The sequence below is a fragment of the Pseudonaja textilis genome, chromosome 3, assembly GCF_049901715.1.
Source record: "Pseudonaja textilis isolate UNSWEBS1 chromosome 3, rPseTex1.2, whole genome shotgun sequence".
Classification (NCBI taxonomy): domain Eukaryota; kingdom Metazoa; phylum Chordata; class Lepidosauria; order Squamata; family Elapidae; genus Pseudonaja; species Pseudonaja textilis.
Window position 1 is genome coordinate 168,276,280 of NC_141992.1, and position 72,089 is coordinate 168,348,368.

Genomic DNA, 72,089 nt, shown 5'->3' on the forward strand with positions numbered 1-72,089 from the left:
GTCTGAGAATGGGGTCCCAGCACGAGTCTGAAAGTTTGGAAGACTAAACCTCTGGTCCCAACCTAGATTGGATCCTGCACATTATCCTGGGACATTGCCTCCATTCATTGGAAGAACACATAATTCTTGGATCCCAATAGGTAGCACTATGTGATTAAGGGGACCAAAACCACACTGATTCTGCCTGATATTATTAAGAAAGGCAGAAATCATGGAAGATATAGCCACTTCTTCTAATTAACTTGGTTGTATGTCATGAAGGCTTTATAAGTAATAAACAATATCTTGAATTACATCCAGAAGCTCATTGGCAACTTAGTGCAGTTCATGGAACAGATATGTGACATATTTAAGTCTGGATTCTGGACCAACTGCTGTTTGGTTTTCAAAGGCATTCACAAGCGATGCCGATGATAATAGTCCAACTTGAGTAATAGGACATAGGTGACCATATAAAGGACTTCTCAACTAGGACCAGAGACATTTGATGCGATTAGATATAATTGGGCAGGGGACCTCTTGGCACACATCTGGGCAGATTCTGGAAGTCCAACATGTCCATCAAATTACACACCAGTCTTGAGTAGGAAAGTGTGACCCCTCTGAATCTGAAAATGGAAATCTCTTCAAATTTGGCCAGCCAAAAATTCATAACTACTTGTTTTGGGAAGCATTAAGCTGATTCTCCCCATCTAGACCTGTACAGATTCCAAACATGGGACAGGACATTGATATCCAAGCTTGAGGTAGCATGATTGAATATCTGCATATTAGTGGTACCGGACCGTGACTGACAGTTACCAGTATTCCCAAAGTGCCATACAGTAAATGTAAAATAGGGAGTAGATGAAAATGCCAAGCCTTCAGCCCTTCAGCTCTCCTTTGTCAACAATCACTGGAATTGGCCACTATAGGATAATCATGATAACATGGTTACCCCAACTCCCCATGTAAGCCCTGCAGCCAGTCCAGATAAACCATACCATGATTGATGAGGTAAAAACTACTTGAAAAATCAAGGATGAACACTTTACCCATATCCTGAGGTCATCAGCCTAAGATCACCACCATGCATGTCTAATGTCATCTCTGTACAATACCAGACTGAAATTTGACTAAAATGCCTCCAGGTAATTAGCATCCTTCAGGATTTCTGAAACTGCTGTCCAAACACTTTATAAAAGGGCAGATTGGAGACAGCTCAATAATAGACATGTTTTTTTTTAACATGCATGTATAATTTATGACTAGGGTAATCTCTTCGTGATATCTGGTACTGATTTAGTACTTTGTGTGGTTTTTCATTAAGTGGTCATGACCATTCATAACAATAAGCTGTGAATTCAGGCTAAATTAAACTACACTGTAAAATAACAACACACTGCTGTATATAGCTCATTCATATTAGAGAATAAACAAATTAAGCTAAGCATAATATTGAATTCTAAATGGGAGATCATATTAAATACATGTTTTCTTAACAGTAATCTAAAATACCTTTTAAATATAATATTTTATTAGTGTATTAACCTTAGTTTATTAGAGAAATCTGAGCCCTCATGAGAAACAAGGAACAATTAAAACCCTTTGTATGATAACACACTAAGGCCACCATATTTGGGCTGCATAAATCTAGATAATCCAACAAAGACACAGAGAAATCTGTATCCAGAATGCTATCAAGAATGCTGCTGGATTTTTCAGCCCAGACTAGATCTGGTAACTTTAAATAATCCACCACTATGAATATATTATTACATAAAAATCAAGTCAACATGATTTGGAGAAAAACCTTTATTTTAATAAAATATAAAATTGTTGCTTTATTGTAAATGAGGTTATTCTGACCAGGTATGCCTTCAAAATTCTGCACTATTTCTAAGGCAACCCATAGGTATATCTGCTCAGAAAGAAATCTCACTGAATTCAGAGAGAGTTATTCCAAAATATACTAAGTGAGCATAAGAGTGCAGCCTTACCATTAAATTTTCCTGCACCTTAGCATATCATATGAAATTACTGATATCCCATACTTTCTGGGAAAAGCTTATCCTCCCCTACTTCTGACTTTACTGATATTCTTTGGACAATGAAGATTGAATGATTTTAAAAAAGTGGCACAGATGGCTGTTCACACAGATTACTGGTTTATATTCTTGACCTTGTTTAGAAAATATGCACAAGGAGTTTCAAGGAGATCTGAGTGAAAGTGGTAAGGATCTTTTTTATTCCTCCACCTCTAATATAAATGAAAGGGAAGAACATGATCCAACTCTCCCTTGCACACACATGCACATGCAGACATACCCAAGCTATTTCAACCATATGTTTCTAAATGGTTTTGTGGTTATCAGAGCTCATTATTATATTTGGCGACTCATAAATCTGACTTTCCTTCCTCATGGTAGCACACATGCATTATAGTTAGAAGGTAGAATATGCATTAAAATTGTGATTGTTGGCTGACCTCTCTTTAAAATACATGGAATAGAAGAATGCTCATCTTTTAGTTAAAATGTACTCCAAGTTACGTGTGTTCTGCATTCTTCCTATCATTTAAATAATTTTTTATTATATTAAGGTCAATTACATGGACAGGCAGCTTATAAAAAAATTTTTTAAAGGTGAAAGAAGGGAAAGAGGGTTAAGCTAAACCTGATGTTTTATATTATGGCTGAAAACACCTTTATAATCCATGTATCATACAAGTAAAATGGCATGCTGACATCAAACATGTAGCCCTTGGCAACATTTACTTATTTAGGAGAACTACAGCACAGATGAGTATAGCTCATGCTGACCTAGATAAGGTAATCTTGAAACTCAAAACCAGGCTTGAATTAACACAGACATTATGGTTTCTAAAATTAAACAGTTTTTACAATTTACAAATGTTTATGAGCTGTTTATGGCAAGGGAAAAATCTAGCAAAGTACGTTCTAACTACTAACCTTAAACTAGAAAAATGGGAATTTTTGATTGAGGGAACAAGAAGCATAGTAAAATGTAATAATTCACATATATTAGTGAATTATATATATTCACATATATATTAGACATGAAGACATCCCATGGATCATAACATCATTATGCTGACAATACAAATTATATAATTTTGCACCATTTCCGTGATGACATTTACAGGACTTTACTAGTCCCATTTTGCATCAAGCACATATTTATGAGATTTGTCTGACAGATATTTGTGAGATTGCAGATTTCACTTACTTCATTTTCTAAATGCAGACTTTTTGACTATAATATCTTTTCCAACACTCTAGTCTAGTTATCTTAGGGAGCGCTGATAAACCCTCTAGCAGCATGTTGAGATGAGACAGCCGTATAGTGACATATTATTATTATTATTATTATTATTATTATTATTATTATTATTATTATTATTATTATTATTATAACATGCCACTTGTCAATCGTAGTTCCTCCACCTAGAAACTTCCAAGCTTTATCATATGTTGCCTACAAAAATTTGGATGACCACTGATGATAGTTAAAAATATACAGTAAACCATGGTTCTTTCTAATGATCTCTGAATTTTTTGCAGATATGTTAGTCCTAACACCCCCCCCACACAAAAAAATCCATCTGCAAATGAAATAGTGATGTTAAAGGGTCATTTTGTAATTCCCATAGGCTTATGCACTAATTCATTGGTATTAAAACTATAGGAACAAAGCTGGTAATGAGGCTTTTGCATCTGGCCGACTGTCTGCAATAAATCTCTCATAATGAAGGTCATCAACCAATACCTTAAAAACATGTTTATTTATTGCATATCAACATTAATAGCATCCGTGTGTGTGTGTGTGTGTGTGTGTGTATAGTCTCTCATATTAATTTTAATCCATTCAGGTTGCACTATTTTATATCTATTTGGCTCCACCACATCTGACTTTGCTTCAATTTTACTTATTTCACTGTGTATATCCTAGGAAGCAATCAGACCTGTACAATACATCAAAGGTCTGAGCTACATCCATGTCATTGATTCTCAATTTATTTTATACGTGTGTAGGTGTGCGTGTGTGCATTTGTATATGTATATGTACGTATATTTCTTGCATCTACCCCAAATAATCCCCATTATTATAATTTATCTCCCTGTCCAGCCTACTCATGGTATGCAAATCAATTTATGCTGTCTAGTGGAGATTATTACATTGATTGTGCAAATAACTATTATGTCCAGACTGATCAAAATTAAAGGATTTTGAATTCTCCATCAGAGAAATGGAAGCTCCCTGCATAAGGGATAATCTCTATTGTTGTTGAAATCTAAGAGAGTTTCCATTAACACTTGATATGCAATAGGAACCTATTTCTTTGTGGCTGTTCTACTCACTGTTGATTAAATGTCTGGAAAGCCAAGACCTATGGAGTTAAAAGGCTAATCTTCCTAAGTATTTTTAAAAGGAGTTTGTAGCTTTTATTTATTTTTTTATTTTAATGGTTTGGAAACCAAGGATTTCAAAGCCATTTGCAGATTTAGGACAATTTTCAATTACAGTTAAATATAATTTATTGTCAATTTGTCATATACCTTTCAAGCTGCACCTTAGTGTTTGTACAGATAAGTTTTCAAAGTGAGCAAAAGCATGACTATTACTGTAGCTCCAGTTAAATGGAAATGTTTCAGCAGAGGACTTTTTTCATGGATTTTTTATTGTTGTTCTGTATGGCTATTTGTGGTATTCTTTCAACTTTTGTACTGAAAAAGAAACAAACATAACCACAACTGTGAACCTTCAAACCTGGATTATCAGGTTTATTTCAAAATAAAAATTGATTGCAAAACTCTTTAAAGAGTGTGCTAAGAATGATGAAAAACAAATGTTATATTATTAGTATTCTACTGCATATTTGCTTATGACATCACAATTTACTTACTTATTTTATACAAGATATAGTTTGGGACACTTTTTATCAGTTTGAGCTGATTGAATATATGCCATCAAGTCTGTCCCTAATCTGGTCCTTCAGATCTTCCAATGGTCTTCCCATTTTGGGGTGAGATCTCTGAACTGATTTGTTTGATGTTTCACTTATTTGATTTCTAGCTGTCCATGTTATTTTCAGGAGTTTACTCCATTACCATTTTTTTAAAAAAACAACAACATTGGTATCCTTCTATCCTAGTTCTTCAAACCCATAAAATGTCGTAGAGAGTATCACTGATGTATAGACACATCACAGCATCTGAATATCTTTTTCAAATCCTTTATAGCTGCTTTACTAAATGCTTGTTTGTAGCAAATTTCTTCACTTTACTGTTCCTTGACTGTTGATAATTGAACATTCTAGAATATATGTGATTGCTGTCTCAGTTTAGTATATTATTTATCTACACAATAATCATATATATTTCCCTAAGACATATATTCCTTCCAGAGACAGAGAGAGGGAAACAGTGATTTCCCTCAGTTTGATTCCTTTTCCTTCCTTTCCCTCAGTTTGATTACATTTTATAACATATGTGATGTGGTCATTACTGTATAGTCATGGAACCACTTCAGTGACTCAGAAGCAGCAGTGAAGACCTTGCACTCTTCTATCTGACCAGTCTTTTAATTCATAAAAATAAGGATGGAAGAGCACTTGCTTATATCGTCTAATGAATAAATAAATCCAATCCTATTTCCTAAATGCTTTTTTCCAGTTAATTTTAAACAAATATTTTCATTTTATACACACACACACACACACACACACACATCCGTGTGTATATTATAAAAGATAAAAAATAGACAGGGATTCTACCACAAATAAAGTTAGGTGAAAATTATCAAAATTAATTAAATTACATCTGTGTAGTGCAAATATACAATTTCTTAAAACAAAAGAAAAAAACAAATTTCATGGTAATGCTATCTCTCACATTCTGATACTATACTAAACAGATTAAAAATAAATCATAGTCTGATCATGACCTTATAATAGATTCTTACATTTTTTCCATTACTAGTTCAGACAATAATATGCAAACTTACCTTCAATATAGACACAATCATGTAGACCTGGAACATTTCATTTGTATAAGATAAGGATATCTATTGTTTAGAATTCTACAAACCAACAAATTATAGATCATAGTTGTATTAAGGGGCTGTAATTCAAGGCAGAGCATAGAGTTTGCAATCACATAGCCCCTTTTCCATTCAAATATAACTAAAATAATCTCACTTGAAACCTAGAAGTAGTGCAAGTGTGAAAGCTGTATTGATAACTTTAGGTTGAGTAACAATATGCTTCAGCAAAAGAAGGATTCTTAGGTTTCTATGTTTGATCCATTTAGGCAAAGAAATATAAAGTGTGAATTGGGGAAAATTTTATACATCACCTGTTTCAACTGGTTCTGTTATCTTCAAAAATCCACCAAATCATCCTTGATAGGTAGGTGGCCCTGAATGCCTCATTTGGAAGCCTCCAAAGAGAAGTAGGCCCAGCATGCTTTTTAGATAATTGCTTTCTAATATTCAGAGAATTTATTTTCTTTTAATTTTTTAAAATTTTGATCTGCTGATCATTATCCTTTCAATGGAGAACGTCTGTCCTATCTTGCACATGATAGTTTTTAGATATTTATAGACTTCTATTATGTCCTTTGTTAAGCTTTCTTGTGTAATATTACTACGTTCTTATGGTTGGTTGCATAGCCAGTCAGAAGCTTAAACTAGATTTGGCATTTTTATATATCTATGGGTCTTTTCAAAACACCTAGCAGGTGTTTTTTATGGTGTGAAATTTATCATTGCAGGATCTAAGTATCTGTATCCAAGTACAGCTGCCTTTTGCAATTGAGTGGTGTTCAAGTGGTGCTCGAGATGTTTAGGAATTTCATCCAGAGTACCTATTACTATTGACATTATTATTACTCTATACTGTAATGTTTAATATTATCTTATAGTTATAACTGTTCATCACAGTGCTTTGTTTGCACATCTTCTTAGCATTCTAGTAACTTTCTTATGAACCTGCCACATTTGCCTTATTTCACGTTGATACCAGAATGTTGATACCAGAATGTTGAGTGCAAATCAAGATTGAAATTGCCTTCTTTGCTGATTTATCATAGTGCTTGTTTGGGTATTGCTTGTGGCTCACTAGCAATATTTTTCACACATTTTTTCTACCCAAATGCAAACTTTTCCATTTGTCACAATTGAATATCATCCCATTTTGGGGGGGATCTAGTGTTCACATTTGTTCATTTGGAACTGTGATTTTTGTCCTTTAAGATATTAGCCAAACACCAAAGCTGATGTATTCTGAAAATTTGATAAACACCTCTTTCATTCTTTCCTCTAGTTGTTTATAAAATTGTTGAATGGCATGGACTAAAGACGGATCTCCAGGGGAACCCCACTCCATATTTTCTTCCAGGATAATGCTGAACCATTTATCAGTGCCCTCTACGTGAAGTTGTTCTACCTATTGCAAATTTATCAGAGTGCAGTACTATCTATCCTGTACTTCTACATGTTGACTATAAGGATATCATGAGAGACTTTGTTTTATTAATATCAATATATGTTACTCTTTGTTGTAACAAACTACTTTGTATGAAAAGATTAGGTTGACAAGGCTTGTCTCTAACACACCTTTAATGTGGAAAAATATACAGATTTTTACATTATATATACATCTGTATCTATGGATCTTTGGTTGTTCGGGTTTTCTCCCACGTAAGATTCGAAGTATCTAGGCAACATTTCAATGAAGTCTCATTCATCATCTTCAGGCTTCTGTTCTTCAGCTCTGTGCTTCTCAGAGTGATGTGAGATTGCAGCTGCTTCTTCCTTTTAACTGCTAGTGGGGGTGTGACTTGATTGGGTGGGGGTGTGTTCTCATTGGTAGGGGGTTTGGCTGTGTTCTGATTGGTTGGGGGGTTGGTTGTGTTCTGATTGGCTGGAGGCGTGTTCTGTTCAGGTGCGGGCTTGGTTGTGCTCAGGTTAGTCTTAGTTGCTGGGGGATTTGAGTTGGTGAGCTGTGATCTTGCTGTTTGGCTTCGAGTTCGTGGTCATGCTGCATCTTCATAGTGGGTGTCGGTTTGCTTCATGTATGGCTTGGAGGGGTTTGAAGTGGGTAGTGATGCAGCTGCAGTGCGGCTTCTGGTCCGTGGTCGTGTCTCATCTTCTGAGTGGGTGTGAGTCTGTTTTCTACATGGAAGTGTGGTGGTGGCATCTTGTGTGGCTCTCATGGGTGTGGGTCTGGTGTCATTCTTCATGTTCGGTACTCGTCTGTTCATGAGGGCAGGTTTCCAAATAGCTGGAAGGCGGGAGGTGTCATCTCGTTTGTTCATGCTGTGTGGGCGTTTTTCTATCTCTATGGCTTCTCTGATTATTCTGCTGTTGAAGTGTTCAGTTTTGGCGATGGTTCTGGTATTTTTAAAGTCAATCTCATGTTCTGTGGTTTTGAGGTGTTGGACCAGGGAAGAGGTCGTTTCTTCTTTTTTGATTGAGTTCTTATGTTCTTCAATGTGTGCACTTATTCTTCTGTTAGTTTGTCCAATGTATGTGGTGGGGCAGGCAGTGCAGGGGATTTCGTATACTCCTTGGTTTTCTAATTCGATTTTGTCTTTGGGGTTTCTTAGGATGGTGGATATTTTTCTGTTTGTGCAGAATGCTGTTTTAATGTTGTGTTTTTGGAGGATCTTGCTGATTTTGTCTGTAGTGCCTTTTATATATGGGAGGAGGGCTTTGCCGTTTTCTTGTTCTCTGTCTTGGATTTTGGTTGGGGTTTCTTTTTGGATTAGGTGGGTAATCTTCTTTCTTTGGAATCCATTGGCTGTTAGTACATTGGTGAGAGTGTGTAGTTCAGTTTTTTGGTGTTGTTCATCGGCTAAGCATTTTGTTCTGGAGATGAGTGTCTCGGCTACGGAATTGATGTGTGCTGGGTGGGGGGTTGGCTGTGTTCTGATTGGCTGGGGGCGTGCTCTCATTGGTTGGGGGTTTGGCTGTGTTCTGATTGGTTGGGGGGTTGGCTGTGTTCTGATTGGCTGGGGGTATGTTCTGTTCAGGTGGGGGCTTGGTTGTGCTCAGGTTAGTCTTAGCTGCTGGGGGATTTGAGCTGGTGAGCTGTGATCCTGCTGTTTGGCTTCGCATTCGTAGTCATGCCACATCTTCATGGTGGGCATCAGTTCATACATATCCATACATGAAGCGAACTGACGCCCACCATGAAGATGTGGCATGACCACGAACATGAAGCCAAACAGCAGGATCACAACTCACCAGCTCAAATCCCCCAGCAACTAAGACTAACCTGCCATGTTCAGGTCTTTTCCTGTGTAAGATTGAGAGTATCTTGGTGATGTTTCGACGAGGTCTCACTCACCATCTTCAGGCTGGTGCTTGTGAGTGCAAAGAGTGATTGGAGCTGCCATCTCTCTATAAATACTGGTGGGGTAGTTGGCTGTGTTGTCATTTCTTGTTTGGTTGATGGAGTTGACGATTGCAGATTGGCTGGCTTTTTCGTAAGAACATGTGTGCTGAGGTATTGGCTGTGTGTTTATCAGCCTTCTGTGTTGAAACAACTTGGGTAATGGGCTGTGTGATGACCTTCTGAGTTCTATTTTTTTGACATCCTGGGTGTTGTGCTATAATCTCCTGGGTTGTAATGACCTGGGTCATGGGCTGTGTGATGACCTGAATTCTATTGTTGTGACATCCTGGGTCTTGTGCTGTAATCTCCTGGGTCATTGGCTGTGTTGTAACATCCTGAGGTTTTGTAGTGTAACCTCCTGAGTTCTGTGATGTGATATCCTAAGCAGGTGGCTGTGATGTGACGTTCCAGGTTTTGGTTTGGCTCTGAGTTTGAGACCTGGCTATGTATTCATGGAGTGTGTCAGTTTGCTTGGTTTGGGCGTCAGGGTGTGTGGCAGCTAGTGATGTAGCCATGGTCTGGTTTCTGGATGGTGGTTGCCTTTTGTCTATGGGGTGGGTTTGGGTTTGAGTCTGGTGAGGGAAATTGGTGGTGGCGTCATATGTTGTTTTGGGTCCAGTGTTGGTTTTCGTGGCTGGGACTCATTTGTTGATAAGGGCTAGTTTCCAGATGTCTGGTAGGTGGGAGGTATCATCCCGTTTATTCATGTTATGGGAATGTTTCTCTATTTCGATGGCACAAGCACAAAGCCAAAAGCACCAGTCTGAAGATGGCGAGTGAGACCTCATCGAAACGTCACCAAGATACTCTCACTCTTACATGGGAAAAGACCTGAACATGCCAAGACCTGCACACCTGTACCTGTGAAAATCTACAAAAACAATATATATGTATGGTATTAGGTTTCTTCGGGTATTTTCCCACGTCTTAATATTTGTGCTTTTATTATAGCGATGTTTTGGCAGAATCTCATCTGGCATCATGGGTGGGATCCGACAGGGCTAACTACCAGTTCGGTCATTTACAAGTTTCGGTGATTTATGATGTGCTCCCTTCACGCTGCTGCTGTAAATCGTCATCAGCATGCTGCGTCAGAGAAGCAGCCTTTCAAAAAGCCCCTTTTTCCTGCTTTTTTAACTGCAGCTGTGCCTTGCACGGCAGCTGGAGTTGAAAAAATCAGGAAATAAAGGTCAGGTAAGAGCCCGGGTGGGCAGGTGGGCAAAAACATCAGCAGACATAGAACCGGTTCTATGTCTGCTGCTCTTCAGAGCTACTGGGTCTACAGAGGTGGACAGAACCAGTAGAAACCCACCCCTACCTGCCATCCTCAGGCAAGAACTCCGGTTTTTCAACTGGCTTCTTTCTGATATGAGAGGGGCCATTACCTTGCAGCCTTACTCCCGAGTCGCCCATGCTGCTGCAGCTGTCCTTTCCTTCGAGCAGCCCTGCGCACATGCGCACTGGGCACAGGCTCCTCTGAGACCTCTTCATCACTGCTGCCAGCCTCCACAACAACTGAAGGCAGCATTCCACTCCCTGATGGTCCTGGCCCCATCCCTTCATCACACAGAGGCCCCTCATCCGAGTCCTCGCTCTCTGAGACCTCAGCCATCTGCACCTGCTGCTGGCGAACCACAAGTATTTATATTGTTCAATTAGGAGTATATCAGTATATTAGAAAAAATATTTACATTGTCTAGCTTTCATCATGTAGTATTAGCTGATGAATTTATAATGTCTATGACTTGTGACTTAGAGTTATTATGGGAATTTATTTAAATGCTTCCTTCCCATGCAAACTATATGCATATAGTATTTTATTGTCAAAATAAATGTTTCAAGTAGTAAAATGACAAGGGAATACTTACTAAGTTATTAATAAAGCTCACCAGCTTTTAGCTGGCAAACCTACCTTCTTTCCATCAAATATGTCTCAGCCTTTAATAAAGAAACTCAAGTGTTGTAGGTGAAAAATTACTTTTCTCACCCGGTCATCTGTCTGTCATGTATTATTCAGGTCACCAATGTTTGTCCTGAACTGTATCATTCTGTAGTTGTGTCAGGTATGAAATATGTTCGGTGTAATTCCATCAGACTTCATGAAGTTGATTAGAACAGATCACCTTTCGGCATGGGCACAAGTTATCTCAGCAGATTGAGTGAAAAAGACTTATTTATCTTTGTCTTATAATAAAGAAAGAGATGAACGAATTTATCCATTAACTTGGAAAGAATCACACATTGGTGTGAAAATAAATTGCAGGGAGAAAAACAAAGAAAAACTATGATTATTTCTTTAGGGGTATCACAATTTGAAAATGCTAATCTGTAAATCAAAGTATTTGAAAATCAATATTAACACTTTTAGTAAACAAATATTGAGAATTATTGGAATTCTTTCACATATGGCATACAGAGTGAATATCACACTAAATTTTTTCCCAAAGAAAAGATACAGTAGGGATTGGGGAAAAAGTGAAAGATAATAGCAAAATAGTAATTAGTTTAATAAAATTATATTGTCAGAAATGGAGAACTGCATCAGAAAATGAACTTTAAGAGAGAAAAAGTTCTGTAATTAGGGAAACAAAATTATGTACAAGAATGCATTATGGTTTATATATGGCCTGCCAACAATATACACGAAATAGATCCAGAAGTCTTTTTATAAGCGTTAAAACTAGCTAAATACAAGTGAATAACATGATGTAGTAATTAACAAGTTTCAAGTCATTCTAGACTACACCAGCAGAAGTATGAAAAACAATGGTATCACTCTATTTCTTAATGATTAGAAAAAACTTGGAGCATTATGTTCAGAGTTCACACTACATAGTAAAAAGCTTATAGACAAACTAGAACATATCAATAGTGCACGAAGAGCTTTAAAGATGAAGCTCTAAAAAAAGAGTTGACCACATTTTGCTTGAGATAATAAGAGGAAGAAGGCAAACTTCTGAATCGAAAGAACTGTCACTACATAAGGAAATAACATTGAAGATGTTAACAGAAGATTTAACTGAAGTGGTGGGAGAAAATGTATGCTTCATGTAAGTCAGCAATATTACAGTTAAATCAGTTTTTTTAAAAAAACAAACAAACATATATTAGAAACATACTTGAGATAATCCTAGCTTTGTGCTTTAAAATAATTGGTGGGACTACTAAAAATACACCTGAAATCCCATTTGCTATTACATAAACCTTCTCTATTGAAAAAAGGGACATTTGTGTTAAATTCAAGTTTCATAGGCTCAAAGTTCATCTTTTGTTTAGTTTAACCTTAGAAACTTAGATTAAACTAGACTGCAATTGTAGTGCTTGAAGCAAACTGTGATGACACCAAAATGACAGCATGCACGTGATGATGTCAACATGTATTACAAAAATCCAGATTCTTATGGAATCTGCCCAAATTATAGTCAGACACACTTAACTTGTTGCCCTGTAGAAAAATTAATGCTGTGGCCTCTCCCTTATTCTTGCTTTCCATTTTCAAGAGGGTCACTGGATTTCTCCCAGCAATTGATCTGGGTATGGGTAGAAAGGAAAGACAGCATATATACCAGACAGAAAGAAAGAGTGAGTTGTAAGCGAAAACATGTATTTAGACTGATAATGGGGGAAGAGATCCTGAAAAATAGTGTAAATTTTTTCTAAATAAAGAGATGTAGTACCTGAATGGACAATAAATCTTTATTGATTTTCCGAGCAAAGCTAGCTTTACATACCATTCATATACTTATCTTCATCTGGACAACAATCAATTAGATTTAGCCAAGTTATTGGCTAAGAATGATGGAAGAAATTTGTCCAAATGGGAAAAAAATTGTCTGAGTGACTCAACTCATTTCTTGCATCATTTAAATTTTAATACTGAACATCTCAAGGTCTTTCATTTCTTCTCTGCTGCCAAGTGAGTTTAAGTACTGAAGAAATTGGTCATTTCCTCTTCCCTCTGCTGCTGTTATTAGAATGTTTCAATATATATTGGTGCCTAAAGTTTGTGAAATCTTTTCAATGTTTAATATTTCTGAAATAAATATGACCTGAAACATGATATATTTGTCACACATGTTCTAAGAGTAGATAAAGAGAATCCAATCAAACAAATCAAAAATATTATGGTCCTTCATTTATTTCTTAGGGGGAAAAACCCTAAAGTTCTATATAATACCTTGATTTCCTGTCCTCCTGGTTTCTCGTTCTCTGATTTCATATTCGGCTTATAGCTGCTAATTCATAAAGATGGTTTTGGCTAAGCTGAAAAAATTGCTTTTCTTTTAAAATGGTGTATAATATGCACAAATAAATTAAGTATTTGAATCCTTATACCTTACATAACTATTGGAACTGCTGCATTTGTTTGATGGATCTCTTGATCCCTCAGATGCCTATGAATACAATAAGCAACTTCAAGAATATATGTAGCTCGCTAAGATCCCTTTTATGGTCTCTGGAATCCAAAAAATGTAGGGCCAAATGCTAAATAACACGCTTTACCTGCTGATCTACTTCTGTGTTTTCTTCTGTTTCTCCTCCTCCTCTTCCTCCTCCCCTGCTCCCACTCCCTCTCCCTGTGATGTTCAAAGTTTGAAGGAGTTTAAAAATAAGTCTGATTTCTTAAACTTTTATGCACTAAACTTTGCCCATCCACTTTTGGAGTCCTGTACATTTTGTACAAAGCCTTGTTGAATTTCTAGCCAACATATTTGCCTATTTGTGGATTAAACAAACAAACTAAATTAAGATATTTAGACTTGAAGGAATAATATATTTAAACCTGGGGTTTTGATTTTAACTAGCCAACACTTATTCTGAGACTGAAACACAAGATGGAATTTAACTTTATCTCCCTCTATCTTACAATTTAATTTGATTGTGGAAATTCTATGGATGAAAGTTTACTTGCATCAGCTTCAGCCCAAACACTGATGAGTGATGACAATTATATCCATAAATTCTATATTGCAACAGTGGTACTTATTTTCTATGAAGTAATGCTATTCAGTGAATATTATCAGATAGCTTAACTATTTACTCAGAAGTTAAAATCATATTTGAATGTAAATATTAATTTTTCAATAGTCAGGAGCTAAAAATAATAAATATTTTGTATAAATGAAATCCTGATTTATATATATATATATATATATATATATATATATATATATATATATATATATATATATATATATATATATATATATATTTATGTATGCATCATGTTTCTTCAAATATATTAAATTTCCAAATCTGTCCACATTTTCTTTTTTTTCAAATATTAGTCATTATAATGTGTAAATGTGTATATAAAAATATTCCTCAACAAACTATTTCATACTGTTTTCCTAACCACTATATTTTCAAAATAAATTAATAGTGATCCTACACACAATGAGATCACTTTGGATGTAAGAAATCTATGGATTCTATAGTTGTTATTCTCTGCATAATGCTTCAGATTCTGTTGTGTAGTGTTGTGATTCTGCTCATATAAATTCCTATGGGCAAACAATTTTTTTCTCTATTCATTTATCTATGTCTCTCATTTTTTTACTAACTTGATAAAGAGCCACAGAAATAGGCCCAGTTAATGGACCCAGAATGGACCCATATAGATAAGGTTGGGACTTAGTTCTCCTTGAATTGTTAATGGAAGTTATTCTAGTGTATGTGCAAATGGAATTTATTTTAGTATGTTTTAAGAGAGATCATCTAATTAGTTATTGTTGGTGGAGTTTTTTGCCTTGGAAAATAATTGAAAGGCTTTCTACCGATACTCAGAAGAATGTGTTTGAAAATGCCATTCTAGATGATGCAGAAAGAAAAACAGAACACACTAATAATTTGGTTTAAAGACCAAGGTTGCCACTTTTATTGAAATACAATAACTTAAACTGAAGTGTTACTCAACAAGCCAATAGTCCTTAGAGTAGTAAGTAATCATATAGCCTGGGGGCAGCACTAATGTATCCTGCATCTTGAAAAGATGTGATCTCCAATGATGCAGCTTCCAAATTGGTTCAGATTTAAGCAAGGATGTAGTTTTTCCCATAGGGCTTTGATTTAGACAACAAATAGAATAGGCAGGGTCTTTCTACAACAGTCTAGAGGGCAAGGAAGAATATTGTATTGAAAAAAAGTATAGTACTATACAATACAGTACAGATTTTGCAAAGAACTTTATTCTACAGAGGACTATTCCTTCAACAAATACATCATAATTACTAAATCTGTTTAATGCTTTAAGATCACATCATAGACTAATTATAGCAAGATCTCTCTCTAGCTCAGGGGTCCCCAAACTTGGCAACTTCTCCAGCTGGCTGGAGAATTCTGGGAGTTGAAGTCCATAAGTCTTAAAGTTGCCAAGTTTGGAGACCTCTGCTCTAGCTTTTTCTCTCATTCTCTCCACACATATTCTCAAAATCTTTCTGCATTACTTATACTTTTACTTTACCCATTAGGAAACTGGAGTGTGTCTCTCATAGCAAGGTAAATGTAGCTATATACCAAACCACTCTCAGCCATAAGACAAATATTTATATCTCTTGGTTCCACAAATAAAATGTCCTATTGGGTGGTGAATCCATTTTCACTAAAATGCAAGTTTATAATATCATGCAGCATTATGATTTTGTGCACTCATTCCTTCCTTCACCAATAGTCATCATTCATCAATCATAACAACAAGATTTGGAAGGTGAATAATTAAGGTATATTGTTAAAACTTTTGACTGTTATTCTACATATATAATATCATTTTTTCTGAATCCCCCACTGACATACGTATATGCACACACATGTACACATTATTCTTCTTACTTTTTAAAATGTCTTTTCTTTAATACTTTTGAAAATTAAATGCAAGAATCTTTACTCAAGTTTAACAGTATTTATGGCCCAACTATATGCCACATCTCTTAACTCTATTGAATGTAATTATCAGTTAATTATTTCATTGATTTTAGTAAGGGAACACCTCTCATAAAGTTTTATTGAGCTGCTTTAAGCAGAAATCTTATGTACATTCCATTATTGCTGGTCCCATCAGTAGCCCATTATGCTTTTTCTTTACCATAGACTTTCTACTGGTGGACAGAGTTCTTTAATGTTAATAATATTCCAATTTTATAGATCACTTTAATGGTCAAAGTTGTTAAGGGGGGAAAAGCTATCTTTTTCTTAGTTCTGCCCAGGAAAATGAAGAGGCTTGAATTTCTGCTTTGTACTTCAGCATTCAGATACTTTTTAGGTTAACAGGGTTACCGTTCCCAGGAACTGTCAATCTTGGACCCTTGGAAGAAGGAAAAAAAACAGTTTTTACAAATCAGGCCTACAGCTTGTTAGGCTGTTTCAACATTTCAGAAGTAGGATATGTTTAGTTAAAATCTTTAGGATTTTTACAGTATAGACCATTCTATTTCTTATGTTTCTCTGCTTTCCTTCTTAATATAATTGCCCTCTAACAGGATACATTTCTGTAACCCTGATTAGAAATGTCCTTTACCTCTTCCAACTGCAACCAATTGACCTCCAAACAGCAACAAGAGAGGTCTGGATTATAACCCCTCTCAAATTCAAACTTTCATTGTCACTCTGAGTTCTTTCTGGAGCTGAAAGTCAGTCAAGGTCAATGCATTAATACAGGGTATATTAGTGAACTGTACCTCATGATAGCTCCATAGCTGAAATAGTTTGAGGTAGAAAGGCTGATAGAAACATCTTTAAAACTTTCCCATTAGTATATTCGTTATGTGGGAAAGGTATTTTTGTGATGATAGAGAAAATCAAAGCGGTTATTCATGTGTTCATTTTTGGTCTAGAAATCAATTAATGACCCCTGGGTCATGGAACTCTATTTTTAAATACCTCCTTATCTTAGAGTAGCTTAGAGGAGTGATATCCTTTTGGTCCTGGAAAATACTCTTGAAACACAGATGTTAACTATGAAGAAAATTTATATTCTGAAGCTAGAAAAGCTATACATTTTCCTAATATCATGACCATTATTCCTAATAGAGATTCTGTTCAAAAAAGCCCTGTGACTCATTGATTAACTACAAGTATATTGTTTGGATTTTAAAAAAATTCTTTCTATGTACCATCATGTTTGTTGCAGGTGCAACAATGTAGAGCCTTTATGATATTCCAGAAAGTTTACTCCATGAACACAGCTAAACTTAAGCAGCTACATCGTTCCAAAGAGGAAAAGGTGACAGAATGCTATACAACCAGGCCAGAAACATATTAACAAGAGAGAACAGAGCAGCAAAAGGAAAATACTCTGAAAAGTTAAGGAATCAGTTCTCAACAAATGAACCAGCAAACATGTGGAAAACTCTTAAAAACATCACTGGCTTCAGCAAACCTCCTTCCCAGGCAGAAGGAAATCAACAACTAGCAGATGACCTGAATGTGTTTTACTGCAGGTTTGAAAGGAAACTACAGCCATCTATCTCCACAACCCACATCTCAAACACACCAACAACAGCCAAACCTCCTACAACTGGCCCCAATCCATTGGGTTCACAACCTCTGATGATCACAGAAAAAGAAGTGCAAGATCTATTACACAGACAAAAGCCAGGAAAAGCACCAGGGCCAGACAAGATAACTCCTTGCTTAAAAGTCTGTGCTGACCAATTGGCCCCCATCTTCACCCAAATCTTCAATAGATCACTAGAGAAGTGCTATGTTCCTTCCTGCTTCAAACGCTCTACTATCATTCCAGTGCCAAAGAAGCCCTCCATCAAGGAACTGAATGACTACCGACCAGTTGCTCTAACATCTGTAGTTATGAAAATATTTGAAAGGCTTGTGCTGTCCCATCTGAAAACCATCACAGATCCATTGTTGGATTCCATGCAGTATGCATACCAAGCAAATAGATCAACAGATGATGCTGTTAACATGGCTCTGCATTATATCCTACAACACCTTGAACCTCCAAATACCTACACAAGGGTCCTCTTTGTAGACTTCAGTTCAGCATTCAATACCATCATTCCAGACACTCTTTTAAGTAAATTAAACCAACTAGTGGTACCTGAACACACTTGTAAGTGGATCATAAGCTTCCTAACAGACAGGAAGCAGCAGGTAAAGGTAGGCAGAATCACATCCGATACCTGTACAATCAGAACAGCCCCTCCCCAAGGCTGTGTGCTTTCTCCACTTCTCTTCTTCCTATATACCATTGACTGCATCTCAAATGATCCATCTATTAAAATACTGAAGTTTGCTGACACAACAGTAATTGGTCTCATTTGAGACAATGACGAATCTGCATAGAGACAGGAGTTATACAACTTGCCTCGTGGTGTAACCGGAACAATCTGGAACTGAACACACTCAAAACCGTAGAAATGGTAGACTTTAGAAGAAACCCTCCCATACTATCACCTCTTACAATACTAGACAACACCGTATCAACAGTAGAAACTTTCAAATTTCTAGGTTCTACTATATCACGTGACCTAAAATGGACACCTAACATTAAAAACGTCATCAAAAAAGCATAACAAAGAATGTTTTTCTGCTCCAACTCAGGAAGCTCAAACTGCCCAAGGAGCTGCTGATCCAGTTCTACAGAGGAATGATTGAGTCTGTCATCTGCACTTCTATAACTGTCTGGTTTGGTTCTGCAACCTAACAGGACAGATACAGACTTCAGAGAGTAATTAGGACTGCAGAAAAAACAATTACTACCAACCTGCCTTCAATCAAGGACCTGTATACTGCACACATCAAAAAGAGGGCTGTGAAAATATTTATAGACCCCTCACATCCCAGACATAAACTGTTTCAACTCCTTCCCTCAAAACGATGCTATAGAGCATTGCACACCAGAACAACTAGACTCAAGAACAGTTTTTTTCCTGAAAGCCATCACTCTGCTAACAAATAATTCCCTTAACCCTGTTCAACTATTACAAAGTCTGCACTGCTATTACTGTTAATCTTGTCATCACTCCTTATCACCCATCCCCTCCTACTTGTGACTGTATGACTGTAACTTTGTTGCTTGTTTACTTACGATTTATATTGACTGTTTTCTAGTATGATTGATTGCTATTGTACCCTATGTCTATCATTAAGTGTCATACCTTATGATTCTCGACTCCTGATGAATGTATCTTTTTTTTAATGTATTCTGAGAGTATTTACACCAAGACAAATTCCTTGTGTGTCCAATCACACGCCAATAAAGAATTCTATTCTGTTCTGCTCTGTTCTGCTCTGCTCTGCTCTGCTCTACTCTACTCTGTTCTATTCTATTCTGAACTGCATTAAAAATGACACTGAGAATATTGCTTTGCATCTGTGTCTTTGTGTATAGGTTGTTTACATATATGGGTATATGACAGCTTTCTTCAAACAACTGTAATTCTGCTTAAAGAAGATGAGTTAAACTAACCTAAATTTGAAGAGTGTAGTGGTAGCAAGAGAGGTTGGTGGATTTTTCTATGTTCTAAGTATGGAACAGGAAGAATTCTGGTTAGGAAAGTTAAAAAAGCACCATTAGGGAAGATTATATAGTTTGTAGATAGAAATGTGTAGAGGTATTTCAAATATTGAAGTTTTTGTTCCTAGGCAGGAGATTCTGTATATTTCTATAGTAACTAAATTAGCCCTGGCATTCTAGTTTACTTGGCTGCTTCAAAAAAAAAAAATACCCTATATTCTTTAGTATAGATTTTTTAAAATAGTTTTCAGTTCACTCTTCTGCTATACATATATCTAAACAATTTCATAAAAGCAATTAGCTCATCAAGAAGTTATAGAAACTTTATTATAGGAAACTGTATATGTGTATTTTGTTTCTATGTGCATTGTTTTAATAAATATAATTAAAGACTGGGGAGAGCAATAGCATTGTATTAATTAAAAAAAATAAAGGCTGTGATGGTTGGGAAAAGTATAATACATAATTTTTTTTAAAAAAATTAAAAACAGCATTTATCTTACAAAGAAGGAGTCTTTGTGTGTATATGTATGTGTGTATTCATTCTTATTCATTCTTACCATTTTGAATGTGATTCTAAATCTCCACATTATTTTAGGGGTAAATATTCCATAAATATTGAGAAGCCATATATTACTGTAATTTTAAATTAGCCTTTTGTTAATGTTCTTTTGTTTTTAGTCCATTGGGTTCTGCCTGTTCACTCCACAGTCTAGTGGGCTTCTACTTTTTAAGGCTCATGTCACAGGGATGAACATGAATCTTTTAGAAGTTAAATGATGGGTTGTGTTCTTTCCAGTGTATCTCTCCCAGAAAGTAAATTACGTTGTGAATAATAAAATGTCATAATGTCAATCTCCCTCCCTCCCTGACTTTCAGAGTTCAGGGAATAATAATGACAAAAATATAATGACAAGCACATGATTATGACAGGGGCATAATGATTTTTAGGACAACCTTGATATGAGCTCATTGAGATATATTCAAGGACTCTTTGTCTCTCTCTCTCTCTCTCTCTCTCTCACACACACACACACATACACACACGCATCACATGCACAAATGTATTCAGTACTTTATTTATTGCTAGTATGCCAGATATGAAACAGCTTGCTTAATTTTTTAAGTCTAAAATAAAATGCAGGATATGGAGGAGAAAAGGTGGCCTGTTCGAAGTTATAAATCACATTGCCACTAAAATTCTGCCTCACCATCACTGTCCTCCATTCCAAAATTTTAACGTTTTCAGAAATGAAGAAGGTGAGTTACTGAGGGCTCTCTTCTCCTTCAGAGATAATATAAATATGAGATCAAGGGATTAAATTTCATTTCTTTGGAAATTATGGCATCAGTATGGCAAGTTCCTTTTAAACAATCAAAAATAGAGGGATCTAAAAATGATTGATAAATTAACAGAACAAGATATATTTATAGACTGGTTGTCATACTTACAAATTCAGATAAAAATTTAGGAAAGACTTAGAAGAACAAGGGATAGAAAAGGACTTACAACAACCAGACCAAATTTTGACAGGCAAGGAAATAAAATTTATAACAAGAATGTATAACTATTTGTTGGAAGTGGAATTAGAAGAGGAAATAGTAAAGGGATTAATGATTGCCTGGGCAAAAAATGTAGGGAATAATATAAATTTAAAGGACTGGAAAATGTGTATGGATAACTGTAAATTGACATTGTCAACAACATTTAAAGAAAATCAATATAAAATGTTTTGTAGATGGCACCTAGCCCCAGCAAGACTGGCCAAAATGTATCCAAACACCAAAGCAGAATGTTGGAAATGTAAATATAAAGAAGGAATGTTCTTCCATATATGGTGGCAGTGTCCAGTGGTTTAAAAATATTGGATGAGGGTACAAAGATGGTTATTAGAAATTACAGAACACAAATTAGAACTCGAACTGGAAATATTCTTATCATGAATAATTAAGGAAAAAATGAGCAAGGTCATCCGATACATCATTCGATACATCATGATACATACATATCATAACAGCGGCAAGAATTAGCCTTCACACAGGAATGGAAGAAGGAAAAGATACCATCTGAAGAAGACACAAAAAATAATGGATTGTGCGGAAATGGATAAATTCACAATGAGGCAAAGATGATTTGGACTATTACAGGGTTTGGGATAGTTGGTACAAATGGGTGGAGGATAGAAATAAGATTTGATGTTTATGTACAAAAGGAGATGCACGTATCAATAATGACATGAACACTGTTCATGTGAATAGAGATTTGTATTTTTGTTTTTAAAAAATAAAATATTAAAAAAATAGAGGGATCCAGTCACACTTTGGGTTAGCCAGAAATAAAAATAATAAATACCAGAACACAACAAAATTTGTACTTTTAGCCTAGCTCTTACTTGGAAAATCAGAAAGAAAAAACAGAATTCTCTGATAATTTCAAATTAAGAAAAATAAGTTTGATATTTTAGACAGAGTTGAGCTCTGCTAATTAGGGTAGTACATTTACTAAAGCCAAGATGAGTTGAATACTGGATCCAGTTTTAAAGACATTATTCCAGAAATGATATCAACTGACTTCATCTACTTACTACAGACTTAATGAAGCAGACTTAAGAGATAATGTAGTGTATACTTTTACAATTGGCCCATAGCAGAGAAGAAAAATCTAAATTCTTCAGCAGTATCTATAGGTATAAAAATATTTGTTGCTAAGGATTTTCCTCCTCCTGCAGACCACCTGTTGTCTTTAGTAGGCTGTAATCGGTTAGACAGGCCAATGTTGAACGATATAATTTGAGTGACTAGTATGTCTGCGAGGTTTATTTTCAAGAGTGTGTTCAATTAGATAAACCACAGCAAAGCTATAGAAATGTTAAAACCGGCAATAGGATATTTACATTTTTATCAGTCTTTTATCTTCCTTTTGGAAAGATATCTAGGACAACCTGATTGGCTTCTTCACATTTTGATCCTTTTCAATTCAAAAGGTTATCCATTAGTACAAAGTAACTACATTCCACTTTTTAATTTTAAGCACTAATTGACTTGACCTGTTATAAAGATGAAACTTGCTTATTCATTAAGTTTTTAAAAAGTAGTAGATAGATGAAACCTTTAGCAAGAAAATTGCACGCCATAATGTATGCTTAGGTAAATGCAACATTTCATTCATTATTTAAAGAAAAATAAGTTGGAATATTTTTCAGGGTGATTTGTATGCAGCATGAGAACAAAGGAATTCAGAAATTGATATATAGTGACTCTAAGTGGTTTTATACGTATTATGTTCTCTGTATTTTAAGCAAGTGTCACATTCATTATGCTTGCTAAGCTCCTTTATGTAGCTGACCTTTGTACTGCTGGCCTTACTGAGTATGGAAGCAGTATCAAAAACAGAGTGGGTGAAATCTATGAAAGCAGGCTTTCAGTACAGGCAATTCTGCTCTTTTTTCACAAGAACACTTTTCTTCCCTTTTGATCTGAACAGCTTATAGCGTGTAGATTTGTTGCCCTGCATAGGAATCCTGTCTACAGCCCTTTCTTTTTTCTTTTTTTTAAAGTTCCTTGAATGTTGAGGAACTAGACAGTCCTGATGTAAAATTATCCCCTATTTCATATCCAACATGCCATTTCCTAGGCTTTACATAAGAGAATCTTATGCACAAGAAAACTCAACTTTTCATTTCACCCACCTATCCAGCCATCCATAGTTAATGCATTATTAACATTTCCATAATTAGCTCTTGTTCTGTCAGCGTCAGAATGTTTACGAACATGCTGTGCCAATATAGCAGCCCTGAGTGCCTCCAGACTGGCATTAAGTGGCAGATAATTTAGTCTATTACATAGGTAGGATTTCAAAGGAAATATAGTCAGCAGTAACAAATGCTTCAACTGGCAGCTTCTCTCTTTTAAGCAACATAATCAGTGCAAATTAAAATGCACTCTTGCTAAACCAAGTAAAATCAAACCTACGCAAAACATGTGTGCAAAGAACTAGACTATGCAGAAGTTGTGTTATCATTTTGAAAATAGTATATTTTTATTTGTATATACCCAAAGGTTAACAGACAAATATTTTAAGAAGATGTTATCACTTTGAAAAGACAAACAGCATTTTCAAGCTATTTAAAATGTTCCATGGGAAGATAATCCAAAGCTAGAAAATAGACAATGGAATATCTGCATTTTTGAACATTTTCAAGGCAATTAAAATTTACAGTGGTAAAGAGAAGTTAAATGCAATATCTATGGAAGATACAGTGCCTTCTGTTGGACGACTCTTTTTATTGGTTTGGCATTATTATTTGAAATATGGCTTTTTACTGTGGGATAGAAATGCTGCAAATTGAAGAGAAAGGTTGTATAATTTATAAACTACTTAATAAAGCATATGTTAAGTACAGCTTTGTGTAGAAGAGTCCTTTAAGGTTATTTATAGTTTGATTAATTATATTAAACTTCTTCTTAATCATAGAGAGTTATCTTACCTTTACAATTGGGTCCATCAGTTAAGATTAGGAAGACTGTCTTAAGTGATTGAGAGAAGATGTTGAAACAGTTATGCATCTGACTAGCAAATAACAGAATAAGATGGAAATCAATATAGTTAAAGTCCAATTCTTTAAAACACAAATGATCTGAAATACAAAGCACACAAAACTATATCCAGTGTCCTTTCTATAAAGAATATGCAGATAGATTGACCAAACATAATTACTAAAACTGTTCTCTACAACTAGTTCTTAGAAGTAGCTAAATAGTCCTGATTTTGAAAGATCATTCTATGTTGTGGACATAAATATAGTATTAATGATAATTAAAGCAGACAGGAACTAATAGATGTTTACAGTTATTTCAGGTGACTCTTACTTCCATTTGAATGATCGAAACCAATACATCATGCAGAGGAATCTAAAAACATTGAGATAATCCTCACTCCAGATTATAAAAGTTGCACATGTTTATCTGTGTGCCAGTTGTGCTCTTTCCTTGATTAGAAATCCTTCAAATGGTCGCTAACATCCTGGTTACCTCACAAGTGGAGTGTAATGTGATTTACATGGGGCTGACCTTGAAGATCATCTGAAAGCAACAATAGGTTCAAATACAGCAGTAAAAGTCACTATGGCCATGTTTCACCTCTGCTATGCAAGATGGATTGATTACAATGACTGTAATTCAAGGTGCTGGTCTTCACACAGTTTCTCATGACATTGATAGATAAGGCCTAGTGATTTAGGCGATGACCTATCTTCAATTGTTTCTGTCTGAGCAGTATGATTTGGAACAGCATCTCCCTTTTCTGAAATTCAGAAAGCTTAAAACCTGGCTTTGTTCAAAGATCTGGAGTTAACATGTTTGAGGTTACTCCTGGCATATCTGTAATATTGTGGTTGTATTTCATTGTATTTAATTTAGTTTTATTTTGTTTATATTTTAACTGTTTTACGTGTGTTGGATTTTGTAAGCTTCCCGGAGCTACTAGAATGAGAAGCCATCGAAAATTTCATGAAATTAAAAAAAATAATAAAATAAAGTCAGTATTGAAAAAGTCCAAAACACAGACCAAGTCTGAAAGCTATTATGGGAAAAGCCAATATTCTCTCTCTCTAGGGTACCAGTAGAAAATTGTTTTAAAGTTCTTAGAATGGATGCTACTCCCATAATTAGCTAAGTCTTAGGTTGTCCTTTAAGGCCAGCACATACAGTCAGCTTCCAGTTAAAGACTGTAGCTCCTGAAATGCAATGTACTGAAAAAATCTTGAATACAAGTTTCTCTATGACTGTCCCCATCATTTGGAACACATTACTCTTGAAATTCATGTAACCCAAACCTGTTATTTTCAAAAAGCCTTAAAGCCTTTTCCAGTACACTGAGTAGGATGGTTTCTGACCTGCTTTCTGATCTATGTTTAATCCATGCAACAGGTTTTTCTTGTTTCTCCAATGTTTTTGTTATTGTTTATTGTTATTTGTCTTCATCCTAATTATCTATACTCTGCTATCTGCCTAGAGTTGTAATTAAAGCAAACAAACAAATAGATAATTATTAGATGGGATCAAACCATTTATGGATTTATATAAAATAACAAGCCTCTTGAATTTAACTTAGAATTCTGTTGGGAGTCAGTTACAGCTTAGCACACATTACATACTCTTAATCAGAATCATCCAACAGAAGTCTGGCTGTTGCATTCTGAATGCACTTCAATTTCTTGGTGATTTTCAAGGGCATCCTCCCATTTAGAGCATGTCACAATAATCTGAACTTCATTGGCTGTTGTTTGAAAATAAAGGTATAGCAAAGGCCTTATTCCATTCCAGCTTTGCTGTAAGCAGTTTTATGGATTTTCCACAGTTGACTGCTACAGCCAGACAATGAGCCAACAGAGTTAGTTGTCTGAAATCTTTGCAAGCCCTTATGATATGAAGGGTTAATCCACAGAGCAATGCCAATATAGGAACAAAAAAATTCAGTCAATTGTTCAATATCCATTTTTAATAAAAACATAAACTGTATAAATAGTTTGAACTGTTTATAGGAATAACTTTACAGCAGAGGCCCTCAATCTGTATGTAGATGGCTGGTTGTGTATAGTTTCTAAGATAGCAGCTCACAGAATAGTTGCATAATAAGACCAAGATTGTTTTTGAGCAGGATAGGGCTGTATCCTAATTTAGGGAAGGTAATCCTCTTGTCAAAGTATGTCAAAGTATGTTTCTTTACTGGGAGATTTCCTTCAATTTGAAATGCCCAGTTCCAATTTGTGTAGAGATAAAAATAATGAGAATTCTAATTATAAAAAAAGGAAAGCAGGAATTTAAACAGCACAGTTATCTTTATAAAACTTTGTAATATACAGAACTACAAAGTATTTACAAATGTACTATTTACAAATTGATTATAAAATGGTAGATTCTCTAACTGCTCATTAATTTCCTTTTGGGTCATGTTTAGTAAAAAGTGAAAGGCAAATATTTTTTCAAAAAATTATCATAAGTTTCCTTTGCATCAAGTAAGGTTTAGTTGCTAGTAACAGGATTACTTCTATAGAAGCCTTGTTTAGAAGTTCAATTAGACACTTATGAGAAGTAAGTGTGTAACTAATTTTTCTAGTTCAAAATTAAGTCCTAATAAAAATGTTATGGAATTCAGCCAGAATGCCTGAGTTAATAGCATTTTTCTTTTTAATAAAGCCGTTATTAGAAATAGCTTTCTAATAGCTAGCTTTGCATCTTTAATGACAAATTGTCAATACATTTTTAGGGATACATTTTATCCACCAGATAACATTGCATTTTTAGTAGACAAAAGGTTATGGTGACTTTTATCTAAACAGTTTGTGGTCAACTATCTTAGTATCACATTAACTATTTTATAAGATATTTTTGCTAGTAAAAATATAATATTGCATTCTATATTACCTTCCTATACAAGCAGCATTCATTGCTACATGCCTAACCCTTTAATGAGAATTTTTCATTTATTCCTTCTTGCTTTATTTTTAAAAGATGATATACAACCCTGAAGCCCAACTTATTAAATATTGGAAGTCAAATGTATGCTGTTCTTTACAGCTTAACTTCCTTTCCACTCTCTCTTTTTCTAAACACCATCCCATGGAACATCAATCAAATGAATCAGACTCTGATTAGACACTGAATCTTGAAAGGGAATATTGGTTCTGCATCAGATAACAAGAGGTGAAGTAGGTTGCTTTGTTTCCATATCCGTTCCAAACAGTGATCAACGTTGAATAAGCAGTTAGTCCTTTATCTCTGCCCATACTTTTCACAGGTTTTCAGAGGTTTGATTAGCACATGTGGCATAAATAAGTACTCTCTTCTGCTTGTTATCTTTACAAAGAGCACAAATGTTTTCCATTTACTGTATTTTCCCTCAAGCAACATTTTATAACTTGATTCTGACCAGCATTGCTTATTTCTAATATAATTACTGGTGTCTACATTAAGTTGTCTTCTTTTGTTGTTAAAACAGAAGATATAACCATGCAAACAGGTTGCTTCTCTGTCAGTTTTTCACAAGCTCAGTTGTTACCAGCATGGCCAGTTGCTTCTGAATCTATTTCTGCCTTCACATTCTGATGACTTAAATGTTTTAATCTAGTGTTTCTCAACTTGGCAAGGATGCTGGCTGGTGAATTTGAAGTTACCATAGTTGAGAAACATTAGTCTTATCTTGCTAAGTATCTCTTTCATTAATTTACATCAATATACCTCTTAGCTGGAATACCCTCCAGTATAAAGATTATATGTAACTCTTGTATCTAATTTACATAGCAGAGGGATAAAATAATTCATTTGCTCTTTTAGGCATGTAGAAATTATTGTCAAATAATATTCCTTCATAAGCAACTTCTTTATGATAGTTTAAGCACAAATAATATCTTGCTGATGATCTTTTATGGAATTTAACACATGGTGAAATTTAGAATCTTGTTAAGCCAAGTTAAGTTATGACTGTTGTGGCTGAAAAAGATTCATGTTACTATTTTATTTATTAAAGAATTTACACATCACTTTCCACTTTATCAAAAATGTAAGACATAATAATTCCAGTTTGGGTCTCTTCAGCGATAGACTGAAATCCGTGATCATGTGCAGTTTCGATCTGTGCTCGCTGCTGGATCACCCCTATCCTTTGGATTTGGGGCTGAAGCCACCCTGTAGAGGTGGCGAAGAGGGGGGAGCTGCATCTCTTCTCCTTGGCTGGTCTAAACTCCCTTCCCTGAAGGTGGTTGCAGTAGTGATCAGAAATGGCCACCTCAAAGAAGAACCCAACTGGATAAGATTGTGCAGAAGGAAGACAAAGAGGAAAGCAGGACAGACTGGGCTAAACATCAGAGAACATCTAAGCAAGGTACCCTGAATCTAAAAGTACCTAGAGGGATACTTCTGAAAGAAGATCTTTAAGTGATGAAGGAGAGAGAAAAGGAGGTTAAAACCCCCTTTTTTACCTTTATATTGACAATTCCAAATGGTATGGAAAGAAATTTATATTAATCTATTTTGACACTAACCTTAAGCTGAAATCTAAGTGTCAAAAGGAGAATAAAGACTTTTTAATTGGTCATTTTAAAGCCCTAAAAAGGAGAACAGTGGAGGCAAAAGGGTGGGACTTGGAATAATGGAAAAATAAAGAGGATTAACGGTGAAACTTTGAAAAGACTCCCGAGGATACATTGTAACTGAAATCTTATTAAAAGATACAGTAACCCATGGAAAGGAAAAGTAAAGGAAAGAAACAAGAAGGAACAGTCTGGGATCATTTGGTGATTTTAAAAAAAAGTTTTTGGCATTGGTTTTTTCTTTCTTTTTCTGTTTTTACTTAAAGTCAATCGGGTGATTGTTCAAAAGTGTTTAAAATGCCATCACTCCTGGAGGAATTGAAGATGAGTTTTAAAAAACAGAAAGAAGATGCAGAAAGGGGAGGAAGATCCTTGGCTTCATATTTGAATTTCTTGAAATGGAGATCCTGAACTATGAAAAGGAAAAGGAAAAGCTTCAAGAGCAAGAAGAAGGGTGGGACAAAGAAGAAGCCATTTTCAATGATCAAATAATGCAGAGTGTGGTAATAGGGGGAAAAGGGGGGAAATGAATTAAAAGTTTGAGATCAAAGGGAACAGCCAAAAACAAAAATAGTCTAAAAAAGAAGTATAACAGCAAGGAGAAGCAGAAAAGAAAATTACAGAAGGGAAAATTAGAGAGAGAAGGGTATAAAAAAGGGGATGAGAAAAAGGTGGGAAAGATAGAAAGGGAAAGAATTTATGAGGGACAAAAACAGGAAATAAAGAAAAAGGGGAAATGTACTAGGATTAAAGGTATTTGCTCAGCTAGAAAACACAGAGACAGTGGTTAAATTAAGTTAAAAGTGAAGATTCTGCAAAGGTACAAAAGATAGTGTTGTGACAGTATAATACTGTAATGAGTTAGAAATGAATTAAGTAAATAATCTATGAGATAAAACTGTATTGTTATGTAATGGTATGTTTATTTATAATTAATGCAATAATAAAGAGAGGGAAACATTGCAATTGTTTCTAAAGATTGATAAAATATTGAAAAGAAATGTGAAAGATTTATAAGGAAATTTATACCAGTTATTAGAATGAATTTGAATAATTATTTTGCTTATTAATAGTAAATAATTTATAAGATAAAACTGTATGACTATCCAATGGTATGCTTATTAACAGTTAAGTAATAATGAAGAAGGGAGGGAAATATTTCAATTGTTCTCAAAGATTGATAGATATTGAAAAGAAACGTGAAAGATTTACAAGGTTCATATCAGTACTAGAATGATTTTGAATAACTATTTTGTTTACTAATGTTTATATATATATATATTGTTTTTGCTATGTTTTAGAATTTTTCTTTTTACATTTTCAAGGGGAAGTACCAAGCAGAGTCTGAATAATGAGATCTACATGACATAAAATAGATATTAGAAATTTGAATGTTATAATTTTAGAATGCACAAATTTAATGTTTAATGATATTTAATATGATAATAACAATAAGACTTAAATGTATTGCACTTCGATTGGCAATCATAGAGGGAATTTTGCTTTTTAAGAATGTTGGAAGAGAACATAATGAAATTGCAAACAAGACAGATGAAAGTATAAGTATAATGAATAAAAAGATATAGAAATTTAGGTAAAAGAAATATAATTGAATAAGAAGAAAATGAGATAATCATAAAAGAAAATTAAGAGAAGTAAAGGGAGAAATAGTGAGAAGTTGGAAAAAGAGTAATAAGTTATGAAGTTGAATACATAAGATGAATATGCATATGAAATTGTGTCTGTATGGAAATGTGATAACCTGGAACCATGCTGTACTCAAATAAGATGTTTTATTTGTTTTGTTAAAACTCAATAAAACTTTATTAAAAAAATGTAAGACATAATAAAAATACAAATGCTCAAAAGTGCAATAATAAATTATAATATAGTACAATACAAAGTGATAAAACTACCAATCAAATTAAAACCACCGAAGATATTATGATTACTAGTAAACAATGTGGCATAAACATACATACATATGAAGAATCTATATAGTTATCAAGAAAAGCCTTGAATTGTCCAATTTTCTTTTCTTATATAAGTATGTTAGATTTTGACCACCAGTATTACTAAGTATTATTCTTTGATGTCAGAATTAAATGGATGGCAAAGAAGAAATTGTTTGTTTAATAATATCTTCTACTGTTTTGTGCATTCATTTCGTAGTCTCAATTACAGTTACATTACATAATAACTCATATTATCAATCCAAACTTGATGAACCAACCGACACACTGCTTGTATATATGTATGGAAGAGAGCTGATGTTTTTATGTTTTGATTGTTTTGTTTGTTTTTTTAAAAAACCAATAAAATTGTTTTCAAAAAAAAAAAAAATCTTCTACTGTATATTGTCAACATTCCAAGCAAAAGAGACCCTAATATTTTTACTTCCAACTGATTTAAATTGTTGTTTACTGTTCCTTCTTTTCAACTCCTTAATTATTCATTACACTTAGTCGTTATTTAGTTTATTATTTTATTAGCCTCATAGAAGCTGTGAGATTTAAAGTCCTGAAACATATGTAATGCGGCTATCTGAAACTTACCTAAAAATATAACTTTATCTCCCTTAGTATAAAATAAAACCAAAACACTTCTCTCTGTGTCCCTCTCCCTCTTTCTCCCCCTCTCTCTTTCTCCCCTCTCCCTACCCCCTCATATACACACACACACACACACCATTTCTATCCATATTGTTGTACTCTAGGTCAATATGTACATTAAAGACAGACAAATCCAAGATTCCAAATAAGGTTGAACACTATCCCTGTATACTCATTTCTCTTTGTGTTTCTCTTTCCCACTGCACCATACACATTCTGTGTATAAGTGATCTACACAGTTTTTCCAGGCCATCTTTATAGTTTCATTGTGCCTGAAGCAAGAAGAGATAACAGGAAACCAAACAGGGTTAGTGGAGGTATAACAGATTTTTGGAGTCAAAAATGAAGCTTTAACACTCCAGTTCAGAGGAAAAGCATTAACAGGCAAACCTCTCCATGTCACAATGCTTGGGAGTGATGTTAACATCACTAATGTGCCATGTGTTATAAGCCAGAGGCACAAAACTGTGTGGGCAGCACTGGCAGATATTTACATTTAAAGGAACAGAAGTGACTTTTGGTAGGAGACAAATGAGCTGAAAGAACACTTGCCTCTTCTTGTGCCCCTTCCAGTTGGTGTCCCAGGTGGACACTTGTTTAGAGTTCCCCTAAGGCTGACCCTGCAGCTGAAGTATGTACAGAACAAGTCTGCCAACTGTATGAAAAAGAGGAGCCCGAGGATCAGACCCACTAATCAACAGTGACATTTCTGTTTCCTGACACTGCTGAATGAGGAACACGGGGTCATGCAACTTAAAAAATTCAAATGCAAACTTGCCAATTAAGAAAAACTTATAGTTTGAAAGAATGCAACAAGGAGGAGACACAATACATTTGAAAAAAAGTGGAGAAGTATTGGCAAGACAAATTTAGGAAACTAAAAAAGGAGCTTAGTGTGACTCTCTGAATTCAGTTTCTAAATTTAATCTGTGTATATTATCTAGAACAGATTGAAGGCAAAGGCACAGACTGCAAAACATGCTAAATATTTACAGAGGTTTTAATTTAATCGAAGTGCATTAATTAACTTTCTGCCAAGCCAGAAAAACTATTTTATAAATCACTATGAATTATCAATCGTAAAATTCAAATGCTTAAAATCTATTCTAAAGGCTCAAAACCCATTTTTCATGCTCAAATATTATTTAACTAATATTAGATGTAATTTATAAGCAATTTTATATATAGTAACAGAATTTTATGTAATTTATTTTTGTTTCCGGAAATCTGCATGGTGAAAAGCATTATCTTATGTATTTCTGCTTGTGTGCCTATATAATGTAAATAGACACATGTCTACTTTTCATGGATGGTGATGTAAAGTCTTCCTGAATAAGGCAAAATCTGATTTTAATTATCAGTTCAATTGAAATAATGAATGTGATTGGCAATTAAAGTTGATTTTTTAAAATATAACTTTTATTAAGAATTAGTTAGAAACTAAACTTAAAGAAAGAAAGTAGAATAGAAATAAGAATAGAAAGCACATGGAAAAAGAAAAAGGAGAAAGGAGAAAAAAACTACACAATAAAGAAAATGAAAAGAAATATCTATAGTTACTCCTTGCTTTAACCACAATTGGAATCAGGATCTCAGTTGTTGAGTGAATTGATTGCAATGCAAGTTGTTTAAAAATAATTGTTTCACTCAATGGCCACAATCTTGGAACAGTCATTAAGCAGACAAAGTAAAAGAGCTACCTGATGGAGCTGAAATCCTCCCAGCAGGCAGCCTTTTCATTCTGACACATTCATGTAACTTGCCAAAAGATTGCAGCAATCTATGTGCATGGAGGGGGAATGCTTCCAGAAGTTGCAGGAACAAAGTTGAAATCCTGAAAATTTTCAGCTCTGTTCCTGCAGTTGCAGAATAACTCAGTTCTCCCCTTGCAACTTCTCTTTTTGCAACCTGTTGACATTCTGGAGAAGCCAACAGAGAAGATTGCAAATGGTCATCATTGTGGACTTCCCTGCTGCTTTCCCTTATTGTATGAAAAGTTTAAGAACCATATTCTTGCTCTTGCATTTAAATTCCTTTATTTAGTGCAAGTATCTTTTTAGTGAAAACATTATATCCTACGTCTCTAGTGTATGTGTTCCACTCAGTGCAGCAAACAAGAATTAAAGCTTACAAAATTAAAAGCGTTTAAGAAAAACAAGAAAATAATACAAAATTATCTAATAAAATAATCTAGTAAGAGGTGATAGCAGCAACAAATAATATCTTGAAGTAAAATGTTGCATTGCCTGCTGAGTGAATGTCTCACTAAAGAGTAGGGAAAGAAAGTCTTGACTAGCCTTGTGTCAAATGCCTTTTTGTAATGTACAGTTGTAGCCATTTTTATTCACTTGAACCCACAGAAAAAAGTTTTTTTTAAAAAACAAACCTCCTAAAAGAAAAAGAAAATAGAAAGAGAACATGAGAATTTTTAGGATTCATGAATCCCAAAGAGTTTACATGGATAGTTGAGCTTAGTTCCACACATGTGTTCAATTAGTTCCACACATGTGTACAATTAACCACAAATTTACTTGATTTATGTTGTCTATCCTACATTGTAAGCTTCATTTACTTACAGTTTTATTGTACTCAGTAGATATACCCAAATGAAGGGCTAGGAGATTTTCAAGAATCTTTATACATATGTATTAAAAACATAGGTTTGATTTAAAAAATCAAGATGGCAGCCATAACAGTGCCATTGTAGCTTTGCTTTTTTTTTAATATGAGACACAATGCAATATACAAAAAAGCAGCTTGAGCTTCATTCAGACCATTATGGCTGCCTTAAAAAAACACTAGCAGATTTCTAAAAAAATTTGAACTCCAATATGATCTTCTCTAAATATTCATGGTATCTTATTATAAAAAAATTGTAGTAATGTTAATATTAGTTTGAAATGTGCAGTAGTATTAATTATTGTGGTGTTATTAAAAACAACAGGATGTAGAACTTGAGGACAGAAATATTCCGTAGCAAAATTATTGTACAAGCATTCTTTTTTCCTCCAGTTTGTCATTAACAGCAACAGCAGGCACCTCTAGGGAGTTTTCATATAATGGATGTCCCAAAGAGATTAATGTTTAATTACATACTAGAAATCAAGAAAATAATGGATACAGTTAATTAAATATGTATCTGACCCAAGTGTTTTGGTAGCAACAGGCAAGACATCTGCAAAACTTCTACTAGAAATTTTGAAGAAACATTTTCTTGAATATTAACAAGGCCAAAAGCTGAGCCACCAGTCAATTCTCTTTAGGCAGGACTGTTATTTCAGTTGCAAAGCTAGGTTTGCACAGTAACTAAAGAATTCATGATAAGCTCTGCTTTTGTGTTACAAATGCCTTCTTTTTAGGAATACTCTGGAAATTTTAAACATATTCTGAACAGATAGACTGGCAATTGATTTCTGACACAACAACAGCAACAACAATATCAAAATGGACACTCCATTGGAAAAAACAATTTTATATCAAAGAGGAATCTAGAATAGCAACATAGCAGACATTTTCAGTTCAGTTCTAGACTCAGAGCAAAGATGCAACATGTAAACATCTAGCCTTCATACATTTCTTGATACTCTATGACTAAGAGGCAGTTTAACTTTCTGCTTTTATATTTTGACTGCTGGGGAGCAGATAACAACATTAAGGAATTATCCTCCAATCCTTGAGTCTGCAGAATATGTCAGCGTAATGTTCCTGTCTTTATTGGCACTTTCTATTCTGCTTGCAGGAACAAAATCAGCAACTGGTGCCATCTTTCTTGATTTCATATGAGGCAAATGAAGGAAAGTGATTGGTACATTCCTCCAACTTTATTTCCCTTCCCAAGAAACAGTGCATGCTTATGGGAAAATAATCAGCTTTCCCCTCCAAAACATGAAAGATGGCAGGATTGAAACTCCTTTCACAGTCTAGAAAACACAAGAACCTCATTTCAATGTAGTTTACTAAATAATTTCAGTTTGCCTGCTGTTTCCGCTGTCCAATTCAAAATCCATTATAGCAATAACGTTTATAAAGATCAATGTTTTACCCCAACAGGGATATCACTAGTATAATAACATATGTCCAACACTCTATTCTGTCACATTCAGGATTAGTTAGAGCTTTTAAGTAGTTTTCAAGGGCAGTCCTGTGTACAGTATATTACAGTAATCCATTCAAGAGGTGACTAGGCCATGAGTTGTATAAATATATATACAGCCCATGAGAATCAAACTGCCAAACTGCTGGCAGCTGACAGTCAGCAGAATTAAGCCTGCAATACTTCATTCTCACTACTGTGCCAGCAACTGTCCCCTAGAAAGGTTCACTCTTGCTTATCCACAGAGCAGAACTTCTGAGGGCCCATAACAAGTAGCAGGTTATAATAGCTATTCCCCTTCCTCTCCACTGGATTCTTGGCTGTGACAAGCCAAAACCCAGGATGGCCTATTTTAAACAGGGAAACTCTTCTGTCTGGGTCTTTCTGGGCACATACAAACAATATTTTCTGTCCCATGACAATCAAATCATGAGTGAGAACAGATTTATTATGTGAGTCAGTTGCCCAGGGCTAGAGTCCAGGGCCACCAAGGTTATGATTATCAAGCATGGGAGATGAACTCTGAAGTCTGGATATTGGGATTACTCAGAATTCCTGATGTCCCTAAATTCCCCCTTTCCTCAGATTCCTACCATATCATCCTCTGCCTGCCATAGGGCTAATGTTCCTGCCAGACCTTATTCCCAAATTCTTTTCTGACTCCCAAGCTTGACATCCATCTCATTGGATGGATGACACACCTATGACTTCATGTACAAGAAAAAATTGCGCTTAATATGCTTGGTGAATAGTCATAGCACTTTATAAGATCAACATTTTAGCAAATGCTTATTTTAGGATCCAACATGGTTCATTTACCGGGACCAGAGATTTGGTTTTCTCAGCTTTCAGATTCATGCTGGAGTCCATCCTCAGGGAACTCTTCTTTCACCAAAATGTGTCGAATAGAAATTCTGGTCCTGGTGATCAACCCAGATTGGACATTGCAACATTATCCTGGGACACATATATTTCCCTTTATTCATAATGCTTGTTTCCTTTTAGCTATTTGTCTTAACGTGTCCTATTTTGGACACAGTCAGAACAACGATGTCACTGGAAGGGAAAGGTAAGGTAGCAAGTAGGTCCAGCAGTCATCAAAGCTAATCCCTGTTGAGTTTTTCAATATTCTTTGGAGGTAGTCTTGAATATTCTCTATAATCACCAAGGAGAAACGAATGCTTGGTTTTTTACACCTTACTCATAGAGGTAATTTTTTATTATATTTTCTTGATAAAAATATACATATTAAGGATTGGTCCTTGACATTCAAGAGTATTATTTGATCACATTTTTTTGTAAATGCTGGCAGTTGAAAAATGATTATTCTATTAGAAAACCAAAATATGCAGACACAATCAGAAAAAGAGAAAAAAAAGATTTAAAATTAAAAGATTTGTATAGTGTAGCAGTATAACATTAAGAAGAGAGAATAACACTGAAGATTGACAAGTGTTTTGTGTCTAAGTAATTCCAAAAAAGGTGAAAATGAATTTCCTGTCATTCTGAACTTAACTGAGTCTGTAGTATGCAGCCTATTATAATATGAGAGAATTTTGAAAGGTTATCAGTCAAAACGCTGATGACATGCAGATATAAATAGCTGATGATGCAGTTATCTTGAAGTAAGTATTTATTTCAGTGCATTGTGCCTCATCAGGTTTTTATTTCTAATATATGACAGAAACTGAGAAATCTACTTGGTGGCATCACAGAAAGCTATTAACATCATAAAAGTAAAAAAAAAAGTGATTGCCCAAATTGAATTGAATACCATGTCTGACTCATCTAGAGCAACAAATCTGAGTGAGAAGAAACAAGCAATAAAGTTTGCAAACTATAACTCAAAAAATTGATCACTTTAGTTTTAAAGATATCAATAGCAGCAAGTAATCACTGTTACCTCTTCTTGTAGAAAAAATATACAATTGCACCTGCTGTCTTGTGAGACTACTAGGAATGGCTTTAATTTGTCCTTGTACACTGCAGATGATTGAAACATAACTCTTGATATTTCAAGGTGTTAACTTGTTCAATGTAGGAAACATTTAACTTTCAGCTACAGATCTGATTATGTACCTTTTGATAAAGACTGCCTATTTTTGTTTTGGTGTAGTTGATATCCAGTATTACCTCTGAACAATATAAGCCAACATTGTAGAGAGGATAATCATATCATCAGCATAGAGGAAAACCCATAGTAAATCTATCCAGCTTCGGAATTGAAACTGATGCTTTTTCAGAGCCTGAGTTATGTGGTTCATATAAAGATTGAAAAGGAGGGCAGATAAAATACTCCTGTTTAATCCTTATCTGAATGGGAATTGGAGCAGAAAATCCTTTGAAAGTGCACATCTGACCTGCATTGAGGTGTTCTCATGAAGCATTATGATCAGAAAAAGGAGATGGTGGTCAGTCAAAATACCTGTCAATTTTGCTCAAAGACTAGCGCTAGGGATTACATCAATAAAGACTCCATAAACCACAAAAGTAGCAAGAGTATGTTCCATTAGACGATGTAACACAATGCACAAATTGAGTGTTGATCAACCTGACTGGATCTAACTTACTCCTCTGCCAATATATTTTCTTCTATCAGGCAATTTCTAATTTCCAATAAAGATGCCTACCACATGATTTGCCTTAAAAGGATAGTGTCTTAAAAGGATAGTGAAAATTTGATGGTTTGATGGTTTGAAGATTTATCATCTTTCTTTAAATAAGCTCTGTGATTGAAAAGGTCTATCTTTATCATTTATTTATTTATTTGATTTGATTTGTCAATCACTTACAAGATAATAGGTATAAGTATAAGTATAAACATGATTTAGAATACAGAAAATAGGTACGATTAAATGGGGACATTAGGACAGGGATGGGAGGCATGATGGTGCACTTATGCATGCCCCTTACAGACCTTTTAGGAATGGGGTGAGGTCAATAGTGTATAGTTTGAGGTTAAAGGAGTGGGGGTTAGACGATGTAACTACAGAGTCATGTAGAGCATTCCAGGTATTGACCATTCTGTTGCTGAAGTCATATTTTCTGCAATCAAGTTTGGAGAAATTAACATTGAGTTTGTATCTGTTGTGTGCTCTTGTATATTTGCAGTTAAGCTAAAGTAGTCATTGACTGGTAGAACATTGTAGCAGATAATTTTGTGTACTACGCTTAAGTCCAACTGTGGGTGGCATAGTTCAAGATTGTCCAAAATTTCAAGTCTTGATGGAATGATCAATTCAGTATGAATGAATAAGGAAGCCAGTACTTGAGCCAACCAATAAAAATTTAATATCTTTAATAACTACATTACCCCCTTCCCCACATATATACATACAATTGTATTACCATTTTTAATTGCAAGGCAAATTTAGAGATTTCATAGAGCCAATATGGGATGCCATATTGTGCATCCCCAAAAGTAAATGAAGCAAAAGTTAACCTTGATTTAGATAAAATTGGTTTATTACCCAAAGTTAGGCTTTTGGGTAAGCTGCAAAATGCAGAATGGATGTTTTCAAGCTTTCTAGTTCAACCGTTTCCTTTTAGGTCTTTTATGATTTTTCATATCTAATATAATGCTGTACTGATGTTGCCCATTTATCTTTCTACAGACCTTTCCACTAGCTTAATCTTTGGCTTCTTTACCCTATTGATCCTACAAAAAATTAAACTTGAAATTAATTTTAATATTCTTAATTGGTGTACAACATTGAATTATGCTAATCTTTCCTGGTGCAATAATCATATAACCTGAATAAAAATGGAAAAACTGAAAGACTTTCTCAAGTTCATTGAACTATTTGATACAATAATGCCTGTACATGGAAATTTTTATATTCCATTCAGTACATCAAAGCATTAGAAATTTATGTCACAATAAAGGAGAGGCATGGTCACTGTCCATCTGAAAAGTCAACTTCAAAACCAATAATTCTATTGGTTACATTGGAGGATGGCAACACAAAGTCAGTGGTGCTCACCCTACTATTATTTCAAAATGTGAATATCCTTTGGAGTCCCTTTCAGCAAAACTATTTATATTAAGTTGCTGCTTTGGGCCATAGTATAAATGAAGAAGAGTCTGATTTTTGGGTCAAAAGCAATCATTATTAAAATAAGAACCAAGACCTTCACATCATAATGTAAATTCATTAACAAGTAGTACAATGAAATAGAGCATGCTAATATCAAATTTACAATTGGATCTTGAAATATTCCTCAGATCTCCAGTCTGCAAGGGACTGGTTATAGGAGAACAGGTTGAATTAAAATTTAACAAGATGGAAGCGGGGGGTTCAAAAAATTTAGCAATGGATTCTCTGCCCAGTTGCTGGGTGGACATGGCCATGGTGGGCGTGGCCTAGTTGGCCTCCTATACCATGGTGGGGTTGTATGTTTTTGCCCTCCCCAGCTCCAGAGGCTCTTTGGAAGCCAGAAACGGACCCATTTCTGGCCTTCCTGAACTTCTGGGAGGTTCATTATTTGCCCTCCTTGAGCCTCTGCGGATGCACTTACCTGCATCCAAATTGGCCTTGTGATGACTCCTAGGAGGGGCAGGGGGGGGGCAGCCAGGAGTGGGATTTGGGGTTCTCCGAACTGTGAAGAATCTTAGCTAGAGGATCTCCCAAGCCCCCAGCAGCCCACCCCTGGATAAAGTGTTGCTAATTCCTGGGACTGGACTTGAAAAACTGGGTAATTCTTCTATTTTTGCATTAGGTTACACTTCCCTTTACTTAAAGAATGTATTATGAAAGTCTTCCTGAATCCAGCACTGATGATGAAGAGCCAAATAATATCTGTGGCAAAGGAGTGTTTGTACCTGGAGTTGGGAGAAACATGTTGCCAGATTTATTTATTTATGAAATGTATCTGACTACTTGAAACCAACCAGGGTACAGGTGGCTTACAGTAATACATGTGTGTTACATCAAGGTTGATTATTGCAGCCTAGTATTTCTAAAAACTGCCCACAATTGGCAGCTGGCCCAGAAAGTGAACCTAAACAAACAGAAATCAAATATAAATAAAACACATAAAATACAGATGAGTAAACAAGGGATCCAGAAATGTCATGGAGGTTACAATTTTCCAATATATCATTAATTACTTATGAATAATTAGATATATTATATCATTTTAGTAGATTAAGAATTATTAGAATTTGAACTGAGAATACCTATTGGGAACCATAGTAAGCAAAAACACCCACTAGAATTGTAAACTATAATAAATGGAATTGATACTGAGAATCTATTCCAATGTAATCATCCCATGATTAGAATATAAGTTCCATATATATAAAACTCAAATATGTAGTACAAATCCATGTATTAAATTCTAGTTTAGGAATAGTTTCCAGTTTAAACTGAATTCTATATCAGATTTATTTTTATGGTATGATGTTATTTTGGATAACAAAGTACAATCATACAATTTGTGTACTATTTTTTTAAGGAGGGAATGGAGCAACCTTTTCAATAAGAAACCTATATAACTTTGTAGCAGTTAACATATAAAAACCTAATTCAGTATACTTTGAAGGGACATATGGTTTAATTAAAATACCATAGTTTGAAATGGTAATTCAAGTTTTAAATTTTGTTTCATTCTATTATAGATCGTTCTTCAGAATTGTTGACCTTTACAACATTTCTACGAAATGCAAAAAAAAGATGTGATCCACTCATTACATTTGTAATATAATTTTTAATATACTCCCATTCAAAGTTGGAGTAATATGCTAATGATAAAATACCTTACACCAAATTTCTTTAGATATTATATTCAGAGTAATTTAATATTTAATATTAATATTGAAAAGTGTTGCATCTCTTTTACTGAATTCAAATTCTGCATCCATTTAATTACATGATCTTTTACTTGTTGAGGTTCTGAATCACACTTCATCTGCTTAATAATATCTCACCAGTTAATAAATAAGACTAGGTAGATGGTCTGAACAACATATCATAAGATTTTCCAATTCAGTCAAGTGTCTCAGAATTTCCCATTTCTGTTATTCTTATAGATCCATGCCACTTATTTTAAAGTACTGAAACTAGTCAGATAGATTTGATCATTTGAAATAAGAGTCTTTATCATATTGATAATTAAATCTTGAAGTCTGAACATGTTATTAACTTTCCACTGAGCAATTTTTGGGTATTCTACATTCCTTTATTCCTTTAAACTTTCAATATATTACTCATTTTTCATAATTTGAGGCAACCAAAAGATATTTATGCAATCTCTATCAAAGTATTGGTTGACAAAATCAGAAATGAGGAGGTGATAAAGCCAAGGGAAGTAATCAAAACCATTAAAAAGTGAAAGTTAGAATATTTCAGACATGTGATGTGACACTCAGGAAAATATGGCATACTTCACTTAACCTTCCAGGGAAAAATTGAAGGCAACCAAGTCCCAGGCAGAAGAAGACTTGGTGAGCTACTTCTTGATAAGCTAGAAAAAAGTGGAATAGATAGCACCACCACCAGATGGATTCACAACTGGCTGACAAACCATACTCAACGAGTAGTCCTTAATGGGTCTAAGTCTACATAGACAGAAGTAAGCAGTGGGGTGCCACAAGGTTCCATCTTAGGCCCAGTACTCTTCAATATCTTCATTAATTACTTAGATGAGGGAATAGAAGGGGAACTTACCAAATTTGCAGATGATACTAAGCTGCCAAGAATAGCTAACACCCAAGAAGATAGGTTCAAGATCTAGATGGATCTTGACAGACTAGAACTAGAACACTAGGGCCATATTTAACAAAATAAAATTGAATGTGGAGAAAAATAAAGTCCTATACTTAAGCAAGAAAAACCCAAAAGTACACATATAGACTGGGTGAAACCAGGCTCAATAGCAGTAATTGTGAGAGGGATCTTGGAGTCTTAGTGGGTAACCAGATAAATATGAGCCAGCAGTGTGCAGTGGCAGCCAAAAAAGCCAATGCAATCCTAAATTGCATTAACAGAGTGATACAATCAAGACCAAGTGAGGTACTAATGCCACCCTATAAAGCCTTAGTAAGACCACACCTAGAGTATTGCATCAATTTTTGGTCACCACACTATAAAAAAGATGTTGAGACTCTTGAAAAAGTACAGAGAAGAGCAACCAGGATGATTATGGGACTGGAGACTAAAACATATGAAGAACAATTACAGGAACTGGGCATGGCTAATCTAATTAAGAGAAGGACCAGGGGAGACATAATAGCAGTCTTTCAATATTTGAGAAGCTGCCACAGAGAAGAAAGGTCAAGCTATTTTCTAAAGCACCTGTAGACCAGACAAGGAGTAATGGATGGAAACTGAACAAGGAGAGATTTAACCTGGAAATAAGGAGAAACTTTCTGACAGTGAGAACAATTAACCAATGATTGTTGCCCCCGGAAGTTGTTGGAGCATCATCACCTGAGACTTTCAAGAAGAAATTGGATTGCTATTTGACAGACATGATGTAGAGTCTCCCACTTGGATGGCGAGTTGGACTAGATCAGGGGTCGCCAACCTTTTGGACCTCAGGGACCACCAAACTCATAATTTTAAATCCCGGGGACCACGAATATGAATTTTAACTAACGGTGGCTTGCTGATGTTGGTGGGAAAGAGAGAGAAAGAGAGAGATGTGATTTAACCTCTCTCTCTCTCTCTCTCTCTCTCTCTTACACACACAAACAAACACATAGAGGCAGGGATGGGATTCAAATTTCTTAACCGGTTCTGTGGGTGTAGCCTAATTTGTGGGTGTGGTTTTGTGGTCATGTGACTGGCTGGGCATGATTTGCATGTAAATATAAATATTTATGTAAATGTTGAATTTTTTATAAGAAAAGAGCAACAATCAGGCAAAGCAGGCAGGCAGATTGAGTTGCTCACAGAATCACAGATTCACTTAGAGATCTGCTTCTGCCATAGGTTATCTGAGTCTGCAACTGAATAATAGAACCTTCAGTCCAAAAAGAGGTTCGGCTCTGCTTAAAAGCTTAAAAGCAGAGCTAAAGATCTAAAGATTAGCTGGAAAGCAAGAGATTCAATGATTTCCTGCTTTCTAGCTAATAAATCTCCCGGCACAGCAAAAGAGTTAAAGGACTACTTTGTTGTGATGTCTTTCAAAGGAACTTTTTAGATTAGCTTTACAAAAAGGCTAATCAAAAAAGCAGTTTCTCCTCTCCATTGGGAAGAAAAACTGCTTTACTTCAGTGGATCTTTGCACATGCACAAAATTCCATTTTTTTGCAACGAAAATTCTGGAAGAAAGGCTTTACATCATGCAAAATGTGCCATCAAAAAGAAATGCACTATCTGGTGCATTGAGTATGATAGATGATCTTCAAGATAATGGGTGCCTTGGTCTTCTGTAACATAAAGCACCCAACACAAACCATACCTGTCTCATTCAGTCAAAATATATCTATGGACCTACATCTTTTTCTCATTCTTGTTCTGTTCATGATGGCTTCAAGAGGCCATTTTCCTGAATGCTGGATTCATTAAATCCTTAGGTTCCATAATTGCATAAATAAACAAACAAACAAACAAATAAATAGAATTTCAACTTTACAACTGATTCAAGGAACGATATAACTTTCATTATTTTCCTCCCAAAAATCAGCTCAAGAGGTTCAAACTTTTCTGAATCAATATGGAATTAGATGTAGAAGCCACAGAAGAGAAACAATCTCATTGGCTCCTTAGCAAGAACTTCCATACATTCCTTTTTCTGACTAAAATGACACAATTGGAACCATCTCAATGTTTATTATCAGTTATTCAACAAATTTATTATGTTGTATAATTGCCCATCTCAAACCAGTAACTTTGGATTTCTAGGTATCTTTAAAGTAAAGCTACAAATAAAATAAATCTCTTATGCAGAAATGTATGTATTATAATGCCATGGTGGCACAGTGGTTAGAAGCAGTTCAGTAGTTCGATCTTCATCAGCTCAAGATTGACTCAACCTTCCATCCTTCCAAGGTCAGTAAAATGAGGGCCTGGATTATTGGGGCCAACATACTGATTCTGTAAACAACTTAGAGCGGGCTATAAAGCACTGTGAAGTGGTATATAAGTCTATGTACTATTGGTATTGCTATATAATTGCATAAAGTTTCTTTCTATAATGCGAGTCTCAAATCTGGACATATCTCTGATTCTTAGTCATCTTATTGAATCAATGTGAGACAATTTTCACAAGAATCTGGGTTTCATTTATTTTGAAAGGGATACATACCACTTATATGGACTTATAACCTAAATTTTGAACACAATTTAGTATTCAAGCCATGACAATCTTGTAATAAACATACAAATATAAGAACAGGGTATATTGTGGGAAGATCCTTAATAAAGGCAGCAGAGTTGTAGATTATCTGCAGGATTCTTAAACCAACTAGTATACAACTTCACCAATCTTTTTAATCAGTTTAACTCTCTATTCAGCAATGTCAGTGAAAGTGTGCACTTTCTTTCTGTGTATCTCAAATTCAGATTGGGAAGCTCTGATTTTCCCCACTTTCAAGACAGAAAGAACATTTCACTTAATTAAAGAGTCTTTTTCACAATGTTTATGTTGCCCAAACAATGAAGTCTATCAAAGTCTTCTGTACCATCTTTTAGGTAATATCAAATGAATGAAACCAACCCTCTCGTAATTAATAATAATGATAAAATAAACTGTATTGGCTTAGGTGTTTATTTAAATTTTACAGAATCATCTTAGTGATACCATTTTTTATTCATAAATTACTGACAGTGAAAGCAAAAAAGAAAAATGACAAATTCTGGTGTGCTCAACAACTTTTTAAAGTTTCTTAATGAAATGGCATACTTCAAAATAATGTCTATAAGATGTAATTATCTACTTGTGAACCATATAGAGATTTACCATTCCATCTCAAAACAAAACCCTAATTAGAAACTGCAGTTCTAAGGTTTTTAAAAAGAAAGGGGGGAAAAAGCAAATAAAATTAGCATAACTTCTAATTGGGACATTGGCTAACTTGTGCTTTCTAATAATTTGTAATTTCAGCTGATTTAAGAATCATAAATCGGGGCTCGAAGTATGCAATTAGCATTTGTTTAAATTATAGCAATGTGCTGTAAATAAGATTCTTAATTGGGTTTGCAAGATTAAAATTCAGGCTTGTTGCTTCTCTCCCCCCATACACTGCCAAAGCAACACCTTCTTTCTAGAGTTGCAATGTGGTATATTCACAATGCTACCTCTAAATGAATGTCAACTTGTTTTACCTCGACTGGAGCCGATCGATACTTCATTAGGCTGAATTGTCTTGTGCCCATGCAACCTTGAAGCTGTGGCTTAATTACCACCCGTATTATGCAGTGGCTGCAAGAGCTGGGCTCAGCTGTGTCCATTCTGAACAAAAGCCACACACATTTACCTATGTTTAGGAAATAGATATTTCATACTGAAGCTGTGGAATATTAGATAAGTTAACTTTCCTGAGGATGCCAACTTGCTTCAAAATGTAAAGGTTTCCCACGTCACACCTTTAAAAACTTTCAACTTTTTCAGAATACTTTGGGGATAAGTAAGAGGTGTAATCCACTAATGTTCTATTTCTCTGACTTTTATTAGCTCATTTAAAATTATTTTGAAATTAACAGAAGACAAGAAACCAACGTTATTCATCAGAAAAGAAAAGATGGGAAAGTGCACATGACAATCATGACAAATGACATCTCTCATCTCAGAGCCATGTTTCCTCACTAGACTGATTTGTCATCCTCATTTTTGACATTTTTCATCCTGCTATGAAATCACATTGACAGAATAAGATATTTCTGCACTTAGGAGTGGACTACGCAAGATGGCTCCTTGCCTCCATTTATTTTTTGTTTTATGGCTACACATTTTGATTTGTAAGCTCTTCAGTGCTCAAGTCAAGTCACAATTCCCTTCCATTTGCAAAATGAAAAGTATATTCTGTGCTGGGCTCGGAAAACAGCAGCGTGGTTTTGTTCATATAGAAACAGTATATTGTAAAAGCAAAGTTGTACCACAAGTTCAGCTTGGTTTCCACTGGGAAGGAAGGCATATTCTAAAATGACTAATAATATTTTTTTACTCAAGCTAGAGACTGGCAATTCCACATATCTGGAATTAGCAATTTCAGAACTCCTAAACACTACCTATGTTGGTTGGAAGTTATGGGATTTGTATTTAAAATAGTCTAAAGTAGGTTTGGAATTAGAATTTTGTAGGTAAGACTGTGGTGTTAAAAAGGAACATGTAGGACACACAAAATTATGGCTGGTATAGAATAGAGTTAGGCAATACAGTCTCCCAAAATCTTATTTTGTCACTTGGCATGCTAAAATTGTAATAATATGGAATACTGGTTGCAAGATTTGAGCTACTTTCCAGGTTTGGCAATAATTTTTACAGGAGAAATTAAAACTGCTTACTTCTGGCAAGTCTTCTCCTACCATACTTTAACACCCCCCAAAAAAAAAAACCCAAGCAAAAAATCCTCTACACAGCTGTTACTATATGGCTTCTTCATATATGCTTCAGACATTTGGAAGAATGATCATTCATCAGTTACCTATAATAGTGTGGAAACCGTTGACAATGATTGGATAGTAGAAGATTCAGGATAGGCAAAATGAAGTACTCGGTCACAGAATTCATAGTAAACCTGTGGAATGTACTAGTACAAGATATAGTGATGACTGTCAAGCTGGACATTGTCATGCCTCTGGTGGAGACTGAGGAAGAGGAGGAACAGCCAACAGGGAGTGGAAGTGTGGCTCCAGAGGTTGTGGAGGAGGCTGGGGAAGGGCAGAGGCTGGCTGAGCAGTCAGAGGACCCAGGCCCATCCCCTATCTATCCTAGGGCACGCAGGGAGGAGAGGCTCAGAGAGAGATTTGGTCTACTTGGGAGGAGAGGGCCTTGATCCTCTTCATGGGCTGCAGGTGTATCAACTGAATAAGAATTTGGACCTGCATACTGGCAAATGCTGGAAACAAATCGTATAAATATCTCTAGTTTATAGTTCCTCTCTGAGTTTGGCATCCTTCCTAGGGTGTGTTATCTGTGGACATCCTCTAGCCCTTATCTTGCCTGGTTTGTGTTGCTTTTTTCCTTCTTCATGTAACTGTGTGGGAGGTTTTTTTGTCTTCATCAAAGATATTCGGAGCTTGAAAGCAAACTGAAGGAATAAAAGGGGCTTCACCTGTTTCCTGTGACTGTGTTTGTTTTGTATCCCACCCTGGGTCATCACAGACATTAAAAGGAATTAGACTACCAATGACTAACTATTAATTAAGGACACACTAGAGCTGTAAGCAGGCTTTGAACTAGAACTGACAACCTTCTGAATGAAACACCTATTAAAGCTGCTTTGCAGAATAACTCATTGACAAATTCAGGTAGCAAAACTTTATCTCCCTGGCTTCTGACGTATCTTTCAGCAGTTTCACTTAAGAGTAAAGGTTTCTTTACCAGTCAGAACTTCAAGATTACAACATTATATTAAGCACCTTGACAGAAACGTTTTGTTGGCTCTTTACCTCAAGAAAAAGTATCATATCACCTCTGCAGTACAAAACACCAGCATCAGAAGAAATATTTTCTTTAGCACTTCTTACTTAGGAACTCAGAAAAAAATTGCATTCATATCCTGTTTGAAGAATAGCATAATCAGCTGTTCTGGTTAGCCATTTTAGAAACAGAATATTGAATTAGTTATGCCTGTGATTTATTGAAACATGGTTCTTCATATATTGCTAAATTCTTAAAAAAAATTAAAACACTCTTTGAGTAATTGGAAATAATTTTTGACCCATGCAAATGGAATAGCTGCAATAGTTTCAACCTATCTTTACATTTTATATGTCCTTTTCTTTTTATGCTGCTATGTATTTCTACGCTATTTAATGTTTTAAGAAACTGCATGTTAATTATTTATTATTTTATTATTGTAGAAGAGGGGGAGACTGAGATGGAAGATGGAGTTAAATGTGCCACCAGTTTAGAGTCATTGTGTTGCCACAAGTTCAGCCCCCATCCCCAATGAATTCTCTGACCCTTATCTAATACTAATTTAGCTTTAGCCTTCAATTGACTAGATTCTTGTGTATAGGTAACAACAATAATAAACCTTTCTATGCTTTAAATTCAATGAATGCTGCTGGTTATTTGTGCCTGACAACTACGCAGTCAATCATTTTTTTTCTGATTAAACATTACAGGTAGTCCTTGATTTGTAACTGGTTGTTTAGTGACCATTACAGATTGCAACGAATGTCCCTGGGGCTATTTATGACTTAACTTTGAAGTTGAGATGGTTGCTCCTCCTCCAAGTATTAGTCACATAATTGCATTCTGGGTGCTCAACAACTGGCTCACATTTATTGTCATTTTCAGCATCCTGTGGTCACTAAATACTGTATGCCTGTCAAACAAACTCCTGCAATGTCCCCCACCGAACAAAATCTAATACAATTTAACTAAATTTATGCAGCTCAAAGTTTTTTTGGGGGAAGCATTAATTACAATATCTATAGAATTAATGAAGGAAGTGAAAGTTACTATTAAATTTGTGGATACCTTAATAACTTCAACTTCCATGGCTTATTGAATGTATAAAGCATCGTTTTATGCTGAACCTGCCTTTTTTGTTCTGTTTTTTTCTCAACTATTTCCTGCCTTAATTTGCTATTCCAAGAACATCTAAAAGCACATAGAAAGATTTGTAAAGATAATTATCAATTATATTAATCTCTGTAATGTTATTGTAAGTGCTTGTTGTTAATTGAACTACAACTTACTTAAGGAACAGAAACTTTTAAAAAGATGTCTGTTCAATTTGTCTTAACTTTTTTGACAATTTTAAGAATTCTGCATCTGTGGTTTGGAAATATTACAAACAAAGTAATTTCCAGAAGTAAATAGCACCTTTGCTTATAAAAAGAAAGAAGATTGAACTCAAGAGTTTTTTTGGTAATCAGGGCAAATAATCTCCATCAGAAAAACATATATATTGTTACACCCACTGAAGAAGTTAATTTGAGGGTATGGGTTATATATAGCTTAATGCATGCTTATTTTAATAATAGAGAACAATCAACCAATGGAACAGCTTGCCCTCAGAAGTTGTGGGAGCATCATCACTTCAGACTTTCAAGAAGAGATTGGACTGCCAAAAATGGTGTCAGGTCTTCTGCTTGGGTGGGAGGTTTGGACTAGATGACCTACAATGTCCCTTCCAACTCTGATTATCTGTTATCTCTAATAGCTTAATACATGCTTACTTTGATATATTTTTAACAAAATATTTAACTATATGGTTATTAAACCTTGACACCAATTTGATGGCAAATCAAGTCAATCAGTGTAGTTTTATATCATGAGCTACATTTTAATTTGCAAAATAACCACACATACATTTTAAGACATAAAATGCATTTTTGATTATTATATTATTATAGCCAGTATTACTTATAGATATGCATACATTAGCCATTCAACTAAACTATGACAAAGCCCTGATAATTATGATTTTGAGAAATGTTTTTAAAGGCCAAAAATTCATGGGAAAAAAGGCAAAGAATACAAATGTCAAATCTCCCAAAGATAGGAAATAAAGATTTAGAAAATAAATCCTTGTGTTTTACGCATGTCCAATCTTTTGCATGTTGCAAAATAAAGTTTCTACATTCTGCTTTACAACTTTCAAATATTCGACAGGTTTCTTCCTTAGACAGTTTTCAAATTCAATTAGCAACCATAAACCTTTGGGGCAGAATCCAGCACATTGAGTCCAGGGAATAATTGGGATTCAGAGATGTATCTGACACAAAGTAGATCCTAATCCAAAGGACTAAAGAAGTTAGAAGCCAAGAACTTGTCGAAAAGATATTTTTCCTTTTTATTCCAAGTTCTACATTGGATATTTTGCTTTTACCATACTACATGTTGGAATCAACCATCAACAATAAAGGAAAAAAAAACAGTCAAGAAATATGCCAATCTAGGACTTGGTAGAGCAGCAATGTACTGAAAGCTTTAGAAAAGCTATTCAAATAGGTCAATACCTAGAAATATCAGAATTGTGCAAGCCAATATACTCCCTTTGATACCTTATGGATGTGAAAATTGGACTTTAAAGAAACAGGGTAAGAGGGAATTTCCAGTTTGTCGGCTTCGGTGACAGCAGGGATTCGCTTTTCTCCACGATCCCTGCTGTGCTAGCCGCCTTGGTGCCTCCGATCCTGACGGATTTGGAGGCTAAGGCTGCCCTGTTGGGGCAGCTGAAGAAAGGGGGGATCCAGACAGGGGTTGAGGGTATCGCAAACCCCCTCCCCAGCCGGCAATAACCCCCTTCTCTCAAGACGGTGGAGCGGCGGTCTTAATGGCTGCCATAAAGAAGCCGGCAACTGGATAAAGAATGTGCAGGAGGAAGAAGGAGTTTTAAAACGAAAGTTTTTTCTTGGTTGAACTGGGACCTTAAGGACATATTCAACACCTGGGAAAGTATTGACTTTTTTCTGGACGCTACAATGTTCCCGATTGATGTTTTCAGCGGCGAAGAAAAGTGATGAAAAGGGAAAGTTACTCTCCCTCCCTTATGGAATTAACAAATGGACAAGGGAAACCTGCCTTTTGATAGAAGGTAAAACCTAAACTTCTTTGTTATAAGTGGGAAGGGAGAGGCTTGGAAAAAAAAATTCACTCTAAGACTTTGCTGCAGGAGATGCCTTGAAGATAAAGAGAATAGAAATTAATTCTAAAAAAGATTTAAAGCACAGACTGGATGTTTTTTCTTTCCCTAATTTGACTTCACCCTTAGAAGAGAAATTGTAAAAAGAAGAAGTTTGTACTCTGCCTGGACTGTTTGATGATTACGAGATTTTGGGACTTTTGGGAACTGTTTTAAGTTTGGAAATAACTGATTGGCTTAATAATAAGAAGAGGATACAGAAAAAGAAGAAGAAACAGTTTAAAATGGCTCTATCTCTTGATGAACTAAAAAAACAATATTTAAAAATAAGGAAAGAAGGCAAAGATGTTATGGGAGAAGCCCTTTGTTTCCTAGATATGGCGCTTGTCATGTGTCAGCAAATTAAACAACAACTGGAAGAAGCCGAGGAAGAAGAAGCCATTTTTAATGAACTAAACGGTGTGACTAAGAAAGAAAGGAGAAAGAGAGGAGCGAAAAGGAAGGACTTAAGAAATAAAAAAATATTTATGAAAGAGAAAAAGAAGATGCAAAAACAACAGAATGCTAGAAAGCAAAAGGAAAGAGGAATGCAACAGAAAGGGGAAACCAAGAAGGCAGAGGTTTGGAGAGGAGGGGGTAAAAAGTTTAGGCGGGCTAAGAAGGAAAGGGAAAAGGGGGGAAAAAGTTACAAAGGTATAAAACAAGATGAAGAAAAGAAATTTTTTTTTAGGGATAATGGGTAATGTATGGGTTTTATTTTCTTTAAAAAAAGGGGGATTCTGCAAAGTACACATGAGTATTGTAATAGTGGTATTTGTATTATAAGTAGATAATCAGAATTTTTTAAGATCTAATAAAAGATTAAAATATTAAGGTATAACTTTAAAATGTTTAATAATGAATGATTTTAAGTTTTAATAAAATACTAAAGGGAATGTTTAAAATATTAGTTTAAATATAGAGTTTAATGGATTAATGTGTTGATTGTTATGGATTTATTATTGTAGTATTGGTTTCTGAAATAGTAGAATGTACTAAGCAGAATCTGATTGGGATTTAGGTGTTATTTTAAATTTTAATTTAGGGGAATGATGAAAGGCATCATACTCTGATTAGTGATTCCAGGGGAAACTATTCTTTTTTATATTGGAAATGAGACAGATGTAAATGGAGAAATGGACAAAAGATATAAAAAAAAATTTTTTTTAAAGCAAGATTAAATATATAAAACAGAATTAAGACGAGGCAAAAGTGGAGAGGAGTTATATAATAGATATAGAATGGTAAACAAGATAGGTAATGGTATATAAGAAGAGCATGAATTCAATTGAAGTCCATACAAAAAGAGGTAATCTGGGGCCAAGTTACTTTCTAAAAGAAAGTTTTATGTTTTTATGTTTATGTCTTATGTGTGTGTGTCCAATTAAGAATTAAATAATAAAATCTCGGAGGAAGACTAGATGAGAACAATTATAAACAAGCCAGAGGAAAATATAAATGTGATGATTGAATAGCAGATAAATTAGAAAGGAAATATGATTGAATAATGATTAAAGAGAAACAATGTGAAATTTGGTAAAGGGAATTTACGTGTTTATATGGAAATGGGATAAATTATAAATATGTGATATAAAGCAATGTGTTACCTGCCTTGTAAAGAGTTACAATGGAAAGAGGTTTTATGTTTTTAATGTTTAATGATGTTTTGTTTTGTTTGTTTGTTTGTAAAATCAATAAAACTTATTTTTTTTTTTAAAAAAAAAGAAACAGGGTAAGAGCAGTATTGATGGCTTTGAACTTTAATGTTGGAGAGGACTCCTGGAATACCATGGACAGCCAAGAAAACAAATTGATGGAGAACATTTATGTGGTCACAAGGAGTTGAAAATGACTCAATCAATCAATCATTACATACAGGAAAAGTACAACTTCAATTAATTAAAATATTATTCATTATTCAAAATATTGAACCAAATCTTCTAAGATGTTCTTGTTCATGTTCTGCTTGTAAGATCTCAATAATTTCTGATTAGGACATATATGGTTTCAACATCTTTAAACAAGATCACAAGATCATGGGTGAAATGCCAAAATCGTATGTGATTTTGTGATTTCTCAAGGTTTTTATAGAGTGGGCTTCTCACTTCATTGGCAATATGCCATAGTGGTATCCAACACCTGAAATATTGTGGATCCCTACTTTACACATTTGTTGGCTTTCCTTAAGTTCTAAATTAGGTTATATTTATGTAACACAATAAGTCCCTTGTTCACTTCTTGATATTTTTAAGTAGAACTGAAAAAGACTATCAGATGAAACAGCCATTATAAGTAAACATTGAGCAAATTTAAAATACCCTACCCACTACAAGGCAAGTCCCAAATAACCCTTCATTACTCTATACCAGTGGTCGCAAACCAATAGACCAGGAACTACTGATGGTCCATGAGAAAATTTTGGTGGTCCGCAGAGAAATGTCACCCACAAAGCACCCCACATGGCCTGTGGGAACACAAGGCTTGTATCACTTGCATTGCGAATAACATGAGGTAGTGAGGGGAGGGAGAAATGGGCAGAGGGGAGGAAACTTGCCCCATGCACCCCACATGCCTCGCCTGGCCACTGGGCTGCTTCTTTCCATTTCCTTCTTCTTCTGCTTTTGGCTTCACACAAGGGAAGCAGCAAGAGTCTTTCTTTCTCTCTCCCAAACTCCACCAGAAATGAATCTTTGGGATCCGGCAAGGCATCCTGTTCCAAGAGGCTGCACTGGCATGACAAGTCTCACAAAGACTCATTTCTGGTGGAGTGTGGGGGAGAGAAAGAAAGACTTCTGCTGCTTCTGCTGCTTTCCTTGTATGAAGTCTTTCTCTCTCTCTCTCTCCCCCCCCCCCACCCTGAGACTGGAGCTAGAGATGGCGTCCTGTGATCCCAAATAAAGAATGATTGATCGGCAGGAAAATGGAGTGGGTAATTTTCCTGCAGACTTTTTGGGGGATTTTTCCAGGGTCTCTGGTCCGCGAGATTTAAAATTATGAGTTTGGTGGTCCCTGGGGTCCAAAAGGTTGGCCACCCCTGTTCTATACTACTCTCTACCTGTCAGATGTCTACAAATTGCCATCCCTAGCAATAGCAATGAAATGGCCCCAGCAATCTAATACCTAAGGTCACTTGCTTTTATTTTATTGTAGAATGTACTGGTTATGAGCAAAGACTCCTCTTTTGTGCTCATCCACAAAGAATCTTTTGCTACCATCTGGAAAACATTCTTCTCTTCATGCTCCTCCCCAACTATCTACTTTTTTCAGCTGAAATACAAAAGATGCTGCACAAGCCATTTGATTGAAGTCACTGTTATATACAGTATAAATTGTTTAAAATTACCGAGTTATTTTTCCAGATTAATGGGAACAAAATCTAACAATCAATGATGGCATCAGAGTACAAAGTGCCTTTATGGGCTGTGAATTCCCAAAAGAGCCAGGGAATTCCCAAAATAGCCTCATGGTATTACTGATTAGCAAATCAAAGAATTCTTATCACTGCAATCTCAAAAATGTATGCAATATATGTATAATCAGTAAAGGAAAAAGATTCTGGATTAGATGAGCCTATTGTTCTTTTAAAAATTGTGATATAGAGAAAAGTGGCTATATAGTTAAGTATAAACAATATTAATTAGGGATTTTCATTAACTCCCTCCCTCTCAAATGATACTTCTATTTTTGACTGACAATATCTATAATTAAATGTAGGCATGGAAGATCTCTGAAAACTAGGAATCATGAAAATTGAAGACTGGAAGGATTCTGTAGGAGGTTTATTACAAAGAGATGGAAACTCTGGCAATCTTTTCCACATTGATTAAAAAAATAGGAGAGGATTATGTTCTTTCACTCTGTCTTGATCGCTACTCCCAATGGCACAATGATTGTGACAGTTTACTTATTATAGCGTGACATATAACTACAATGCATCCATGTACCCAAAATATTTCTTATAGTAGCCATACAGTTTTCCTCTAGACTCTACTAATTCAATTTTCCCAATCTTGTCCCAACCTAAATAGGTCAGTGGTCACTTTTCATCATCCACTGTCTGGATATTCAGTGGAATGGGTTGTTGTTCTGGAATGCACACATCTAGAATATGCCAGAAGATGATGCTTATACTTTTTTTTGGTACTATGAAAAACTATGCCTAAATTTGCAGTTACATTTGCCATTATTTTAAAGATTTTATGTAAGCTTTGTTCAGTCAATAAATCTTTGTAGGTATGTATTTAAAACCTAAAAAATGCCCACTGATAAATAGAACAGTAGAAGTTTTCTACTTTAGATGGTATTCAATGTTTCTCAACCTTAGCAGCTTTATGATGTATGGACTTCAACTCCCAGAATTCCCTAGCTAGCAAGGCTGGCTGGGGAATTCTGGGAGTTGCAGTCTAACCATCTTAAAGCGGCTAAGGTTGAGAAACATCGTGGTGTGCCATTCAATATTAACAGAAGATTCATTCAGTAATGTGATATGTAACCTTTATTAAAGTATGAAACTGACCCTCTTTTTAGTTATTTAACTACATATAATATCCAATTTGATTCAAATTAAATTTTACAATTTGTAATTTAAACTCTCCTGATTTCTTGTCAACTCCTTCCTGCCAAACTGAGATTAGAAAAAGAAGGGCACCAAGTTTCACCTAGCAGCAATGAAGACATCTTTCTTTTTTCTGTGTGAGCAGATGTCAGAAAGAAAGCAGCTATAGATAAAAGCTTCATGTCCATATGCATGTCCAATTTGGTCAGGAATCTTAGGTATGTGCTTGTCCCAAATCTGAGGTAACACCTGCTGCTTACCTATAAAAATCATTTTTCAAATTCAGGACATTTTTCCAACTAGAGATTCCTGCGTATTAAATGATGAATTAATTTTTCATATTAGGTATCTGCCATAGACTTTAGTTTATGTTTTTATGTATATAAACATTTTAAATAAATAAATATGCATAAAATAAATAAATAAATATGCACAAAAGCCAGGGAAAGCACCAGACCCAAACAAGATTTATTTATTTATTTTTATTTATTTATTTGATTTGTCAATCGCTTACAAGATAATAGGTATAAGTTTAAACATGAGTAAGAATACAGGAAATAGGTACGAATAAATGGGGACAAAAGGACAGGGACAGTAGGCACGATTGTGCACTTATGCATGTCCCTTACAGACTTCTTAGAAATGGCGTGAAGTCAATAGTGGATAGTTTGAGGTTAAAGGAGTGCGGGTTAGAGGATATAACAAAGAGTCAGGTAGTGCATTCCAGGCATTGATCACTCTGTTGCTGAAGTCGTACCTTCTGCAATCAAGTTTGGAGCGGTTTATATTGAATTTGTATCTATTGTGTGCTCTTGTATTGTTGTGGTTGAAGCTGAAGTAGTCATTGACTGGTAGGAGATTGTAGCAGATAATTTTATGTACTACGCTTAAGTCTAATCATAGGTGGCATAGTTCAAGGTTGTCCAAGCCCAATATCTCAAGCCTGGTGATATCAAGTATTCTGTCGTGAGCAGAGGAGTGTAGTACTCTTCTTGTGAAATACTTCTGGACTCATTCAATTGTATTAATGTCCAATATACAGTGCGGATTCCAGACAGATGAGCTGCATTCAAGTATTGGTCTAGCAAAAGTTTTGTATGCTCTAGTTAACAATTCAATATTTCTGGAGGAGAAGCTTCATAAGATTAGATTTATAACTCTTAATGCCTTTTTGGAAATGCTGTTACAGTGAGCTTTGGCGCTTAGATCATTTGATATGAATACACCAAGATCCTTGACAGAGTGAGAATTGTCAACAAGCTCATATCTGCCTAGTTTGTATTTGGTGTACTGATTTTTATTTATTTTTTAGCAATGTGTAGGACAGAGCATTTGTTGGTTGAGATTTGGAGTTGCCAATTCTTTGACCATTCAGACACATAATCAAGGTCGCTTTAAAGGACAGTAGCATTGTCGGTGGTGTTGAATAGTTTTACATCATCTGCGAAGAGGATGCAATTGCTTATAAGGTGATCACAAAGATCATTTATATAGAGTATAAAGAGTGTGGATCCTAGAATGCTGCCTTGGGGGACACCACTGTTAACTGGAGCAGGGTTTGATATAGCATTCCCTATTTTTACTATTTGTTGCCTGTTTGACAGGAATCCAGTAATCCACTTATGAAGGGATCCAGAAATGCCGTAAGAGTTTAGTTTTAATAGTAGTTTGTCATGTACCACTGAATTAAAGGCTTTGTAGAAGTCTATGTAAATTGCATCTACAGCTTTACTCTGGTCAAGTAGTCCATATGTTTTTGTGTGTAGAAGTTGAAGGTTGCAGGACAATTTTCCTGAATTGTTTTTTGGACAGTAGGTTGTTTGACTCTAAGTGGAGGGTGATGAATTGGTTAATGATTGATTCCATGACTTTGTACGTGACACAACACAGTGAAATTGGTCTGTAGTTTTAACCAGGCTGGGGTCACCTTTTTTGAAGATAGAGATGACTGTAGCTAAGGACCATAGGTTCGGTAAGGAGCTGGTTCTGAATGATATCTCATATATAATGCTTAGGGGTTCCGCTATGGCAGAGGAGAGTTTTTTTAAGAAGTATGCACATAATCCATCGAGGCCAATAGATGTGGATGTTTTTAGGTTATGTAGTGCCTTTTCTATGTTATCTTCTGTAAAGTCAATATGTAGTAGATCATTAGAGTTAGTTGTGGTATGACTAGGAAATGTGAAGCATGAGTCATTACTGTTTACAAAGACTGAACTGAAGAATGTATGGAAAGGGTGGTCTTAATAGCTTCATCATTGCAGTTTTCCCCATTTGGTCCTTTTAAGGGTGGGATGGTTCTTGAGTCTTTAAGTTTGGTGTTTACAAAATTGTAGAAGGCATGGGTGGATTTTGTACTAGGAGGTTTTCCTCTTGCTTGCAGTGATAATTTGTGCATTCTGACTTTATCTGTCAGCATAAGGTGTTGTATTGGTTTTAAAGTTTGCTACATAGCTAGTTTTGTTTTTATGCCATAGCGATCTTTTTTTTTTATTGAAGTTTCCTTATTGTTATGGGTAATTTGTTTTTGTCTTGTTTTTATTTTGGGGGATTACTAATGGTACATATAGTTTAATGACTCTTTCAAGTTCAAACATTACAATGATCTTCTGTACTATTATAGCTAGAGAACACAATATATCAATCAAGAGATGATAGGTTGGCATCTATGAGATCATAGTTGTTGTTTTTTTGAAGTTGTATTTTGGGGATCCATCATTATGTTCCTCTTTGTGAGGGTTAAATTGAGACAAAAGTCGATCGTGTTTGGTCACTGTTTGAAAAGGGTTCTTGCATTTGTAGGCAATATATTGAGTTTGAGCTGTTGTAGAAGATGAGGTCGAGGCAGTTGTTGAGTCTAGTATTCTTAGTTACTAATTGATCCAGTCCCAGTGTACTAACAGCATTGTACAGGGTTGCATGTATGTGTTCGGATATACATTCATTTAGGGTCCAATTTATAAGAGGTAGATTGAGGTCACGAAGGAAAATAAGAGGATGTGGGCAAGAAGCAGGCCACATTAGCAGTAAAGTTAGCTTATTTGTTTAGCTCCCTCTTGCCTAAAAGTCCGTACTGACCAGTTAACCCCATCTTCACCTGAATCTTCAATAAATCACTAAAGATGTGCTATGTTCCTTCTTGCTTCAAATGCTCTACTATCATCCGAGAGCTGAAGAAGCCCTCCATCAAGGAACTGAATGACTGCAGACAAGTTGCTCTAACATCTGTAGTTATGAGAACCTTTGAAAGGCTAGTGTTGTCTGACCTGAAAACCATCATGGATCCGCTGCTAGACCCACTGCAATTTGCACACCGAGCAAATAGATCGACAGATGCTGTTAATATGGCTCTGCACTACATCCTACAACATCTTGAATCTCCAAAGACCTATGCAAGGGTCCTCTTGGTAGACTTTGGTTCAGCATTCAATATTATCATTCCAGACATTCTTCTAACTAAACTTAACCAGATAGTGGTACCTGAACACACTTGTAAGTGGATCATAAGCTTCCTAACAGACAGGAAGCAGCATGTGAAACTAGGCAGAATCACATCAGATACCCATATCATTAGCACAGGGCTCCCCCAAGGCTGTGTGCTCTCTCCACTTCTCTTCTCCCTATACACCAATGACTGCATCTCAAATGATCCATCTGTTAAACTTCTGAAGTTTGCAGATAATACAACATTGATTGGTCTCATTCGAGACAACAATGAATCTGCATAAAGATGGGAGGCTGAACAACTAACCTTATGGTCCAAACAGAACAATCTGGAACTGAACACCGTCAAAACTGTAGAAATGGTGGTAGACTTTAGGAGAATACCTCCCATACTACCACCTCTTACAATACTAGACAACACAGGATCAACAGTAGAGACCTTCAAATTTCTAGGTTCCATCATATCTCAAGACCTAAAATGGACACCTAACATCAAAAATGCCATCAAAAAACACAACAAAGAATGTTCTTTCTGTGCCAACTTAGAAAGCTCACACTGCCCAAGGAGCTGCTGATACAGTTCTACAGAGGAATTATTGAGTCTATCATCTGCATCCTTTTCTTTATTCAAATGAGATTTCTTTTTCATTTCAGCATCTGGAGCTTACATACTGCCCCCACCCTTGTATGAACCATGGAGACTTTTGCATATATTTTCTTGATTGTGCAATTGAGGAGCTTTAGCAGAGGTTCAGATCACACAAAGGGAAATGCTGTTCAAATCACACCAGTGAAATGCTGTGGACATAGTATACTTGGATTTCAGCAAAACATTTGATGAAGTAGACCACAACCTACTTCTTGGTAAACTAAAAAAATGTGGTCTAGATAGCATCACCACCAGATGGATTTGTAACTGGATGACAAACTGTACTCAATGAGTAGTCATTAATGGTACTACATCTACATGGAAAGTAAGCAGTGGGGTACCAGACAGTTCCTTCTTAGGCCTAAGACTATTCAATATCTTCATAAATGACTAAGATGAAGGAATAGAAAGAGAAATCAAATTTTCAGATGACTCTAAGCTGGCAAGAATAGCCAACATACCAGAAGACAAGCTCGGGATCGAAAAAGATACTGACAGACTTTAATAGTAGACCCTATCCAACAACATGAAGTTTATTGTGAAAAAAAGCAAGGTTTTACACATAGGCAGGAAAAACCAAAGATATAAGTACAAATAAGTAAAACCTGGCTCAAAAACAGTAACTATGAGAGGTATCTTAGAGTCCTAGTGGACAATCACTTAAACATAAGCCAGCAGTGTGCAGCAGCAACCAAAAAAGCTAATATAATCCTTGGTGGTATAAACACAGGCATAGAATCAAAATCACATGATGTATTAGTACCACTTTATTAATCCTTAGTAAAACCACATCTGGAATACTGCATCCAGTTTTGGTCACCACATTACAAAAAATATGTTGAGACTTTGGGAAAAGGGAAAAGAAGAGCAATTATGATGATTAAAAGCCTGGAGATGCTATGAAGAATGGTTGCAGGAATTGGGTATGGCTAGTCTAGAGAAAAGAAGGAATAGGGGTGACATGATAGCAAAATTCCAGTATCTGAGGGACTGCCACAAAGATGAAGGCGGTGAATTTATTTCCAAAGCGCCAGAAGGCAATACAGAAAATAATAAATGGAAACCAATCAAAGAAAAAAGCAACCTGAATTAAGGAGAAACTTCCTGCCAGTGAGTACAATAAACTAGTGGAACAGTTTGTCTTCAGAAGTTATAGGTGCTTCATCACCGGAGGTTTTTAAGAAAAGATTGGAAGTCACCTATCTGAAATGGTATAAGGTCTGCTGCTTGAGCAGAAGATTGGACTAGAAGAATTTCAAGGTCCCTTACATCTCTATTCTAGTTGAAAAAAATGGTTCTGACCCCTTATAAATGTTTAAATAAACAAGTAAAAACTGCTATAGATCTCCGCTGTACGAACATGGAGGTGGGATACTAAGCAATAGTTGACTCTTTGTTTTTATATGAGTTTTTTTGCTACTGAGGTGTAGACAGAGGACAGGTGGAACATTAAAAAACTTTGTTAATAATAGGAAGATTAAGGAACTTTTTACATGATGGTTCTTATATTTCATAGCAAAAAGCTTTCTTACCTCTAGAATCCTAGCTGACCTCATTTTGATTTTTTTTTCTTTTTGCCAGGAGGTCTTTTTTTCAGGCACATGGAAAATAGAAAATTAAATCTCAAACAACCCCCGCACACACATGAACACACACATGAACACACACATGCTCCAACTACAGTTTTGCAGAGAACTTGATAACACAATCAATTTGCTGTGGGTAGCATATAGCTACATCCACATTTATACTTTTGATCAATATCTGTACAATAAGTTGGAATTCTGATTGTGACTGGATTGCCCTTCCAGTTTTTATGCTATTTGGTATTTAGAGTAAATAATAAAACTTAGACAAATAAAAGCCTGTATGAAATGAGATTAATGCACTTTAAACAAACTTCTCTGCCTTATACTGTATGGAGTTTGTGCTTTTGAATGAGCATTTGATTTGATTCTGAATCTGGGTTGTTTTAGAGATAGTTTTATTTGGTTAGTTATCACTGCTATCTATAGTCCACTGTTATCTATAGACTTGTTCAGTGTCTTGCTAGTATCCCCATTTTCCAGGAGGTAGTGAAAAGGACTACATATTCTACAGTCAATTCATTCACCTTGAACACTGGTAGTTATCTGAGAATGACCTAACTGAAAGAATGGTTTATTATTTATTGCAAAAGTTTATTATAGAATCCTTTGATAAATGGTACATCCAAGAAAGCTATTATAAATGATGACATATAAATTTATAAAGAATATATGTTTATTTTTTATATTTTGGGTGTGTCAAACAAATGATCACCTATTTCGTGGATGGTCAGTGTTCTGCAATGATTGCAATTCCTATTGTTGATGTCTGCAGAGATGGTCAAAACATGCAAGATGGTAATTGCAACTTATGTGAATGAATCCCTATATGTTTAAAAATTGTAGGGTGAGACTTGGTCATATAGTTGAAGCTGCCATTTTCTTTGACTCCACCTGCAGAAGCTCCTGATAATTATACATATTTGTAATATATACTGTAGATTTCTTTTTATCTTTTAAAGTCTACTACCTCTTCCTCATTCATTCTTTGTCTCAGTCAGCCAACAGCTGCAGGAGCCTGCAAGTAAAAAGAGTTATCTATTATAACTGAGCTGATGATAATGCAGCTGAAGCATAGAAAACATTATTTAACCCCATGACTGTTACAGGAAAACAAAAGAACAATGGGCATAAGATCTTTTTGTGATCTCTGCAACAATTGCTGTTAACACAACCTCTATATTTAAGACTTTGCATGGTTTCCCTGAAAGACACATTTTGACTGTATTTGTCTCTTTGGAGAGGCAATTCTTTAGTGATCAAGGTACTATAGCTGCTGAGGTGGCATAAATGGGTTTTCCAGGAAGAGGGCTTCAAAAGATGTGTAAGTATTGAGGAACAAAAATCTATATTGTGTACCATACTTCTTTTCAAGACAATGTGGATTTGCATCAGTTTAAGAATTGAGTTAAATTTGTTGGCGTAAAATTAACCTTTCTGAGTATATTCCTGGATAATTTTAAAGAGTATATCTCAAAGCTGCTATGAATATAAGTGGAAAGTCTATAAAGGGAGGTCTTTTGAAGATTGTTATGATTATGGATACAGAAAGGGGTCAGGTGCTAGGTAGAAAAAGAAATGAAATTGATATCTAGAACATCAGTGAGATTCCAGTGTATGAGCATTATTATTATTATTAACCTTTGTATTGCTAAATGAATAGTCAGGGTAGATACAGTAACTGAGAAATTAATCTTTAAAAACTGGCACAGATGAAGTAAAGAAAAACTACAGTTAATTCAACCCAACAATTCCTGAAGTAACTTCAGGCTATAATTTCAGGTTTTGCTTGGATGTCCATAAGTTAAATTATAACTTATTCTAATATGCACAGAAATGTACATCTGCTCAAAAAATAATAGTTCAATATAACTTTTAATGAATCAGAATGTTATATTTGAAGTTACTATTTTTAAAGAGTTTTATGAAAAATGGGAACTGCACCACTACCCTTTCAAAATCTTATTTGCTGAACCTTACCACGTGTGAAAGGAGCTTAAGAACTTAACTTGTTTCCAAACAAAACAGAAACTTGCACTTAGCTACTTACCATATATTGACTGTTCTATTTTCTCTTCCAATTTCCAATTTTACTAACTTCATCTCTTCAGACCCTACAATTTCAGTCAGGCTGTAAACTGGCCAGGATTATATTGGTCTTTAATTTATTATCATTGGGCGCCCATTAAAAAAATTGGACCTTATTTAATGAAAGAATGTGTACATTTGTAGCTAGAAATATAATTGTGTGCAATATAGTCTCATTACACTAAAGTGTTTTGGGTTTTGTTGATGTTTGTTATTTTGTTCAATTGACCATTCATTTTGTTGTAACCATAGGACTCAGCAGAAATCATTATTAGCATGAATGATATTTGGTTCTTTGCATATTTCTTAACAAAATTTGTTTTTGTGAGGGGAAAAAAACAAGGATAGTACCTTGCAATTGAATTAGACTGTCTTCTCTTGAATTCTTACCTTTTCCTTCTGTGTACACCCTATTATTAATGTACATTATTACTTCAAGTATGTCAGAAAAGGAGACAAACAGTCAGAAGCAGAAATTTCTCCCTAATTCATTCTGCCTAGCCAGCAAAATGTAAGGCAAAATTATTCAGGGGAAAAAATACAATTTTCTGTCATCTCTGCCATACACTGATAACAAAGCTACAGGCTAATATGTTTTGATATTTTTGTCACTCGTTTATCATGTGACCTTTCATGCTATCATTAATACAGCTGAGGGACAGAACAGACACACTGAAATAAGGGTGTGGGTAAGTCAGATTGCTTCTGTAACAACTAACGGTCAGTCACAGCAATTTATGCTTTTCTTCGCTGTAGCACTGACTGAAGAAGAGAAATTGGTATTAAAATTTGATATCACTGTCTAGGCTCTGCCACCTAGAATTTGCAACTTTTAGCTCTGATGAGAATGCTGGAAGGAGGTTTAATAAATTTCCCTTTGAATTATGATATTAATACAATACGACATGCTTACTTAGATATTCAACGAATGGAGGGAAAAATCAGATTCAGGACATTGGAACACTGAGTATTATCTGTTCCAATCAAATATTTTAGTCAAATAACATATCTGAATAATCAGATACAAGCAATGGTTTATGTTAAAATTAGTAGCCTCTTTAGAGTGCAAAATATTAAAAAAATCTTTATTAATGGTATTAATAAAGGTTTGTTTTAATCAGCATTATGTTCAGGATGCTATAAATAATTTATTACATCTTTCTTTCCTCATTTAGAATAGGTGATAAATACATTTGCATTTAATCTGGCAACAATTTTTACAATTACATTCCATTTATCTTGATTATAGAGCCCATTTTGTAGCATTCTCAATATAAATCTAATTTATATTTAATATTAATGCATTGAAAATATTTTACATAGCAGAAAATTAACCTTATAGGCTATCTGGTGAAAAAAAAAGTACAACTTTCAGGATAAAAACAGAGTGAGAAAAAAAAACAATCTTTTAGTAAGTTTAAGCCTTCTTGTCTTCCCAAAGTGGTGTTATTTTAAATATTTGAATTACGAAATGATTGTGAATGATACAAAGGCAATTTCCACATTTAAGGTTCAGTTTGAATGCCAAATACATCAAAGATTGATCTTACCCTGTTATCCTGTTTTTACTGTGCAAGCTTGAATCTGGTTAAATATAGACTAATTCTATATAATGAAAATTATTTAAAATGCTCTAAAACTTGAAATATCAAAAAGCTTTTTGAATTACTTCTCTTTGGGGAGAGTTTCTAACTGAACCTGTTACACAATTGTATTTACATACAAAGATAGCAACTGTAAAATCAGGTTTTTTTTTTTAAAGGGACCTTACAGGGAAATTGTTTTCTTTAATGGACTGTCTACTAAATTACATTTCTTTCAATAGAGTGTGATAAAACAAAATTCCTAATACATAAAAGAAACATGCAAAGGCTTTTTAAAATTCAGTTCATAAACACATTTTGCTTATGTGTGCTGATATGACTTAAGTTCTGCACAACTTAGTAAATACACATACGGTAATATATTTTAAAACCTAGTGCAATACAAAGAATTGTATTATTCATCAGAGTATAGATCTTCAGGTGTAATAGCTCTTTATAGCTATAAACAAACTATGCTCAATTTTATTTTTCATTTACTCAGAGTTTTTCTCAATCCTTGCAGATATCTTCACTTGGAACAATGCAATGCTTATACAATATACATTTTTAGAACATTTGTTTATTTTGCAGAGGATGAATATTCAATTCAGAAATAATGTGTAGAAATATGTGTTTTGACATTAGTACTTTGCTATACCTTTGTTTTCATGATATAATCCATAAAATATTAGCTAAAAAAGAAAATATCATGTGTTTTGGTATGATTGCAAATAGGCTTGGTAAAAATGAACATGGTAGTTTAAAAGTTGCATGCAAAAATACATGACTAATAAATTAGGAATAAAAACAGTTGGGAGTTTTCTAGTGATTTATTAATAGAAACTGTAATTTATATAAAAGCAATACATGAATAAGATAATTAATACTGTGTAAATAAAAAGGAATATTACACAGGTATTACCTTGTTATTTTTTTCCCCCGCACTATGTTATGAACAAAGAATTGTCTTTCTTTCACCGCCTTATTCCTTACAGACACACTGACCTGGAGATAAATTCTCTCCATAAAGAGCAGGAGTAAATACAAATACATCTTCATACTAGCTGAGTCTTATATCACTGCAGAGAGCATAGATTATTCATTCCACCCTGCGTTATATAGAATTCCATTTTCATTTTTATAGGGGATGCATATGTGGAAATGGGAGGGGTAGAGGGGGAATATTGGACTTATTAGCCACAAAGGAGACTGCCTTATTGTACTAAGAACTAATTTCGTATCATTCTGTAGCACAAGTCTTTGTATATTTATTTCTAAGTAAATTCTATGCATAATAGAGCTTAATCTCAGATAATTGTGCTTGGGTTCATAACCTTATGGAACTTAATGCTTTCCATTTTAAAAGCAAAGGTGTACCATCTTAATCCTACACTAAAAACAAGGCAAGAACTATTTTTAACCCTGGAATTGCTCTACTTACATTAAAGACATTATATTATATGTTTGTATTTTTAAAATTTTAGGCCACCTCCATGAATTGATTAGGAAAATATTTATTATGTAATAATAATAAAGGTCCCAATAATAGTAAAAGCCTGTTATTTGCATAAATATCCAAGGAGACTTTTTCAGTTTGAAACAGTCTCCAAATATTAAAAGTGAGGGTAGATTTAGAAGGGCATTAATAACAATTCTTAACTTGAAGGGCATTAATAACAATTCTTAACTTGGTGATATGCACATTTTCTTAAATGCAATGAAACAATCAGAAATAAATTGTGTTAATTAGATGACAAAAAATAAGTAAACAAATACACCCCACAAACACAATTCTTCTTTCCCATTCTCTTTATTATAACATTTCACAAAATCAGTTTCTGTGGGGAAAAAAGAAGAAAACCCCACTGGCATTCACGTTTTCATGTAAATAAAGCAGGAACCACAAACAAAGCCAGCAATCTTACATACTTGCCTTCAGTGGTAAAGGATGGAACGCTTGCCTGCTACCAATCAGCAAGTGGTTGCTATGGTTACAAGGTCAGGAAATATGCCTTTTCCCCTGTTGTCCAAGGCTTGCACATGTCACTTCTGAAACTATGAATTTTATATACAGGTCAGGAGATGCATACCAAAGAAATAAATAGTGTATTGGACCATAATGACAGCTAACGTTCAAATGTCCTTGAATTTTTTTTTTTAATTCTGTCCAAACACATTTTGTCATTTTCAATGGGTTGGGGATTTTTATATAAAACTGGAGCAATTTCTTCCTGTAATGAAATTTAGCAACGTAGGTACAAACTATATCTTCTTATTGGAAATTGCATTAATAACTTGCTTCAAATAGAATCTGATGATGTTTAATTTGCTGACACTGCTGTTCTTGAGTGATCTTTTTTAAGTTCTTCAAAAACTACAGCGTTATTCTATTTTAAATGTCTCATTTTCCAGCTAATAACTAATTTCTGAAAAATGGATTTATCAATGCTGAATTGATATATAGAAATATAGTTGTCATGCTGATAATTAAATGTAAATGGTCCTGTTTAAAAATCTGTTTCTTTGCAGTCTGTATGATAGAAAAATAAATACAGAGATAACAAACAGATTCAGAAAAGGATATGGAAGTTTTAATAAAAACTCGGTAGACTGAAAAAGAGGTTGTTTTTAAAGTGACTGAAATGTGAATTCAACCCTTGATAGTTTATGTGTCATTGAAGACTTTACTAGGAAAATTAGTCAAGGCCTCTCAAGGGATTTTGCATTTTGCAACAGATAAGGTAGGTCAAGTAAAGATGGTTATTCCAGGGTATATGTTTTTTTTCAACTTGTTTTCTTTTTACACTCTGCTATTAATTTTGATATAATCTGTTTTTAGATTCTTTATGTAGCAGATATGAAGAGAACTGCAGTTTGGTGTAGAACATGCAATTGTGCAAATTATACTAGTTTAAAATGTGAAGAAGGATATGTTAAATACCTGGCAATATTAAGCATTTTGATCCTTACCCTTAAGTAAATAGCTTGCTCACTTAGATAATATTTGTTAGGAATTTTCTGGTGTTATTTTCATTTCTCAATGTGGAATGTAAGGAAATATGTAATATTTAATAATACATCATCCAAAGCAGATTTAGCAAGATATTGTAACATGGTAAGAATACTATGAACAGTATTGGAATTTAGAAAACCGTATATGCAAAATATTATGAATCTTGCTGATGGAAAAAATGCTGCACTTCTTGAAATAAAAGTTTTTATTTATTTATTATATTTTAAGCTTTCTAAGTGAATCATGTTTCTTTCTGATTTCTTTCTGGTTGCTTTGCAACTCTTCTATAGTCTGTAAACTTGTCTATTGATGATAAAAACCTTGAAATATATTGAAATAGGAATATAACACAAAGGATAAGAGAGATGTTATTACCCTTTTCTTTTTGGATTGCATCTTTTGTTGAAGTGGATATTCCCCTCCCTTTCTTTTTCTTACTCTCATTTGGCCAGGAAAGATTAGCCTGTACCATGATAACAATCCTTCCAATTCACCCCCAACAGCTTGATTCATTCATTCTTTCTTTCTTTCTTTCTTTCTTTCTTTCTTTCTTTCTTTCTTTCTTTCTTTCTTTCTTTCTTTCTTTCTTTCTTTCTTCCTTCCTTCCTTCCTTCCTTCCTTCCTTCCTTCCTTCCTTCCTTCCTTTTTTTCTTTCTCAGAAAGCAGCATTCAAATGAGAAACTAAACACAATTCTTTTCAACAGGCAATTTACCCCATGATGAGATATGCTTTCACTTATTTTTCTCTGACATTCTCACATCACAGCAGGTATCCAGAGGTTAGGCTTCAAATAAAGGATAACTACCTTCTTATATTAATAGATGCCATTGTATGAATGTCATATTATTGCAGCGTTTAGTTCCTTTAATTGTTTTCTTTTAAATTATATATGATAAAGCAGGCCAAGACAAGTAAGAATAAAAAAAATCCCACATTTTACTAATTTATCATTATTATGGTGTGGCACATTTGCCCATTACATGTGCATATGTATGTGTATATAGTTGTATGTGTTCGCATTCAATGCCACTTGTAAGGAGCAGTTTGAGAAATTGGTCATGGTTTTACTGAGCTATTTTACCCAGATGCTTCTGATGCTGTTCAAATAATTCTTGCTCCTGTAAACTGTACATGTTATTTCATTCCAAGCAATGCTACACACTCTAAACTTTTCATGTCAGATGAGTCAATACCCCTTACTCAAGAGGTTGGTATGCTTCCCTTTAAGAACCAACAGAACAGAATCCCCTGGTTCTCAATCTCAAATCTGGCAGGGCTGTTTTATTCTGCCTTTTTTTTGTCTAGTCAGATGAGTCCAGGTTACAGTCTCCTGGCCTTTGTGTAACCTTGTCCATTAGCCACTCCTTGCACCTTTGATGTGAACCATCAGCCCTCTGCTTTCTGTGGCTCATTCATTTTTGCGGTTCCGTAATAATCTCTGCCCTAGTCCTGAATCCTGCTTTTATTGTAGACAGAGCTGACAACAGGCAGCCTTGTCTTTCATTTCCTTGATGTACTTTGTACTGCAGTATGGCTTTTGTTAGTATTGATGCAAACATTACCATAAACCACCACCTAGGGACTGAAAACAATTGACTAACTGTTTTCAAATCCAATACACTTAAGTTGATCAGATACAAAGTTTAAGTACAGTTAGCTTGGAGGGAAAAAAAACGGGGAAAAAAACCAGTGATGTGTGGTCTCAGCTTCTGTATCTGGAAATAAAGAGCAGTGGAATATGAAGACAAACAGCAATGAAATCTATTGAGGGGGGGTTAGAGGGACAACCAATTGTCTCTATTGGCAGTCAGGACCAATTTTTGTGTTCTTTGGCCCTATTTAAATGACCTTCGTTTTATCTCATTTTAGAGGCTTATTTCAAGCAAGAATAGAAATGGGATTATAAGAGTAAAGCAACCATGTTCAGGTTCTGATGAGATGTGCATTTTAAATTGGCTGATGTTAAAATTCTGTGTTAAATTCTAAACAGCAGGCTAACAATCAGGGCACTCATTATAGCAGACTATTCCATATCATATGGAAGAATTTCAAAGTTAGTGTGTTGTAAATGCAAAACTGTGCCTGACCCTTATTGAGAAAGAAGCAGTAACAGGGTCATTTGCTTTTTGAGCCTTGTTAGATCCTGAATTCAAGCCTTTCTAAAAGGGGCTATTCAGATTCAGTTTCCGCAGGATGCTTCAAAGGTGTCAGTAGTGCATCTTTGAAGTTTTCTCCTAAATTAAGCAACGAAGGACTTGAGGGGAAAAATGATCTATGAAATGAATCAGATTCAAGGTTTTATGTATATTTCGCACCTCATAAAGCTCTGTTTCTTATTAAACATATAAAATGCCATTACTAACTTCCTAATTTGCTCCTTTGCTGATACAGCTTAATTGTAGTAGCAAAATTCAACAGTTGTAAATATGAAATGAAAATGTAAAGCTATACTTGGTCTCATTATAGGTATCATAATCCGAAAAATATTTACTTTTTTAAAGCAAAAACGCCTAGATTTTAACATACTGGTAGAGATTAGCAAAATTGCCTGTTTTATCTCCCAAAAAGAAAACAAACCCTCAAAGTAGATGTAGAGTTAAGATGCAATCAATAAAGTCATTAACATTTAAGCAGTTTCGCTGTTCATGGAATTGAAATTCTAAATGATAATCTTTCCATGTACCTTGCTTTGTCAGTAGAAGGCTTCTTCAGTAATTCTGAATTCTCCCCTTCTGCTACTCACTTTCAATAGTATATTTTTAACTCAATGTCATTCCTAACATTTCTAGTTACTCATTCAGATTATACAAAACTTTGGATCTTAAACCTAATATTTAATGAGTGACAAAGCAAATATATATTTGCATATACACAAATAAATTCAGTGGGATATACTCCCGATAAGTTTGTTAGGTCTGGAACAAGAAATTGCTATTTTCTTTTTCTTTTCTTTTCTTTTTAGGAAATGACATAGAATAAGCTGACATTAAAAATGTAGCATGTTCCTCTATCATTCATAATATACAGTATTTGAATGTAGTAGTGGTTACGGTTCATCAGTTAATGAAGGAAAACATGTTCATCAGTTTCAAAATCATGATCTACATTTATATAATGATATATATTATAAAATAAGTATCTCCTATAAAATAAAAATCTCCTGTTTTTAAAGAAAAAAAGAAAATAACCCATTAGAACAGACGAATCCTCTTATCTTTCATAATTATAATAGATTATACTAGCATTCAAAATAAATTATAATCAGAACAAATATAACTTCTGTATTTTCATGTTTGTATAATTATAAAGATTATGTCTACAATTTTATAGTTTGAAAAAATCTAATTCTTAAATTATACAGTTAATTATCAAGATCAGTGCCATGATCATTGTTCAGCAAAGTAGCCAATTTATAAGAACTATGTTTAACATCTCAATAATTGAACCTGATGTGGGAATTATCACCTAAGTGTAAAAGTTATCAATAATAATTGACTGAATCTTTAAGAGGCAACATATCCAAGTTCAGTTCATACAATAAAGATGCTGGAGAGTGATAGTGATTTAAGTCTTGAGTTCAATGTGTCATAGCCTCCTTGACATCACTTTATTTTTTAACCATCATCCAGTGGACCGTATAAGATATATAAGGGTTGGTGGCTTCACCTGCTTGAATTTATGTGTGAAATCTCTTGCTGAATTGTCTCATAATTGAGTTTTTAAAATAGATTTTCTTGGCTAACCACAACTGCAATTG